Raw genomic sequence first — 72,089 nt, forward strand, 5'->3', positions numbered from 1 at the left:
CCACGTCACATGATGCTTTTGACATTACAAGGCAAATTCTGGTGTTATGGATTAGAGATAAAAGTCATAGAATGCTCTGTTCATATTCACAATTTCTCTTGGAATAAATGTGCAGCATAACTTCCTTTAAAATTGCTTTTCACAAAGAACAGAGGAAAGTGTCAAGGATAATTCAATTAACATCTGAATTTTTTTCAAATGAGTTCAAAAAATAAGAAAAATATCCAAAGGGAAAATGAAAGCTCAAAGAATGACAGGTTCAAAACCATAAATATATTTTTTCTTTCATTTGTAAGAAAATTTGGGAGTTGAATGTTTTCACTCCAATGCTACTGGAAATATTTTGCCTCCAATTTTTTCTACCAACTTTGGCACTCAGAGTAAGTATTTTTTTAAATTGTGAAGGCTTGAAGCTGTTAAAATAGAGATTATATTTAAAAGTTAAAGTGCACATATCATTTGGTACTTACAAAAGTGCATTCGGATTGTGACAAAAAGAATCAGTGGAAGGAGATAAACCAGGAATTATTTATATTTCAGTAAAATGATTTTGCTTAAAATTGTCTTAAATAGTCAGAAACAGTACGCCATATTTCTTAATAGTTATTTGCCTTATTGTAGCCTAATAATATTCAGTAATATCAATTAGGTTTAATTGATACTGAAAAATCCATGAAATGATGCTTTAAAGTTGTTTTCTGTCCTTTTTCATTAAATGTGACATTTCATTTAGACTTACTGGAATAAGGGTATGGCTAAGATCCTTTAATGTCTTACATTTTAGACATGATCCTAGACTCTACATGAATTTGTGCTGGGTTCACATTAATTATCTGAGTTCTGCCACTTAGATCTTGTGCAAAGTGAGGGGATATTATTACCATTTCCACGATAACAGTTCATGCAGGTTAAACATATAAAAAGAAGTTTAGACTAGCACAAGTTTTCTTGGAATTATAACACATATTATCACTTATGATATAAATGATTGTCACTTAGTACTTCTTTTTGAAAATCTGTTTACAGTTCTATAAAATATTAAAAAAAGTACAGTGACAAACACGCAGAAAAAACTTCTATGTCATCAGAAACTATGCATTACCTTTGATTTCTCATCATTTAGGGTCATTCACTATGAACACCTGGAATCACACAAGTAAACCAGACTTCATCCTCTTGGGACTGACAGATTCCAAAGATCTCCAGCTAGTCCTCTCTGTGCTGTTTCTCCTGATATACATGGTAACTGTGCTGGGGAACACAGGCATGATGCTGATCATTTGCGTTGATGTCCAGCTTCACACTCCAATGTATTTTTTTCTCATCCATCTATCATTTGTTGACCTCAGTTACTCGACTGCCATCACACCTAAAACCTTAGAGAACCTGCTGACTTCAAACAAGAGCATTTCCTTTATAGGTTGTTTCACCCAACTGTACATTTTTATCCTCTTGGCATCTACTGAATGTTTTCTGCTTTCTTCAATGGCCTATGATCGCTACATAGCTATCTGCAAACCTTTACATTATCCTATCATTATGTCTTCACGATGCTGCCTTGCTCTGCTCACTGGATCCTACATGATTGGAACTGTGGATTCCTCTGTCACTGTTTTCCATGATTACACTACATTTCTGCAAGTCCAACATCATCCATCATTTTTACTGTGACTCATCTCCACTTTTATCTCTGTCCTGCAGTGACACAAATGTAGTGGAAATAATTATATTCATCTTTGCCGGTTCAACCCTTCTTGTTTCCCTTATCACAATATTTGTATCCTATATGTTTGTTCTTTCTACTATTTTGAAGATCAATTCCACTTCAGGAAAGCAAAAGGCCTTCTCCACTTGTGCTTCTCACCTCCTCGGAGTAACTGTCTTCTACAGCACTCTGGTCTTTACTTATTTAAAACCAAGCAAGTCCTACTCCCTGGGAAAGGATCAAGTAGCTTCTGTTTTCTATACAATTGTGATCCCTATGCTGAACCCACTCATTTGCAGTCTCAGGAACAAAGACGTGAATGGTGCTGTTCTTAGATTAGTGAAGAAGAGACAAGGATCCAGGAAGATAAAATAAGACTGAAAGTAAGCAGTCTCATTGTTTTCGACTGTGACCGTCTTTAAAAAGTTAAAATTAACTTTCTATTTCTATTTCTGTGTGTCTTTTCTTGTACATAAGTGGGGAACTGGCAGGACTGATGTTTTAAATTTCAGTTTTCCTCACTGAATTTCAAGGAACATATACTAACGTCTATTTTTTTATTTTTAAAGAATACTAGTTTGTATAGGATGAAAATGTGTTTCAAATTCTTAGAGTCGTATCATATAAAGATACATACTCATTGAGCATTTCTATAGATATGATGTAAACATAATTTCAACAAAGCAATAGTTTCATAAATCATGCATCTTATAATGTGCAAGATCCTGTTTGTTAAAAGTTTCTTTATAAGAAGCTAAATTAGTTTTCAATTTTTTCAACAGTAAGAGATAAATAGTAACTCCGGATATATGTGATAAGATAATGGAAGTAATGTACTTAAGGAACCAATAATGGTGTTTATCATCATTAAGAGACTCGATTCCTGACATATTTTAAATGTTCAATATCAGTTTTTGAAGAATATCCACTGGAATTTTATAAATTACTTTCAGATTATTTAATTCACAATCATGTTGTTTCCCTAAAAAGAATATATTCCATTGTTTCAAATTTTGAAATTTATACAAAATTATGAAGTAGTGTTAAGGTATAGCTGAAATTATTGTGCTTTAAATTGTAATGTGTAGGCCACAATCTTAAAAACTTTTAAAGACAGAAACACTAAAAGTTATTGACCAAAGCATTTTCTTTTTTTTTTTTTTTTTTTTTTATAATTTTTTTATTAAGAAAAGAAGAAAAAAAACATAAACAAAAAACAAGTTTCCACCTCCTCCCATCCTCCCATCTCCCTCCCCCTCCTCCCACCCTTCTCCCCCTTCTCCCACCTTCTACCCCTCCCCCCACTCCTCTCCCCCTCCCTCTCCAGTCCACAGAGCGGTCCAGGTTCCCTGCCCTGTGGCAAGTCCTAGGTCCTCCCCCCTCCGTCCATATCTAGGAAGGTGAACATCCAAACTGGCTAGGCTTCCACAAAGCCAGCACATTAAGTAGGATCAAAACCCCGTGCCATTGTCCTTGGCGTCTCATCAGCCCTCATTGTTCGCCATGTTCAGAGAGTCTGGCTTTATCCCATGCTTTTTCAGTCACAGTCCAGCTGGCCTTGGTGAGCTCCCAGTAGATCAGCTCCACTGTCTCAGTGGGTGGGTGCACGCCTCGTGGTCCCGACTTCTTTGCTCATGTTCTCCCTCCTTCTGCTCCTCATTGGGACCTTGGGAGCTCAGTCCAGTGCTCCAGTGTGGGTCTCTGTCTCTGTCTCCATCCATCACCAGATGAAGGTTCTATGATGATATGCAAGATATTCGTCAGTATTGCTCTCGGATAGGGTCATTTCAGGTTCCCAGTCCTCAGCTACCCAAGGAACTAACTGGGAACCTCATGTTGGGCACTTGGGAGCCCCTCTAGGGTCAAATCTCTTGCTCACCCTAAAGTGGTTCCCTTAACTAAGAATTGTGGTTCCGTGCTCCCCTATCCACCTTTCCTTTATCCCAATTCTCCTGATTCCCCAAGTCCCTCCTCCTTCCCTTCTACCTTTTCTCTCCCCATCTCCCCTTACCCCCATCCCACCCCACCCCCAAAATCCTAATTTTCTCCCCGGCAATTGGGTCTACTTCCCTTAGCCAAGAGGATAACTATATGTTTTTCCTTGGGTTCACCTTCTTACTTAGCTTCTTTAGGTTCACCTATTGTAGACTCCGTGGCCCTAATTTATGGCTAGAAACCAATTATGAGCGAGTACATCCCATGTTCATCTTTTTGGGTCTGGGACACCTCACTCAGGATAGTGTTTTCTATTTCCATCCATTTGCCTGCAAAATTCGAGAAGTCATTGTTTTTTACCGCAGCGTAGTACTCTAGCGTGTATATATTCCATACTTTCTTCATCCATTCTTCCATTGAAGGGCATCTAGGTTGTTTCCAGGTTCTGGCTATTACAAATAGTACTGCTATGAAGGAGGTCGGGCCTTGGGAAAGCAGGAGGATTGGGATAAAGGAAGGTTGGACATTTTCTTAGTCTAGTCAATAAATGAGGCTTTGTCAGTGTGAGTCACACAGAAGCAAAATTCCTCTGTACTGTTTTGTAGCATTATCTATTAATTTGAAATTGTGTTATTTGATGCCCTCTTACCACAGCAAACTGAGACGACTGTCTTCTCAATGAATGGGGAAGATCAGCACTGCCTACTTAGGTTTTTTAGACATGGCATACTGTAAATCGATCAACTCAAAATATGCCTGCAGTACTGTTGCTTTTGTGTGCAGCTATTAAACTTTTGACACCCTTACAATTCTTACACTTAAATGCAATACCTACAGTTAAGTTTCTTTTTATAGTATAAATATTTGTGTGTAAAATAATTTTAAAATAAATTCTTTAATAAATGATCATTTGTTATTTTTTGTTTCCATTTTCTTCAAAGACACACATGTATGTATCCTAATAATCTTCTGTATTCTATGTCTGTGTTTGTTGTTTGTTTTTTCAGATAATATATTTATTTGAAATGGAAAAGTAACTATAGAAGAAACTAAAATCTACAGTCTAAAATGTATGTTTTTCAATACTTCCAAATGAATCCTCCCCCTTTTACTTCTTTTTAATATAATTTCTTTTATATTGATTTTTATTGGACTCTACATTTTTCTCTGCCCCACTCCCTGCCTCTCCCCTCCCCACTTCAACCCTCCCCAAAGGTTCCCATCCTCCCATTTTATTCAGGAGATCTTGTCTTTTTCTACTTCCCATGTAGATTAGATCTATGTAAGTCTCTCTTAGGGTCCTCATTGTTGTCATAGTTCTCTGGGATTGTGTTTTGTAGGCTGGTTTTCTTTGCTTTGTGTTTAAAAACCACCTTTGGGTGAGTATATATGATAATTGTCTTTCTGTGTCTGGGTTACATCACTCAAAATAACGTTTTTTTTTAGCTCCATCCATTTTCCTGCTAAATTCAAAATGTTTTTATTTTATTTGGTGTGAGGTACTCCATTGCACAAATGTACCACATTTTTCTTTTATCCATTCTTTGGTTGAAGGGCATTTAGGTTGTTTCCAGGTTCTGGCCATAACAAATAAAGCTGCTATGAACATAGTTGAGGATATGTACTTGTGGCTCAATTAGGCATCCTTTGGATATATACCCAAAGTGGTGTTGAGGAAGGTTGTTTCCTAATTTTCTGAGAAATGCCACTGACATCCAAAAGGGTTGAACCAGCTTGAATTCCCATCAGCAATGCAGAAGTGTTCCCTTTTCTCCACAACCTCTCCAGCATAAGTTGTCATCAGTATTTTTGATCTTGGCCATTCTTACAGGAGTAAGATGGAATCTCAGAGTTGTTTTGATTTGCATTTCGCTGATGACTAAGGATTTTGAACATTTCCTTAAGTGTCTTTCAGCCATTTTAGATTCCTTTGTTCTCTGTTTAGGTCTATACTCCATTTTAAAAAAAATTATTGGATTATGTGTTTATTTTATGACCAATTTCTTGAGTTCTTTGTATATTTTGGAGATCAGATCTTTGTCTGATGTGGGTTTAGTGAAGATCTTTTCCAATTCTGTAGGCTGCCATTTTGTCTTGTTGACCATGTCCTTTGCTTTACAAAAGCTCTTCAGTTTCAGGAGGTCCCATTTACTAATTGTTTCTATCAGTGTCTGTACTGCTGGGCTTAAATTTAGGAAGCGGTCTCCTGTGCCAATGTGTTCAAGTGTACTTCCCACATTCTCTTCTATAATGTTCAGTGTAGCTGGCTTAAACTATCTTTTATTTTTCATTTTACATACCAATTTCAGTTCCCACTTCCTCCCTTCCTCCTATTCCCTCCACCTAATTCTTTCCACCCAACCCTCATTCACTCATCAGAAAGGGTAAGATACATTGCTTTGGGGAAGGAAAACCAACCAATCCACATAATCTTCAACGTATATTCTGTCCTGCTTATTGATTTTGCTGGGGTAAGTGTAGTCTGCAGGTTGAGGGAATAGTCAACTAACAACTGGTCTAGACTGAAACCCATGCCAGCAGAGTAATCTCAGCCCTGACATTTTCTGAAGCACAAAAAACTAGAGGCTGGATAACCTATAGCCTAGGATATAACCAAACATGACTGGAGAAAAAAATGCAATAATAATAATAATGTCTAACGATTCTCTGGTATGACTCAGATTGGTGTTTAGCCCTATTGTCATGGAGAGCCTCCATCCAGTAACTGATTGAAAAGAGTGCAGACCCACAGCCAAACATTAGGTGGAGTTTAGGGATCCTGTACAAGAGGGGACCACAGATTGTAAAAACAAGAGGGTCAAGGACACCAGAAGTAAACCAACACAATCTAACCTGGGCTCACAGTGACTGAACTGACAACCAGGGAGCCTGTATGGCACTGATAGACATTCTGCATGTATGTTACAGTTGTGTAGCTTAGTCTTCGTGTGGAAGCAAGGGCTGTCTCTCTCTCTTAAAGGGTTTTGGGACCGTATTCCTCATATTGGATTTCTTTGTCAAATCCTAATGCATGGGGAGGTGCTTAGACTTACTGCATCTTTATATGCTATGTTTTGTGATATCCACTGAATCCTGTCCTTTCCTGAACAGAAAAAAAAAGAGGTTGATTTGTGGGGAGGCAGGGCAGGGCAAGGACATGGAGGACACGAGACAGGAGAAACTGTCACCTGTTTCAAATGGATTAAATTTTTTACATGAAAATATATTTAATAAAAGTTGTGTAATGATTCTTGATATCAAAGAACCCAAATTGAATGTATTCATGGATGGGTTCCACCGTTCCTGTTTTGTATTTACTTCAGCCGTGCTTTGTACTATATAGTTTGCATGTCCTTCACTTCTTCACTAAGCTTAATCAATGTACTCTTCTTTCTGAGTTATTTTCTTAATATTCTATGTGAATTATAATATGTTAATAATAATAATAAAGTGTCACAGGTTATTAGAGTTAAAGTTGAAAATTTGGCTTTTATGAGTTACTCAATTTTCCCATTTGAGAGGATATTTAATTTAAACACTGACCAAATTGCCTCTAAGTCATCATTTTCAGGACTTACTCTGTTTTTCTAGGAACATTCAACTTGTTTACTATTGACTAAATTGTAAGTTTCTAAACCATAAGTACATTGATCATCCCAGGGGCATTACCATGGCCCTTAAGAGATGGACAAGATGACTTAAAACCCCATATGCATTGCATCCAGAGCACTTTCTAATTGACCAAGCAGTTCATTTTTGTAAGTAAGCAAAGAGTTTTAAATGTTAAAATTGGTAACATTAAATTTAAAACATAAAATGTTTTAAATGTTACAATTGGTTTCAAGTTCTAGAACGAGTCTAAATACGTAACTATGATATGGAAAACCAAATTAAACAGAGTTGTGTTGAAAACTGAATCAGTCTTCTGAGAAGAGAAAGGGAAAGAGCTGAATTACTACTTATATTTTGCTATACGTTAGAAGCTACATATTTTTAATGAATGAAACCAATTAGGACAAAAATGAGCTTCATATGAGTTTTTTATGCATAGCATCTTTTTTTCTGATTCAGTTTTCTTTTATTTTGATTTCTAACATTGTTATTTGAATCTTGTGCATTTTAACTGGTTATATATTTAAATGTACTTTTAGCTATTTATTTCTAAACTGTGCAGTTTATTTAAATGTAGTATCCTCCATTTAATAAGCCAAAGAGAAATGCTATCTTCTTTTATTTTTATAGAGTGATATTTCAAGTATAGCAGTAGACCATGAAGACATAGTATGGTCATGAAGAAAGTCTGTTTCAGGGAACTGAAATATTGAATGCTGCTTTGTCTATTAGATAAGGTCTGACAAGGTTACATTGTACATTTAGTTGATACTTAGTATCCTTTTGTATAAGTTTATATTACACTATGTTTTCATAAGTTCTTAAGTAGACAAAATAATAAAAATGAACACATATTTTGTAACATATTACAATAGTTCCACATCGTGTAGATACATTTTGCTCTTATATTCACTTGGTTTTAGTCTTTCCAATATTATTAGCATGAATATGATCATGAGAATTGAGAAACTTATTTTTAAATTATATGTAATTGAGGATATTGTAGTTAAAATTCCTTCTACATAAATTTTTCACTTATAATAAAAGAAATTAGAGAGACTATTAGCAAATGTAAGGTATAAAATTATTACTATCCATAAATGTAACTTGAGAGAAATAAAATTTTCAGATTTAATCTTGAGAAAAACTAGCATGCTTTAGTATTGTCAATTATGTCTACATTTCTTATAGTTTCTCACTAAATTCTCTAATAAATCATGATTGGAAATAACGGTTGCATCATTTCGGACCACATATTCTTGTTTTCCAATCAATATGAAAACAATACTAACTAAAAATATTTTGGTCAAAATATTGCAATAAGGAAATCCATATTATTTAACTGACATATTCCTAGGCCAAAAATGTGACTGAGATAGATGAGGCTTCTTACACAATAATTTAGACAGTCATTATATTTAATGTCAAGATAAGATATATTATATATGTTTTTAATGCGTGTGCTTCCTTAATTATTTAATGTTTTATTTGAAAAGTTACTTTATTTGCCCTTAGCATTTCACTATATGAATGAAATTTCAGATTTAAAATTTAGAGTTATGTGTACTGCAAATATTAATTTTTATTCTGGAAAATATGTTGTAATGGATCCATAAAATCTTTCACTGCAATTGTCTGTGTCCATGTGGTAAAGAGTCAAGTGAGACTATGAAATCAGAATTTTTGAAGCACACATTGTTGATCAGTGAGACCTGTCTATGAGATTTTAACATCAGGAATTAGACTCTAAATGCAGTTCTTAATCCTTTACAGTCTCTTTATTTTAGACCTTAGAGGAGAAATAAAATCATAGCATTACATTATAGATGGCACTCCTCTAGTGCATAGCAATTAACATGTATTTTCTTATGCTTATTAAAAAAACTATTAATAAATTTGGAAACCTCATTTACATTAATAATTATTTTCACTATACTTCTATTAATTTGATAACTTCTTATTTGTATCTTACCTACTAAGTAAACGTTTGTGAATAAATTCCTTTACCAATTTTGAGAGATAAAGAAAGGGAGAAAGGAGAGATAACAAGAATATTTTAAGTCTCATTTTCTGAGTCCATGAATGTATACCTAGCATATTTGTACAATTAAATAATTATTAAAATTACTATCAATAACAACATTTTGTATTAAACTACCTCCACGTATTCTGATGTTAATATTTAAATTATCTGTGTTTACATAAACTGATTACATGTTTATATGTTACTTTGAAATCTTCTAAGAAGAGAATAAACAGTTATTGTTTAGTAAAACACATTTACAAAAGTACTCTATGGACTAGAACAAAATATTTATGTAGACTCTGAAGATCTATCTGGGAAAATATACCTACATCATTTCTGGCTTGATCTAAATTATAAAAATTCTATTTTTCCTTAAATTGATATGAAAGTTCAGTAAAATTGGCAAGCTTTACCACACTTCAGATTTTTAATGTACCTGACTAAATCACTCTTCTACCCTCTGCATGTGCTTTTAATATTTTATAAACTCTTGACCTGTGACAGGCTGAAAAAAATAAAAACAAAAACAAAAACAGGATGACTATGCAGAAATCAGCCCAGGAATGTTTACTAGGCTCAATGGGTTGTGTTTTCTTGAGATTTTTAATAGAGAGCCAAGGGATTTTTTTAAATTATTATTTATAATTTTACTATAAATTTTTATTTTAAAATTTAACTGTGATAGAGTGTGGATTCTCGTGTTTAAAAACCTGAAATGTTAACAAATAATGTTAGGTGTATTTGTAGCACAATAAGGACTATTACACAGGTGTGTACTTTACATTATAATAATTTGAATTTACTCCTTTTTTTGTGTGTCTTTGATAATCAAAATAGCTGCACAAACAGGACATAGCCAATGGTAATATGAATGGACATGTTAAATGGAAGAGGCTAAATTTTCATGGGATGCTTCTCCTAGACAGATCTACAACTGGCTTATTAATGCAGGAAGAAGGATTAGCCTCTCCCTGTAAATAGGCCCACATAGGTTGTCCAAAGCTGAGTGACCATCCCAGAAAGCATATATACGCAAACAACAAAAATGGGCCCAGAGGTTGTACATATTTATGTTTGTATAAACAATAAAAAAATAGGCCCTCAAGTCTAGCGTTAGGGTTGGAGGACATTGAGAACTTTGGAGGTAAAATACCTGAAAGTGGCTTGGAAAAAAAGGTTGGGGTGTGATACAGTTCTATTTCAATTCAAGATATTGAAATCATGCACATGTACATAAATATAGTATTTTAAAATAAAAATGTAGCATAATAAAACACAAAAATGTAAAACTATAATTTGAAGACACAAATGGACAATTATTTGTATAAAAATCTGTTTTAACTGTTGGACCTTTAACTTTATAAATTTATATTTAACTAGTAAGTGTAATTATCTTTTTTTTTTTACCTCATATAGTAAGATCTGTCTGCTTTCATAAAATTTACTTGACGTTTCCCATGCCATTATTACCAAGGATGTCACTATGCCCTAAGAACCAAACATAGATACAATGAGACAGTTTTTTATATGGGATTTTTTATATGTGCAATATATAAACGGAAACCAAAATGGAATGATTGGAATCAGCTATGGATATCCTCAAAATTCCCTTACAGAATGTGACAGAAGCTACCATGTTTATACTCTTGGGCTTCACAGAAGATGTTGAACTGCAGGTCCTCCTATTTTTACTGTTTCTTGCTATCTATCTTTTCACTCTGATAGGAAACTTTGGACTGGTAATTTTGGTCATTGGGGATTCTCGGCTACACAACCCCATGTACTACTTCCTTAGTGTTTTGTCTTTCTTGGATGCCTGCTATTCTACAGCTGTTACCCCCAAAATGTTGGTCAACTTCCTGGAAGAAGATAAATCCATCTCATTCCTTGGATGTGCAACACAGATGTTTCTCTTTGTTACTTTAGGGACCACAGAATCCCTTCTGCTGGCAGCAATGGCATATGACCGCTATGTAGCCATCTACAATCCACTTCTATATGCAGTAACCATGTCACCCAGAGTCTATGTACCACTTATTGTTGCTTCCTATGCCATTGGAGCTCTGCATGGTGCTACACACACAGTGGCCACTTTCAGTCTGTCCTTCTGCAGATCTAATGAAATTAGGCATGTCTTCTGTGACATTCCACCACTGCTTGCTCTCTCTTGTTCTGATACACACATCAATAAGCTTCTACTCTTATATTTGGTGGGCTTGATTGAGATCATTACCATCCTGATTGTTCTGATCTCCTATGGATTCATTCTTTTTGCCATTCTGAACATGCACTCTGCTGAGAGTAGAAGAAAAGTGTTCTCTACATGTGGCTCCCACCTCACTGGAGTGTCTATTTACCATGGTACAATCCTCTTTAGTTATATGAAGCCAAGTTCCAGCTATGCGTCAAACCATGACATGGTAGTGTCAATATTTTACACAATTGTGATTCCCATGCTGAATCCCATCATCTACAGTCTAAGGAACAAAGATGTAAAAGCAGCAATGAAGAAATTGTGGAAAAATTAGTCGTTAATCCATGTTTGCATGAAATATGCATAGTTACAAATTACAAACATGTCATGACTTTAATTAGTAGTATGTTATGTGTTAGAAATTATTTTAAGACATCAATTATCTTTCTCTCTCTCAGGTAACATTATTTTAAAAGCGAATTCTTTCTCCTGCATACCAAATAATTTTGATAAAATTTAAATAAATATTTTTATGTGAATATTGTTCTTGGTCAGAAAGACATAGTTAATTTTGCTATACTTAAGAAGAAATTGGGTACTCAGGACCCTGTGATTAAATGATTCTTGTGTAACTTATGATAAACTGTTAGCAAGCACTATGTAACAATCCCAAATGCAGAGTCCTCATATAGGGATTCTTAAAGCATTTTTTTTTTAACCAGAATGAAAACTTTTTCATAGGATGACTACTTGAGAAGTGATTTTGTGAATAAAGTCACATTTCTTGCAATGAAACACTTCTTTGCCTCCAGATTTATTTTTTCTTTCAAATAAACCAAAAATCTGAATACAACATTTTAATTAAACAACATGACTTTAAAAATCATTTGTTACATTTATTCATTGTGTGTCTGTGTGTGTTTGCATGCCATGGTACATGGGGAAAAGTCAGAAGACAGCTTGGGGACAGGGATCTATTCTTTCCCTCCACCATTGATATCACAGAGATAAAACTCATGTGCTCAGTGCCAATATCTTTCTGTTATCAAGCACCTTTATCTACTTAGTCATTTCATAAACCCATACTGGTTTTTTTTTCTATATTTTTGTTGGTTGTTTCTCCGTGGACTATGATTATCTTCATTTTTAAATTTGTTTCTTCTGCTTTTTGATATGTAGTATAATTATATCACTATCCCTTACCTTTCCTCCCAACAAACCCTCCTATATGTTCTTCCTCACTCTTCCAAATTCATGGGGTTTTGCTAGAAAACCACACTCGCACATACACACATATTTATATGCTCACATATATATTTTATATGTAATGGAATATTCCTATTGAAAGCTAAAGTGTGATTTTGAGATCCATGAAAACAATTACTTGACATCAGTTTCGCTTTTCCTTTGATCTATCATGCAGGAACAGCCCATTTATTTCCACTGACAAGAAAGTTTTGCTCAGAAAAGTGTACTGAGTGAGTTGACCCAGTCCTAGAAAGACAATTGCTACATGTTAACTCTAGCATGTGGGTTCTACTTTGAGTGTAAACACAGATGTGCATGAGAGGAAATTGGAAAGAAGCCAGTTAGGAGTTTGCACTGAGCAAAGAAGACATGAAAGAATAAAGGTAAAATTAAACGTAGGAGGAAATTTGGCAAATGAGAAAAACCAGTAGGCATGGAGTGAGGGTGCTGTACCTAAGTGGTGTAGGAAAAGCCAATATGGAAACCTAAAGCCAATATCCAGCTAATACACATTTAAAAATAATTAGAACAAAGGGATCCTGCATAGCTGGATAATGATGTTTCTATAAGCTTTGGGTTATATAGTCAGATGTGGGATACACACATAAGCGTCATTAGTTACAAAGGACACAGAGGCTCCAAAAGAACATAGGTTCTTGTTATTCCTCTTGCCTGTACACCAGAATTATACAATAAGACCCAATTCCTGAAGGCAACCTAGGACCCACAATATTATCATATGGAAAAATCAAGCTATAGTTGTTCTGAATAGCTTCTCTCTACTTCATAACTTAATTATTGCAAGAGATCTATCTATGCAGGCTAATAAGGGAGAATAGGCATCGACATTATTAAACAGCTGTTAACTCTGAAAATTGCAATGGCAACCTTCTAGGTAAGATATACCCATAGGTGCAATATTGTTCTGACTGTTATAGACTTAACCAACTGTCCTGAGATTGGATTTAGTCAGGGAATGAGTGATTAGGTTAGTCTTAAATAATGAATTGTTTGTTGCTGAAAGATTCTGGGAGAAAGTGAGTCATTATCTTATTTTGTGTACCATAGGTGGGCCTATCAATTCCCATAATCACAGAGAGTATTTTATTTAATTTCAGTTTTTTTCTGAACTTGAATCCCTAAAATACACATAAAACCAAAGATGACAACATGCATTTGTAATCACAGAGCTTCTATGTTGAGATGGGTGATGGGTTGGGAGAATTGCCTTGACTCTTGTAGGTCAGTTCACCTGGTATAAGCAGTCATAAGCAACGGTGATTTTATGTTAGAATGTATTATCAGAGAAGAAAATTCAATGGAAAATAAGTACTAAAATATATGAAAAGTGTTTATTTAGAACATGTCATAAAGATAAACTGAAAATGTAGTTTAGTTTTTTTAATTTAATATTTAATATGATTTTTTTCTCAATACTCTTCTCATTGCCTCTTTTACATCTTTGTTCCTCAGACTGTAGATGATGGGATTGAGCATCGGAATCCCAATGGTGTAAAATGATGACACTATCATATCATGTTCCAAGGAATAACTGGAACTAGGTCTTACATACATGAAGAGGATAGTGCCATAAAAAATCGAAACAGCAGTGAGGTGAGCTCCACATGTGGAGAACACTTTCCTCCTCCCTTCAGCTGAATTCATCTTTAAAATTGTCAAGAAGATGAAAGCATAGGAGACCAGAATGACCAGGATGGTGACGAGTTCTATGGAACTCACAAAGAAGAAGAGCAGGAGCTCATTTACATACGTGTCAGAGCAGGAAATGGCAAGTAGAGGAGGTATATCACAAAATATATGTCTAATTTCATTGGAACAACAGAAAGACAGGCTGAATGTGGCCACTGTGTGGATAACAGCATGTAGAATTCCACCAGCATAGGAAGCAATGATGAGTGACACATAGACTCTAGGAGACATGCTTGCTGCATACATGAGTGGGTTGTGAATGGCTACATAGCGATCATAAGCCATTGCTGCTAAAAGAAAGCATTCTGTTGTTCCAAATGTAACAGCAAGAAACATCTGTACTGCACAGCCATGGAATGAAATAATTTTGTTTTTTGACATAAAACCTACTAACATATTTGGTGTGATATCTGAGGAATAGCAGGCATCCACAGAAGACAGTACACTGAGGAAGCAGTACATGGGAGTGTGGAGTTGTGGATCTCCAATGACTAAAACAATTAGTCCTACATTTCCTATTAGGGTAAAGAGGTATATCGCTAGAAAGAGGAAAAAGAGAATGATCTGTAGTTCAGTGTTGTCAGTGAGTCCCTTGAGAATAAATGTAGTTGCTTCTGTGGTGTTCTTCATGTTGGAATCTCATAAAGCAATATTGAAGATACTTGGTTTACTGTTCACAGTCCAATGAGAACAACAGATAGTAACGGGAGTTAATGATCATAGATCATGTCTTCATATACTCAGGGTCTAGAAGAAAATGGTTACACAGTGATATTATATGCCACGTATACACAATGAAATAGAATATAATATTTTTAATATTGTGGTGATGGACACACTACTTAAAGTTTCTATTGGCACAAGGCCATCACCATCAAAATTTAAGTGACATTCTTCACAGACTAAAACAAAACAATACTAAATTAAAAGGGGGAACAAAACTCTCTCTCTGAACAACACTAAGATGTTCTCCCAAAAAACAAGGGTGAATTTATCACAATACATGATCTCAAAGTGTATTACAAAACCATAAATATCAAAGACAGTGTGTACCACTACATTCTATGTATATAAATTAACTGAATAGAAAAAGACATAGAATATACATATATGTGTGTGTGTGCGTGTGTGTGTGTGTGTTCAATAAAGCATATTGAAACTTTTAACAAAGACATCCAAAAATATAAGAACCAATATTCTTCTGCGGGTGGTGATAGGAGAAAGTGACACTCACATGTAAATAGAATGAAATTATACACCAATCTTACTTAACTCAAAAATAATTCTAAATGCATCGGGTATTATAATATAATATATGAAATAAATACAGAATAATATAATAAATACAGAAAATGTTAGAGGAAAATGCAGGGGAAATGCTTCGAGATTCAGTCAAAAACATTCTGAAAAGAGCTCTCATAGCATAGAATATAATCTATGTAACTGACAGAATCATAGGAAGTTAAATAGCTTTGTTCAACAATGGAAATAATAATCAGAAGGAAGAACATCTACATCCTTTATAGCCCTAATATTTGTTCTTTATTTGTTACATAGTGATCATTAATATCTAAAAATTATACAGAATATCCACAATATGTCAATGAATCAAGCCTTTCATAAAATAAATGAACCAAGGAATAGATAGTTCTGAAAGAAAGAAATATAAATGATCAAAATGAGTTAAAACACTTTTCAACATTTTAGGCAGGAAGGAAGATGAAAATTGAAATTGATTTGAGATTCTGTCTTAGCAGGGTCAGATGGCTATCAAGAAGAAAATAGATGACAGCATTAACTCGAGAAAGAATACTTAAAAAATTTAGTAGGTGAAGAAGTACTTGCAACTACAATGAAAATTTGTATGATGTTTTTGTAAAATCTGAATGCTGATTGACATATGATCTAATATACTAACCCTGTTCAAATTTCTCAAAGGTCTCCTTGTCCTGCCATAGAGATAACTGAATATTTATGTTTCTTGATTTACTATTCATAAAAGCAAAAAAGTGGAATCAGCCTAAACATACATCAGTATATAAATGGATAAAGAAAATATGGTATATATATATATATATATATATATATATATATATATATATATAAAATTGCATTCTTCAATAACTAAAAGTAAAATCATATGTGAAAAATGGATGGAGATGGATATTGTTATGCTTATCAAAATCAGCTATATTTTGAAAGATGAACACTCACATTTCTTTTCATAATGTGGATATAAATTGTGTGTGTGTGTGTGTGTGTGTGTGTGTGTAGCTAGAAAATAATTCAAGTGACAAGAAAATGGCAAGGTATATTACTGAGGTAACAAAGAAGTCCTGCAAGTGACAATTGCATAAAATTTCTTTGGAAATTCATGAAATATGTCAATATTGTTTTTGTAAGAAAGAAAAAGTGATGAGATTTACAGAGACTGGAGCAATTGCAATTCAGTGCACATGTAAACTTTAAAATGAAGAATTCATTGATGCCAAAATTACTTCTTAATGACAGTGATTAAAAACATGATGTCTATAATGGAATTATATCTACATTAAAAATGTTTATTTTCATGACTTTATATATATATGCACATTTTTGTGAATACTTTGCCCAGAATTTTTACCAAAATATACTTGCATTGCTAATGAACAAGCATATTTTGACAACAAATCCCTGATAATTGGTATGAAGTATAGTTTCCAGTCTAACCAGAAATCACAAGAAATTATCATCTCAGTAATAAACATTCCAGGGATTCTCTGAAATATCTACCTAGAGATATAATTATAGAACATAATAATTCAAAGTGTGTCTTCTTTTAATACTTCATGAACACAAGTTCTCAAAATTTGCTCCTCATTAAATTATCAACGTTTTTCAATAACTAACCTATGTGATGTTGGATGGCCAAGCAGAAGGACTAAATTAGGGGATAAATTTGCAAAGAAGGGCCTGTTACATACCTGATAGAGTGATGAATCAAGATTAATATGAAATGGGGTTTTATAGTGGCATGTGTTAATTTATCAATTATCTAACATTAAATACAAAATACAAATATTAAAAAGATATCATAAAATATGTGAGCAAAAAACAAAGTCAAATATTTAATTATTTTACAATACATGAATATGCTGGTATTAATGTATATTCCAATATTGCTTTATCAAAATTAGATCCAAAATATTTTGAATACTCTATTTTATTTATTAATCTTATTCTCTTTATTTTTACATTATCTATTGAAGAATATAATTTTAAAAATATGTGGTTTATTGCTATTATCACAACCATTATTCCTGGGTCCAGATCACCACAATTTAGTTTGGTACATTATAGTGAGTTCCACTTGCTTTTAGTATTATAATTGTAAATGTGCTGCATCTGACCTAAGACAGGTCTAAGTGTGCTGACCAGGATGAATACAAAGGTAAGTTACTGAAATTTATAAAAATAAAAACAACCAATCCTTGAATCATTTAATAATGCTGAATGTGAGTTGTCCTTCTTTTGTCTGTCATCCTAGTGCGGTAAGGATAAAGCAGGATGATTATTGTAAATTTGAAGTCATCATTGACAGCATAGTGAGTGCCAGGTTACCTACCCTGGCCTACAAATACAAGGACAATGTTTCAAACTATGGTAAACCATTATCAAATGGTCATTCTTGAAAACATGCATACAGACTCAGTGGGTTATACTTATGTATATAGGAATATATCCATTTACATGTATGTGTATATGTAAACATAAAAATCTGTAGATATAACAGTAACCAATGAAAAATAGTCCATTAATATTACAAACCTTATGGGAGGTTATTTGCGAGAGTTTTGAGTAGAAAAACAAAGGGAAAGAAATGATTTTTAAAATGTTGCAATCCAAACCAGTAAAACCCAAGTTATTAGGAAGCAGAAAACTCATTCTACAAATTACATAAAATTTCCCATCTTTCACTGTGGAATTAAGGAAAGCATTATTGTTGTTTTAATTGAATTACTTAAGATTATTGAGGTGAAATATACATAAGCAACAAATGATGAAGCAAAGTGGCTTCTATTTTTTGTAAGACTATTGATACTCTATTTATCAAAGTATAGGTTACCTTGACAGCAGAGAGATTAAGTGTAACTTTTCTGAGCATTTCTGCTATCCCTTTTCATTATTTGAAATGGTATGTCTTCTTTGAGGGAATAAAAGCACAGACTATTAAATTTGGAACATTCTTATTTATGCCCAAGAATATAATAAATACTTGTTATCTTATATATTTACTAAAGGGTCTTGCTTTTCACCCCTTAGAAGAAATTTTATATAAATGAGACATGGATGAAAGCAATTTATCAATCCTCGAAATAATCAGTAACTAAAGGGCTTTGCCCTGTGTAAAATAGCCAAAATTATGGTACGAAAATTTCTGATCCTATATTGTAATTCTTAAAAATGTTTTGCAAGTGACCTAAGATTTCTCTTACCTGTGGAACCAGAAAATTCATGTTTATTTGTGCAAGAAAATATGGTTAATTTACAGTATTTATATGTATTAAAACAAACATTGATGCAAGTCCCAGGAGAGGATGCTTTGGGAATATATACCAATTAGCTTTTGGTTAAAAATAACAACATGATGCAGGATTTCATAGTAAGTTAGATAATATCTTAGAAAATCACCACAGTTTCCATTATAATAATTATTTTAAAATATAAAAACCTACATAGTATCTAATATAGAATGATGACATAAACTTTAAAAATAGTGAATTACTACCATAAAAACTTTTAGATATGGAAAAAATGTATGACATGGCATTGAAACTTTGTTATAAATTTCACTTCCCTGAATCTTAATTTCCTCAACCTTGTAATAACATATGATCAGTGTTGTAATCAATTGTTAATTACGGGTAAGCTAAAGTAATCTACAAATTATCATTTTTCTTAAATTTTTTTTGATTTTTTTTATTTATTAAATTTATTTATTTATTAAGGATTTCTGCCTCGTCCCCGCAACCGCTTCCCATTTCCCTCCCCCTCCACCGAACAAGTCCCCTTCCCTCATCTGCTCGAAGAGCAATCAGGGTTCTCTGACCTGTGGGAAGCCCAAGGACTGCCCACCTCTATCCAGGTCTCCTAAGGTGAGCATCCAAACTGCCTAGGCTCCCACAAAGCCAGTACGTGCAGTAGGATCAAAAACCCACTGCGATTGTTCTTGAATTCTCAGTATTCCTCATTGTCCGCTATGTTCAGCTAGTCCGGATTTATCCCATGCTTTTTCAGACCTAGGCCAGCTGGCCTTGGTGAGTTCCCGATAGAACATCCCCATTGTCTTAAAAAAAAAAAAAAACAAGGACTTCTTGAATTTTGCATACAAATGGATGGAAATAGAAAACACTATCCTGAGTGAGGTAAGCCAGACCCAAAAAGAGGAACATGGGATGTACTCACTCATATTTGGTTTCTAGCCATAAATAAAGGACATTGAGCTTATAATTCATGTTCCTAGAGAAGCTAAATAGAAGGTGAATCCAAAGACAAACACATAGGCATCCTCATAAATATTAACCTTCATCAGGCGATGAAAGGAGACAGAGACAGAGACCCACATGGGAGCACGGGACACAAATCTCAAGGTCCAAATCAGGAGCAGGAGGAGACGGAGCACGAGCAAGGAACTCAGGACCACGAGGGGTGCACCCACATTTTTCTTAAATTTAATGAAGGGGTTTATGGGCTTTTAAAACTCAGTACTTTTACTTTGTTGAAGTTATACCCTAAACTATTTCATATAAGACAAGCATAAACATAAAGTTAAATGGTGGATTATTATACAAAATAATTAGAAAACTGCAACCCATAAAGGTGAGAAAATACAAAATTAAGTCTTAATAAGGCACATAATAAATTGTTAATAGCATCTAGCAAAGTTATTGATTTATGTAGATTGCATTTGCACTTGTTACTTTTATTGTACATTTTCTTGTTTAATTTTGGTGGCCTTTTCTGCCTCGTCTTCCGATGTTCAAACTACAGCTATGAGTATTATTATATACCATACTGTTTAGTTCTGATCTCCAAAATATACAAAGAACTCAAGAAATTGGTCATCAAAATAACAAATAATCAAATAATAAAATAGAGTACAGACCTAAAGAGAGAACTCTGAACAAAGGAATCTAAAACGACTGAAAGACACATAAGGAAATGCTCAGCATCCTTAGCCATCAGAAAAATGCAAACCAAAACAACTCTGAGATTCCATCTTACACCTGTTAGAATGGTCAAGATCAAAAACACTGATGACAACTTATGCTGGAGAGGATGTGGGGTAAAGGGACCACGTCTGCATTGCTGGTGGGACTGCAAGCTGGTACAGCCCCTTTGGATGTTAGTGTGGTGATTTCTCAGAAAATTAGGAAACCACCTTCCTCAAGACTCAGTAATACCACTTTTGGGCATAAACCCAAAGGATGCTCAATCATACCACAAGGATATGTTCTCAACTATGTTCATAGCAGCATTGTTTGTCATAGCCAGAACCTGGAAATGACAAACAACCTAAATGCCCGTCGACTGAGGACTGGATAAGGAAAATGTGGTGCATTTGCACAATGGATTACTACACAGCAGAAAAAAATTTTCAATTTTATGAGTATCCATGCTCACGGTATCTCTTTACCCCAATAAAAGCCTAACTAAGACTGATATCCAAGAAAATAAAAAGATGCAAAATAGTAAACTAATAATTAATATTATGGTTCTATTTATCATGTAATATATGTTTATGTATTCTCTATTCTCCTACTAAAATATATATTCATATAAGCATCCCTTTGTTAACTCCCTTATTTCATTTTCATTAAGCTTAAATACCTTATCTGCATCCCTTTGTTGCCCCCTACTTTATTTTCATTAAGCTTAAATCTGTCTTGCACAAGACCTAAAATTGAAGCATAATTAGTCTCAAGCAAGCTTAGTTTGTAAAGCATATTTAATTTTGTCATGTGGTGGTTTCAAATGATTTTAATGTATAATTTTTATAGAATATTGAGCGATATAAATTATATTTTCAAGGTAAATAAACTAAATTTCAGACAAACTTTCTGAACACAATTTTCTAAGTACATCAGTATTGAAGTTGCAACTTTCTTCTATCATATTTATTTTATGACACTACGTAAATTCTACTTTCTTTGAGAGATTATTCAATGCCAATCATTTTATATCATATTCACTTGCAAATCATTCACCTGATTATTATGGGAAAATTAAATCACCTGGGTACTTTTCTATCTATCCTGAGAGAATCAGTCTGTTCTCTCCCCTGGGCATCCTGTATACTTCAAGAATAGTTCCATAGTCTGGTGTAAGAAGAATAATATTCATTTCTTTCCATGTGTGACTGAGACAATCATTTCCAAAGTAAGAGGAGAATCTATCATATACAATTTGTTTAAAAACTGTATTCTTGAATTTGAAATTATTCTATAGGCTTTAACATGAAATTTTTCTTTTATTTTAAAATTTGGTAAAAATTTAAAATTTTATTTTTGAGATCATAATTACAACATTTCTTTCTCCTCCATTCCGTTTCATATACCCATCCCTGCCCCCTCCAAATTAATGGCCTCTTTTTTACTCATTTTATTCAATGCATATATGTATGTAGATGTACATATGTTCCTAAATATAACAAGTTCAATCCATATAATACTGTATTTACATTTTCAGCATGATCATTTGGCACTGTAATAACAGGAAGGATGGTATTTTGCAAAGAACTTATAAGTTACTTTAACAGATAATTTGATAAGATTCTACTTAAGAAAATGTATATTGTAATTGAAGCATATGTCTCCTAGGAAACTTATTGTGTCTTACTTTGGTCAAAAAATCATTGATTGGAAATCTACTTTTATTTACATAAGAAAAGTGGGATTAAGAGAAATAAAAATGAGGCGTATAACTCAAATTAGGAAAAATGCATAAAAAACTTAATTACCTCAAGCCAAAAGTTGGTTTATGCTTTCTGGGGATCTTATTGTTATTAAACGATTTTTTTAAAAGTTCATAATTATTTCTAAATGTTAAGGATTCCATATTGAAGCATTCAGTCTTTATATTGAAATTTCTTACATAAACTTAGCTACTTCATAAAGTCAATCAGATATGTAATAATGTGATTCTGTGTTAATTCTAGGAAGTAGGGATTTTTGAGTATTGACATAGTAAGTTCACAAATTCCCTGGAAATATCAAGGTATATATCAAGGAAGAGGGAGGCTTGAGCTTGAATCCTGGCTTTGCTAACTCTGGCATGGTCTGGCTAAGTCTCAATTCTACGTTCAAGAAAAGTAAACTGAATCATTTATTATACATATTAACATATCGACTATAGAAGACAATACACATCACACACAGGCACACGCATCCCTCCCTTCTATTAGCATTGTAATAATAAACTGAAGTCACTGTTTTCTTTCTGTGAGTTCTGTATTTCTGATGCTACTGGAATAATGTATTTGTTCTGAGAGAGCTGAGGGATTGATTTTTATGCCTGTCTTCAATATTGTTCATGATTTGTTAAAATTATTGGATCTACATTTTAACCTTTGCAATTCCTTCTAATAACATTGAATAGATGTAATTATAATCCATCAAAATTTTTCAATATTATACAGAAATATTTGTGTTGTGAACATGTGTGATAAACTATCTAAACAATACAGTTAATTTTAACTATAGGGACTCTTACCAGATAACTAAAATTGGACAATGGTTTCTGTGGAATTTAATGTAGAACAAAGTATATTGGCAAGTTTCAAACTATCTTTGTTTTAAAACCAAGAGTCTGATCAACTGAAAAAATTATAAGTGAACTTATGATCAAATGAGTGATACAAATTGATCTGTCAATGGAGGACTTTTTAAATCAAAGTATAGTGGAAATTTAACTAAATATCATTATTACCCAAATGCAAGTAGATGTGACTAAACAGTATACATATAAGATCAAAAACATATGTTACTGCAACTAAGGATTATAATCTCATGGGACTTCATTTTAAGATATGCTGTCATTTTATATATATATATATTATGTAAATATTAATAGTTAACTTGGTGTGACTCATTAATAGATGAATACTATGGATTTGAAGGAAATTTTAATTTATTGTATGTTTATTCAGGCTTTATATTACAGTCTTAGTAAATATCACAAACATTCCACAAAATTTTGCTTTTAAAATGGAACAATGTATAATGGCATCAGTAATTTTATTCCATCTTATTTTTACTTTATACAAAAGAATCATGTTTTCCCAGATCATTTTGTAAATAAGTAATAAATCTGAGATATTAACATGAAAGTTTCATTCAAAATATATTGTTCCTAATTCCTTACAATCATCCTTTCTCAGCTTTGTCAGAGATGTGGAGGTAAAAAGTGGGATGTAGCTGAGTTGTCTTCTGCAGCTGTGTGAGTCAGCTATTGCAGATGAGTTTCCTACAGAGTCTGAACCGTCAACTGTCTCATGTCACGTTGTGTAGTTTGACATACTTACCTCAGATGGTATTCCTGATACTGTGCAGAGGGCATTTGTACATGTATGTCAAGGATTCCTTAAGTAGGAGAAATGAAAAAAAAAAGACAATGAACATAACTGAGCTAATTCATATATTTATGATAAACACATTAGTTTTTCATTTATTTGTACCTATTAATTCATGTCTACATAATTTTCATTAATATAATTTAAATAGGAGGGTTTTGATTTGTGTATGTTTATGAAAAATGCATTGTTTGTCATTACAGAAAACCTGGATGCTTTTATTTTATTTGATTTTAGCCTTCTGAAATTATGTGTAAGCACTCAGTAAATATTTTTTTAACCCTACCATCAATATTGACTCTAAAAATATCTCTATCACAGATCTGAGACTTTTCTTGGAATACAAAAACAAATGGTTTTCTTTTTTTAAGAATAGCTTCCAACTATTGTACTGTTGACAGACGGAGGTTTCAATACAAAAATCACCATGTGTCTCCTATTAAATGCAATCAGTCGGTCACAAATGGTTCAGCCATGTCTTCTGTGAGAAGGCTGTTCATAAACTAAGAAAGTTGATCTGTCTGAAATCCTTCAAAGAAAGAAAGATTCATGATTTGTTTTTCTAATTTTAGAAATTGAAACCAGGGCTCGTTCACTATACCAAAGTGAAAGAAGTATTGACCTATGACCCCCAAGGCCACATTCTCAGAATAAAGAGGACTTTTCTACTCCAGAGAGACAGAGGGCAGTGATAAGGGACAAACATAGGAGACAAAGGATAAAGAAACAGGGAGAAGGAGAAGGGAAAAAAGAACGGGGGCAGGGATTCTTTTCTGGAAAAAGTGGGGAGAAAGATGCAAAGGACTTCCTCTGGATAGATGGGAGACAGATGTGGTCCATAGTCAAATGTGAAAGCCTGTCTAGAATATGATGTTGAATTACAATTGCCAAAAGGGGATCTGATAGGGTCCATATATACAGGGGTCCATTCTATCTTTACTAAAAGTCACAAAGTTGGAACTTACTTTTGTACCTCTTCTGTTCCTTCAAGGTCTGTTTCTACCTCAAAGTATCCTCCTTGATTTAGAACAGAGAGTTCTGCTTGCTAAAGGTTCTTGTCAACAGGTGTGGCTAATATGCAGAGCTGGTATTTCTGGTATTGAGAAGTAGGTCTGTTTCTACCTCAAGCAAAAGTCTAAGGATCCAACTAATTTCTCACTCCCTCAGGAGATAACGATGTATTCTACCCAGGGAGTGATTTGCCTACAGAATGTTTTAGTCTATTTTGTAAGTGTTATAAGTCTTGTTCTGGCAACAAAATATTTAACTAAGAATGTAGTTAGCAATCCTTCAGCTAGTCTGTTAATTTCCTTGTATCATGTTAATGCAACTTTTTATATTGCTCTAAGTTTTTGGGGTTAGGGTATTTAAGCTAATGGAAATTAAATGCGGTGATTTCAGTATTCACTGGAACTCCCTCCAGATACTATCCTATGCCTCTGTTTATCATTATCACTCATGTCTTCATTCTCTTTACTTATTATACTAATTCCCATGCCTCTAGCCTGGTAAGTGGTATCCTTGTTGAAGTTGGTCTCTGATGGGGATCTTGACTGCTGAACATTAATACTCTGAAAACTGAAACTTAGTAGTCAGCCTCAAAAGGAGGAAGTGGCCAAATAAGGGAATAGACCTTGGGAACTAGCTTCAAGAATATAATCTAGTGGCTTTTTAGCAAGGCAGAGGAAATGGGGCAGAAAGACAAGGCCTGCCACAGTCATATGCTAATGTGAGCTAGTTCCCTTCAGGAAGAAGGTTACATTAAAAGGTCCTCATACTGAATACTTGCTGCCACTTACATTAAATTTGAAATTTGGATTTCAATCACGGAAGGTTCACACCTGATCCAGAAATCTTGTTAGAATTTTTTGTTGCTACATGTTTTTGGTTCATGTCATAGATTTTCTTTTGAGAAATATTTCTGTGACTATTATGCTCATTATTGCTGAGGGAAATTTCTCCTACAGTAATTTATCAATTCCATGGCACAGATACTAAGAGAATAATGAAGCATTATTTCTGAAACAAATGCATCTTATAGATACATTTTTTTTTTTTTTTTTTTTTTTTTGGTTTTTTGAGACAGGGTTTCTCTGTAGCTTTGGTGCCTGTCCCGGAACTAGATCTTGTAGTCCAGGCTGGCCTCGAACTCCCAGAGATCCGCCTGTCTCTGCCTCCCGAGTGCTGGGATTAAAGGTGTGTGCCACCACCGCCCGGCTAAGATACATCTTTTCTTTAAATTTTTGGAGTCACATTATGATCCTTGCTGGTACGAACGTGATTATCCAGACCAGGTTTACGTAAATCTATGGAGTATAATCCTAGCTTCTACTAGGATTACAGGCATGAGCCACCAAGTCTTCTCCAAAGATACATTTGTTTTTCATATGCACACAGCATGGCCATATACATTGAGATCTCTCATATTATGATTGTGTGAATAACTTAAAAATTAATAGTTTTAAAAATAAAGGAAAAGCCTAAAACTCAAAAATAGGTTTTTGGTAATGTTTATTTCAATAAAGAAAAGTAAAGAACTAAAATACGTTTCAAATTTTTTGTTGTTGCCTCTAGTTGTGTTTTTCATTTTCAAAACAGACTCATCTATGCCTAAATGAAATATTATGCTCATAATAGTAAATTGTGAATTAAAGAAATGAGGAATTGTTAGAATCAATAGAGGCAAACCTGAGTTTGAAATGTAAGACAACCTCATGTCATGTTCCGTTATTTTATATTCACTAACTGATACCCACACGGTTTTCCTCATTTGAATTCAAATAATTCCATCTGCATATGGCTGATTTTATAATCAAAAATTGAGGAAAACCATTACATTGAACCTGTGTAGAATCTAGGAAGCATCCTGAGGTTTATAATTATGCATACAATGTAGTATAAAAGTTGGTAAGTAAAATTAATAGAGAAAAGTAGATATTTTCAAGATTAAATTGGATCATTCTGAATATAAAAAGCACAGCAAAATGTGACAATAATTTTTCATTTTATTTTTAACAGAGTAATGGATCTACTTGCTCTCAACATCTCTGTGTCTGCTACTGTCACAAAGGAGCAAAACTTTGTTATGAATTTCTGAAACATGAGTCCACGGATGTGATGGCTGGACACAATTTCCAAAGGGCAATGACTTTCTAACCTGTGACAGTCAGAAATGTCACGAAGTGAACTGCGGTATGATGTACAAAACACTCCCATGAAGAATGCTACAGATGTCACCATGTTTATTCTCTCAGGCTTCACAAATGATGCTCACCTGGAAGTCTTCTTATTTCTCTTGTTTCTTGCTGTCTACATTTTTACTCTTATAGGCAACCTGGGACTTGTTTTGCTAGTCATTGGGGATTCCAGGCTCCACAACCCCATGTACTATTTTTTAAGTGTTTTATCTTTCCTAGATGCCTGTTATTCCACAGTTGTCACCCCAAAGATGTTAGTCAATTTTCTTTCAAAAGATAAATCCATTTCATTTATTGGGTGTGTGACAGAGATGTTTCTCTTTGTTACTTTTGGAACCATGGAATGCTTCCTGTTGGCAGCAATGGCATATGACCGTTATGTTGCTATTTACAACCCACTTCTTTATGCAGTGAGCATGTCACCTAGAGTTTACTTACCTCTCATCTTAGCTTCCTATGCAGGTGGAATTATGCATGCTACTACACACACAGTGGCTACTTTTAGCCTTTCTTTCTGTGCATCCAATGTAGTTAGACATGTCTTCTGTGATATTCCTCCATTGCTTGCTATTTCGTGTTCTAACACACATATAAACCAGCTTCTGCTTTTCTATTGTGTGGGTTCCATTGAGATCATTACCATTCTGATTGTCCTGGTATCTTATAGTTTCATACTCTTTGCAATTCTTAAGATGCGGTCTACTGAAGGAAGGAGAAAAATCTTCTCGACATGTGGATCTCACCTCACAGGAGTGTCCATTTATCATGGGACAATTCTTTTCATGTATGTGAGACCCAGTTCCAACTATGCCTTGGAACATGACATGATAGTGTCCACATTTTACACTATTGTGATTCCAATGTTGAATCCCATCATATACAGTCTGAGAAACAAAGATGTAAAAAATGCAATGAAAAGAATTTTGCAGAGAAATTTATTCATCAATAAAGTTCATTTTTAAAAGATAATAACCCTAAAAATATCACCTATTTTATGTCTATATTTTACAGAGAAAGAAATCTCCTGAGATTTTGTTAATAGTCTATATGTTCCAAAATGTTAGAGCTAACATGTTAATAGTATCTCTCTTTCTGATTGTCAAAGATAGGAAAGAATACCATCACTTATATAGTTATGGATAAATTAAAACTCAGGAATATTAAAGCACTATTGATACAAATGTTTTTGTCATTCATTTGTTTGATTTTTCTGCAACATTCATATCACCAGGAGTCTATTCTTTGGAATTTTATCATATGGGTTATAATAATCGCTCTTTACACACTCTAAATTCAATATGAAAGTTTTCTTCTTTCATAGCTTTAATGCAATTGCTATCTGCTAACATACTCAGAACAAATTAATCTAATCCCATAAGGAGTTTTAAGCAATGTTCAACTTAATCCTCTACATATTTTTGGCTGCTGAGGCTATGACACTGTGGATGAGGCTAGCCTCAAACTCACAGAGATCTGCCCACCTCTGCCTCCTGGGTTCTTCATTTAAAAATGTCAGCCACCTTTTTGTGTCTGGGCTGGGAAGAGACAGAAATCTTTAATAAATAAATAAATTTAATAAAAAAAATGTCAGCCACCAAGGGTTTAATTGTATGAGGATGTTTACCTTAGTTTCATATAGATTTATTCTTAGTTCATTTATTTTATGGAAGACTAGAAATTAACTGTTGAATAATGAAAGATTCATGGATAGCATAGTGTTAAACAAATATAACTCTTTAAGCTCTTTCTCCACTTGACCAATACAATCTCTGCATCATTCAATCATTCTTTTTTCATTATTTCTCCTTCTTTATTATTTATTTATTTTTTATTAAAAATTTCTACCTCCTCCCCACCTTCCATTTCCCTCTCCCTCCCCCTATTCCCTTCCCTCTCCCTCTCCAGTCCAAAAATCAGTCAGGGTTGCCTGCCCTGTGGGAAGTCCAAGGTCCTCTCCCCTCCATCCAGGTCTAGGAAGGTGAACATCCAAACAGACTAGGCTCCCACAAAGCCAGTACATGCAGTAGGATCAAAACCCAGTGCCACTGTCCTTGGCTTCTCAGTCAGCCCTCATTGTCCACCACGTACAGGGAGTCCGGTTTGATCCCATGTTTTTCAGTCCCAGTCCAGCTGGCCTTGGTGAGCTCCCATTAGATCAGCCCCACCGTCTCAGTGGGTGGGAGCACCCCTTGCGGTCCTGACTTCCTTGCTCATGTTCTCCCTCCTTCTCTTCCTCAGATGGACCTTGGGAGCTCAGTCCGGTGGTCCAATGTGGGTCTCTGTCTCTATCTCCATCCATAGCCAATCATCCCATTCCCCCATGCTCTCTAATTGCGGGTGACAGCTGTATGGCTGGGGCAGATTGTGGGTCCACTGGCAGCGAGACCAGAATGTATCCCTATAGCTTGTACTGACTTTTTGGAACCCATTCTCTTTGGAGGGACGCCTTTCTAAGCCGAGATTTTGTGGGGAGGGTCTTGGTCCTGCATCAAAGCAATGTGCTAGACTTTGGTGACTTCCTATCGGAAGCCTTACCCAATTTGAGGAGTGAATAGGCGGCTTAGAAGAGGACAGTGGTGGGAGCTGGAGGAGAGGAGGAAGTGTGAACTGAAATTGGGATGTAAAATGAGAAAAGACAGTTTTTTGAAAGAAATAATTAATTAAAAATGACTCCTAATGAGAATCTGCTGTCCACCAAAAGATGACAAATACAAAGTAAACTCAACTGTATTTTTAGAGGTATTTTGTATCATGGTGTTTAATCTGGGCATTTTTGTTTTTTACCTTACTGGTCATTTGCTTATGTATTGTGATTTCTGATTTTCTGTATGAATCAATGCATGTTTCTCAGTGTTATCTATAATGCTACAGATACTGTTCACCTGTGTGGCAAACACAGGCACTAGAAGTTTTGTAATTATAGAAACAAAAATACATGAAAAAAAGGTAAAACCAAAGTTAAGTGAATGGAAAAAAGAAAAAGGCCATAAAACCTGAAATGTTATATGACAGACTCAGGATCAGAAATGACAAGAAACAGTAAATGAGTAACCTACAAATGTTTGCAAATCCCTACTTCTAATAACAAAATTAAGCTAATTGTAATGTAAAAAAGATTCTAGAAAGCACAGAGAGCAGAAGATAAATAAATCATGAACTCCTTTCATAGTACTTATATATAATACAGCCAGTACATGGAATAGCTTCTGAAATTAGGGGCATTGCATACACATTAAGAGATTTTAAATGAAGAAAATATATGTCTTAGTGTGTCATCTTTTTCGAATGTTAAACTGGAGGCTTACACAGCTAATACGTTCCTGCAACTACACTGACAAACAGTAACTGACTGAGAAAAAAATGCTTTTGAGCATCAATAAATTACTTTCTCTCCTTTCTGAAGAGAAATTTTTAGTGCTTTCAAAATTGTCATGTTATGAATTACAGCACAATATACTTTTCTTATTACTTAACAATTACTTCAAATTATTATGCAAAACACAAATTTGGAAACTTTTGAATATATTATTTTTAAGGTAGTTACATGTTTGTGAATTAAATTATCTGAATGTAAATAACACACAAGTCATTATTCTTCAAGAAATCATTTTATTAATAATAAAGAGTATTTTTATTAGTTCCTTAAGTACATTACTTCCATCAACTTACCACGTTTTTTTGAATTATTGTTTGTCTTATATTGCTAAAGAAATTGGATACTAAATTTCACTCCTTGTCAAGAATGAAGAGATAGAATATTTCATATTATACAATGAGAAATATCGGAAATTGTAGTAATTGGCCAAGATATCTTTCCATTATATTAATCTAAATGTTCTATACATATGAAATTTTAGTTCTAAGAATTTCAGACACATTTCCTTGAGTTGAAAATTATCATTTCTTAAAGAAAATGACATATATGTTTAGTATTTGTTGCATAAAATTTACCCAGCGAAACTGAAATCTAAAAACACATTCCTGGGAATTACCAACCTATGTTTGTAGGAAAGACCCATAGAAAGAGAAAGAGCAAAATTAACTGTAGTTGTCATAGGACAGTCACCAAGATGACATGCAGATGGAAGCAATGTGAATGACCACTTACTCTCAACATTACTGTAACTTCCTGGATCCTTGTCTCTTCTTCACTAATCTAACAACAGCACCTTTCACTTCTTTGTTCCTAAGGCTGTAAATGAGTGGGTTCAGCATGGGGATCACAATGGTGTAAAACACAGAAGCTACTTGGTCCTTTCCCAGGGAGTAGGACTTACTTGGTTTTAAATAAGTAAAGATCAGAGAACTGTAAAAGACAGTGACTCCAAGGAGGTGAGAGGCACAGGTGGAGAAGGCTTTTTGCTTTCCTGAAGTGGAATTGATCTTCAAAACAGTAGAAAGAATAGACACATAGGATACAGATATTGTGATAAGGGAACCCAGAATGGTGGAACCTGCAAAAATAAATATAATTATTTCAACAACATTTGTGTCACTGCAGGACAGAGATAAAAGTGGAGATGAGTCACAGTAAAAATGATGGATTACGCTGGACTTGCAGAAATGTAGTGTAATCATGGAAAACACAGTGACAGAGGAATCCACAGTTCCAATCATGTAGGATCCAGTGAGCAGAGCAAGGCAGCATCGTGAAGACATAATGATAGGATAATGTAAAGGTTTGCTGATTGCTATGTAGCGATCATAGGCCATTGAGCAAAGCAGAAGACATTCAGTAGCTGCCAAGAGGATGAAAATGTACAGTTGGGTGAAACAACCTATAAAGGAAATGCTCTTGTTCAAAGTCATCAGGTTCTCTCAGGTTTTAGGTGTGATGGCAGTCGAGTAACTGAGGTCAAGGAATGACAAATGTATGAGGAAGAAATACATTGGAGTGTGAAGCTGGCTATCAACACAAATGATCAGGATCATGCCTATGTTCCCCAGCACAGTGACCATGTATATTAGGAGAAACAGCATAGAGAGGGCTAACTGGATCTTTTTGGAATCTGTCAGTCCCAAGAGGATGAAGTCTGGTTTATTTGTGTGATTCCAGGTGTTCATAGTGAATGTCCCTAAATGATAAGAAATCAAAGATAATGCATTGGTTTCATGATGTCATAGAAATTCTCCTGTATTTTTGTCATTGTACTTGTATACCAATATGTTATACATAACAGTAAATCAATTGCCAAATAAAGTACAAAGAGTAATTTGATTATGATATCATTAATGTTACTATGTACTATAATTCAAAGAAATTGGTGCCAGCATAATTAATTAGATTTAATCAATTTAATACAGAGGAAACATCATGTATGTGGTAATATGATCACCTTATTTTACAAACATACAAAATACAAAAAAATCAAGTTAATTTACGCAAACTTACTACAAACTCATATAGAGTCTAGGATCATGGTAAAAATGCAAGATACCAAAGATGTTACCTATACCCTTATTCTAGTACATATAAATGAAATATCATATTTAAGTAACAAAGGTAGAAAACAACTTCAATGTATAATTTCCTGTTTTTTTCAATATTAGTTAATCTTAATTACATTTTACAAAATTTTAATAGGCTGCAATAAGTCAAATAACTATAAATAAACATGGGGTACTTTTTCTGACATTTCAAAACAGTTTTAAAGTAAAATTATTTCATTGAAATAAGAATTATTTCTGTTATATCATTCTCCCACCAATTCTATTTGTCAGAATCCTGATGTTACTTTCGTATGTCCCAAATGATATACTTATATTTTTTAAATAATCTCTATTTTAATTACTTTCAGCCTTTACTGTTTTAAAAGTACTTACTCTGAGTGGCAAAGATGGTAGAAAAATGGAGGCAAATATTTCCAAAATCATCTGACTGAAAATATTCAACTCCCCAATTTTCTCACAAATGAAACATAAAATTTCTTTATGGATTTGAACCTGTCAGTCTTAGAGCTTCTGTTTTCCCTGTGAGTACTTTTTCCAGATTTTTGTGAACTCATTTTTCAAAAATTCAGAATAGGTTAGGTTATTCTGGATATTTCCCTCAGGTCTTAGTCAAAATCAAGTTTTAATGGAATTTATGACCCAAATTTATTCCATGAACAATTGTGAATCTGAGCAAAGCAATATATGTCTTTTGTCTCTATTTCATATGCCAGGATGAATCACATAAAGCCATGAGCATCACGTAACATGGTCATTCTCAGGGGGGAGGTTTCTGAAATGGGTTTCTTGGCAAAGTTTCAAGGACTGGGGTCAAAGAAAAAAAATCAGCAAAGGTTTTGCTTTTCCCTGTGAGCCCTATAAAGAAGAACATGATAACTGTGTTATTTTTCTGATGCATAACATTTATTCATATGCTCATTAAGATATTAAATTCATAATGTATTTAGATCACACGATTCATATCAGGGCATTTATAAGTAGTGTGGCTAGTGTGAACTATTTTCAATTAAAAAGTGCTTAATTGGACAATGAGACTGTGATTATAGAATAGTAAATTTTCAGAAATAAAAATTTTAAGTTGAAGAAATGGATTCTGGTGTAGTTAAAATCATTAGGTAAAAACAATAGATTATGTATCCCTATATGCACTGATAGGTGTGTTTCTCTGCTCTTTCAAAGAACTTACCTTTGCAGCAGAAAAAAATGCCATAACAGAAAACTATACCAAATCAAATTGCACAGTTGGGGAGCCAAGGTCTAACTAATACATTTACAAAACAACTCCAGCTCTTAAGCCTCAAAGATCATTTTAGAAGTGAGTGAAGAAAGATTAGAAGAGCCATAGTAGTAGTGTTTGGCTGTGAGATGGTGTCAAATTAGATATAAGGAGTTACATTCATACACATTCACCAAAATAACTGCTTAAACCTGAACTAACCAACTGACATCTAGTACTGGACAGGGACAGCCATACCACTCCTTGGCATGCATATTCTAAGTGCTTGACATGATGCTATACAGACACTTGCTCAACCACTTTTATTATAGCTCTATTGGCAATACAATGAAATAAAAAATAAATAAAAGCTAAAAGTTCTTCAAGTGGCAGTGGATAATAAAATGTGATACATATTCACAATGGGCTACAATTCATCTATATGAAAATAAAATCATAAACTTTACAGAAAAATGTATGGAACTAGAAAAGATCATGTTGAGAAAGGTAACAAAGACCCTGAAAGATTGATCGTTCATGTTCTTTCTCATCCGAATCTTTTAATTTGAAATCATCAGATGATAATACATATCCTTGACTAAATAAAAAAAAAATAGGAAAAAGAAATTGAGACTCTGGAGCAGTAAGGAACAACAGAGAGGGAAATAGCAGGCTACAATTGATCTATTGAAGGAAACAGTCTCTAATTGCACAAGTGTAAAAGGTAAATTCAGAAGAAAGAGAGGAGGGTGAGATAACAGGTTCTGAAAATGTCATAAGAAATCACACTTCTAACTACTTATGTAAAATACATATATAATATGTAATATATATATATATATATATATATATATTTAAAATTAAAATTTCCCATCTCACTGAAAATATTCCTTCCAGTTGTCAAAGACCATATAGCAAAAAGCACAATATCAAGCACCAGAAGCATTTCTTTTTCTTGATGATCAGTGTTGTCCAGGAGACACCCAGAACATTAAAGTCAATTCCTATTGTCACTAATTTCCCCTAGAAGTGAAAATCTCTATTATTGAAGACACCATGCTTTTAGACACAGGACCCCGAAGTCCTGGAGCTGAAACTGACCAGAATGACTTCTCACTGAAGATTGCAATTGCTATATTATTGATTAGTTTTTAAACATGAACTTGCCCTGAACGTGGATTTCCTATTTCTCTTTATATTGTCTAGCATGTTATCATACGAGTGACAATCCTCCTGCCTCACAAATATAAGTGCTGGTATTACAAACATGTCACACCACAAACAACTTACACAGGGATTTTATGAAGCAAGAACAATATTTTCTCAGATATATTACAGTCTTTCTAAAAATTATGCGTATAATATATAAACATTTTTGATGATATAGTGACATTAACAACTATACTAAGAATATTTCAGCATTTGATAAGGAGCATAGCATATAAAGGTAATAATGATATGGAAAAAATATAAATATTTCAAATTTAGTAGCAGCTATAATTATGTGACAACAATATAAAGTGTTCTTGTCTTATAATAAAGAAGTTAAGAGAGTCTTATTTTCATTATAATATAATAATATTAAGGAGTTAGCATTTATCTACAAATTATAGATTCTGTTTGATAAATTGAAATCAAAAGTTTGATTGGTCATAAATAACATATATGAAAGACTGAGAGATTGCTCAGTCTGTTAATTGTTTCCCACATAAACATGCAGGATAAAGCGTGGATTTCACTATACATGTTCCAAACTTTGCCAGGATTATGCATGTTACCCACATATTAATAACTCCAATGATGTGAAGGAAACTAGTGATTGCTGGCCAGTTAATCTAGCCGTCCTGGTGAGTTCCAGGTTCAGTGAGACAACTTGTCTCAAAACTTAAGATGGAGATTATTAAGGAAGACAACTGATTAATTAGTAGAGACGGGTCAAAATAATGAGGAAACAACAAATGCTTATTTAATTCTTATTTTTGATTACAAACATAAGCAAATTGGAAAATAATATTTGTAGATTATAAGAAATTGTAAGAAATATAAATAAGAATAATTTCCTGTGATTTCTCTAGAGTAAAGCCAATATTTAAAAGTGATAATTAATATATATATATATATATTTGGATTTAATTTAATTCAGCAGTAATTTGAATATATCAACAGTTGTAAAATTTGCACTTGGCTTAAAGCAGAACAATTTAAAAACTAAATGTAGGTTTTCATTACTAATCAATATTGGAATACAAATTAATAATTCATGAGTTAATCAGATGATTTATAAGTTTTGAAAACAGTTTTAAAGTATTCAAAACTGGTGATTAGAAACAAAAATAAAAAAATGAAAATATACTTTCTAAAATAATGTATAATTATAAGAAAGACAATTCTGACTATTGTAGAATAAAAACATAAAACTATAGTAATAGTGGAAATGATAGTACTTTAATGGAAAATATTTAGAGTGTGTAACAAAATATAAATTAATTTTCAAATTTATGTTAAAATTCAATTATTACTAGATACAATAAAAATTTCAGTCATTGAATTGCATTTTTGCATTTTGTATACACATACACACACACACACACACACACACACACACATATATATATATATATATATTCTGATTATGCTGTCTCCCCACAATTTGTTTATTTCTCTCCCATCTCTGTTATTCTATCTTTTCTCTGTGAGTTTACTTCCTAAACATGTCTTTTGTTTTTCTTTTGTGATCGACTCAATGTAATCACTGCCATTGGGGTTACACACTTGAGCTTTGTAGGTTCACAGGTGTGTATTATATTACAGGCAATGATTTTCTGCTTCCTGAATACATCAGAAACAACTAGTTCAGGGTTGAAGTTTAGACCACGTTGATCTCTTCCTCTCTCAATGCGTGAAGACTGAGGAGACCATTTGATGGCAGGCAAGTGAACACATCCACAGCTGTTATTATATTGTGGTCTCTAGGGCTGCGTTTTGTCCAGAAATTACATTCCTCAGCTCTACTATCATGTTTTTTTATAGTAACTTTGAAAGCTCATTAAATTAGATCAAGGACGATGAGTAAATAATAAACTATTTGATATTTTAAGAATGATTTTGGTTCCAAAAGAGTTAACAGAAAGATTACACAATGGTATTATAACATGCAGATTTCTGACTTAATAAATTTCTGAAATGTCATGTTCAAAACAATGTAAGAAGAGAATAGTGTGCTGACTCCAAATTCATGGAAAACACGCCGTGCAAAGAGATTACAAAATGTGAGACTTATTAAAAATAAACTAGCAATCCACTTACAGTTGCCCATTAAGAATGGATGAAGAAGGCTGAAGCAAAGAATGGGACAACAACAAGAATTATCTATCTGTCCATCATACAGAGACACACGTGCTCATTAGTAGACTGAAAGAACAAGAGCCAGGAAATCAACAATTGTTACAGGTTTCTATTCAGGAAAATGTCAGTTCTGAGTCGCAACCAATATTCTTCTGTAACTGAGTTCTCGTTAATGATTTACTTTAAACCCAAACTTTGAAAATACAGATTGTATTCCTTTACAAAAAATTGTGTTTGTGATTGAGAATAACTGAAAATAATTTCTAAAACATCAGCCAATAGACCTCATATACAAGCAAAATTGCCTCATGTAAACTAATATGATTATAATGTTAATAATTATCATTAGTGATTGTTTCCTCAAATGGATTTCATATGTCATCTTAAATCTTTGTTTTGGAATTATTTTCCCATGTTGCTGCTGAAATTTGCTGAATCATATTAGAAAGGATGGCATCTGACACTGTGATCACTGTGAAAATTGTCTTACACATTAGATAATGATAAGATTTGTGCAGAGTAGAATTTTAAGAACTGTAATCACATTTTATTTTTTGTATTGTTTGCCAAGAAACGTTCATATAATAAAAATTCCACAAAAATAAAGAAGTAAAAGCTTTTGCTCCTTTTTTAGATGGAGAGGCCAAGGCGATAATACAAATAAAGGAGAATTAAATTCTTAGCATAATTGTTATCTTAGTTGCCCAGAGTTCTCTCTCTCTTCTTTATAACTCTATTGACAGCACATTTTATTTCTTTGTTCCGAAGACTATAGATGAGTGGATTTAGCATGGGGCTTACAATGGTGTAAAACACAGAAGCCACTTGATCCTTTCCCAAGGAGGATTTATTTGACTTTAAATGAGTAAAGATAATGGTACTATAAAACATGGTGACTGCCAGGATATGAGAGGCACAAGTTGAGAAGGCTTTTTGTTTTCCTAAAGTGGAATTGATCTTCAAAATAGTGGAAAGAATGGACATGTAAGAGGCAGATATTGTGATAAGGGACAACAGTAGTGTGAAACCCGCAAAAATGAATATAATGAATTCAATATCATTTGTGTTGCTGCAAGACAAGGCTATAAGTGGGGATGCATCACAAAAAAGTCCTGGATGACATTAGAGTTGCAGAAATCCAATGTAGCCATACATAACATATTGACAGTGGCATCCAGAGCTCCAAGCACATATGACCCACCAAGAAGGGTACTGCAGAATCGGCTAGACATAACGACTGAATAGTGCAGAGGGTTACAGATAGCTACGTACCGATCATAGGCCATGGAAGACAGAAGGAAACACTCAGTAGCAGCCAAAAGGACGAAAATGTATATTTGAGTGAAGCAGCCCACGTAGGAAATATTCTTAGAAGAAGTCAGCAGGTTCTCTAATGTTTTAGGTGTGATGGCAGTTGAATAACTGAGGTCAAGGAATGACAGGTGGGTGAGAAAAAAATTCATCGGAGTGTGAAGCTGGACATCTAGACGAATGATCAGTATCATGCCTATGTTCCCCAGCACAGTGAGCAGGTATATCAGGAGAAAAATCAAAGAGATGACCAGCTGGATATCCTTGGAATCTGTCAGCCCCATGAGGATGAAATCAGGCTTACGTGTATAATTCCAGGTATTCATTGTGAGCTACTGTAAACTGTTCAGGAATTAAAAGTGATACTTATGTTGAATGAATGTCAATAAAATATTTTATGTATGTTTTAAAATCAATAATTGATGTATGTTGCTTCAAATATGATATAGCTTTTTATGGTGTTGCTTTTTAAAAGAAATTTCAAAAAGATAAGCATAATATTTGTTAATTATGCAATAAAGATTATGGATTTCTTTATGTTTTCAATGAAACTCATCCCATTTGTAATAAAGAACAAAGTGCAGAATATTAAATAACTACTGAGGATTTGGTTCAAATGCTCTTAGTTATCTGTATGTATTCTGACTACAGGACATGCTTGTCATTCTCCTTTGTTCTTTACACTTTGTGTTTAAGAACTAAACTCTTCTTTAATCCCAGCACTTGGGAGGCAGAGGCAGGCGGATCTTTGTGAGTTCGAGACCAGCCTGATCTACAAGAGCTAGTTCCAGGACAGGCTCCAAAACCACAGAGAAACCCTGTCTCGAAAAACCAAAAAAAAAAAAAAAAAAAAAAAAAAATAACTAAACTCTTGACTATATAATAAACAAAGGCAGAAAACCATTTCAAGGTGTTATTTGCTCTTCATATTCTTAAAACATGAATCATCTCTCATTACTAATAAATCTTCCTATTATCCTATTTCCAGAAGTTTTTTGACTGCAATGAGACGTAGGACTATTCATGAAAAGATTATCTGCCCAAGCAGTTCAAAATCCAAAGTTCTGCTGAAAGTATAGTTTCAAAATATGATGCTTACTTTTAGAATATCATATCATTAGCTGTATATGTTTTGTCAGAAATCCTGACAGCCTTGTGAAAGTCCCAATCTTAATGTGTTGAAACAGTGTTACAGTAAACACCTTGTTTTATTTTAACAGTTCTAAGTTCTTATAAATGCCACAATACTTACTGTGAGACAAGTTGTTGAGAAACAACCACAGACAGAATTTGCAATATGATATGCCTAAAATTCTGACAACTTTCAAATTTTCCTTGATATTTCCAAATATCTGTAGATCCATTTTCTTTAAAGGGTAAGGGAAGTCAGTCAAACCGTCTTATTCATTCTTGTCGAACTAGAACACTCACACTATGAACAACATGAGTGCTAGAATCTCTGATGAGCCTCAGTAGAGCAGTCTGTGCCCTTCCTCCCTACCCAATAATCATACAGAAATTTATAGAAGGGTGTTGACCATCATGTAGCTCATGGTTGTCCTCAGGGGCCAATCCAATTTTTAAGCAAGTTTGGCATGCCTTTGAGAAAGAAAGCTCATCGAATAATTGAGCCAAAGTTTGCAATTTCTCTAGAAGCTCCACAGTGAATAATGCAAGCAATTCTTCCCTCTAATGATACATTTGCAATGTAGAGTGGTCATATTCATTCATTTTTATTAATTCAGAAGAGAGAGATGTTCACAGTTATAGGAGTTTATCAGATTCATTCTATAAAAATAATTTGTGTTTATTAAAAACAATAAGCTATACAATATAATATCAGCATGCCTCACTTCTACAGCCTGCTTAATATTTATTTTCATTTCATTAAACATGACCGATTAGACACAAAAATTAAAAATTACTAACAATTCAAAAAAACACATAGTGGTGAAAAACTTACTAAATTTGTATGGGATCATGTTATATACTATCTTAAATGAGAATAAACTGATTTAAAATATGATTTTAATAAAGCTAAATAAATTTTGAAGAAGTTATTGGGTTGTCTTTAGGAGTGTTAGCAGGCAGTGTGAAGTATGTTGCCTGTAGTCGTTAGGTCCACTCTGACCTCTGTTAAAGCTGCTAGGACTGTGGGACTTGTATGGAAACCAAGGGAAGATACAGTCTGGAGTTGATGGGTGGGGCTTAAAGTGGTTTAGTATACAGTGGGTATATTCTTACCTGGGGTGCCCAGGACCAGCCTAGCCTCCCATAAGTATGCAGGTCATGATGCCTCGTTGGGAGCCCAGGAAAGGAAGTCGATTTATTTTATTTTATGTGTGAGTACTTACATAAGTTTATATGTACCATGAGTTTACAGTACCCAAGAAGAATAGAAGAGGGTGTTAGATCCCTTGGAAATATAGTTATGTACAGTTGTGAGTAGACAAGTACATGCTAAGAATCAAGGCCAGGTTTGTTGCAAAACCAGCAAGCACTTTTATCTGCTGAATCGTTCCAAACCTTAATTTAATTGTAGACTCCGTGACCCTTGTTTATGGCTAGAAACCAATTATGAGTGAGTACATCTCATATTCTTCTTTTTGGGTCTGGGATACCTCACTCAGGATAGTGTTTTCTATTTCCATCCATTTGCATGCAAAATTTTAAAAGTCATTGTTTTTTACCGCAGCGTAGTACTCTAATGTGTAGATATTCCACACTTTCTTCATCCATTGAAGGGCATCTAGGTTGTTTCCAGGCTCTGGCTATTACAAATATTACTGCTATGAACATAGTTGAACAAATGCTCTTGTCATATGATACGGCATCTCTTGGGTATATTCCCAGGAGTGGAATTGCTGGGTCCAGGGGTAGGTTGATTCCGAATTTCCTGAGAAACCGAAACACCGATTTCCAAAGTGGTTGCACAAGATTGCATTCCCACCAGCAATGGATGAGGGTACCCCTTCCTCCACAGCCTCTCCAGCAAAGGCTATCATTGGTGTTTTTGATTTTAGCCATTCTGACAGGTGTAAGATGATATCTCAAAGTTGCTTTGATTTGCATTTCCCTGATCGCTAAGGAGGTTGAGCATGACCTTAAGTGTCTTTTGGCCATTTGAACTTCCTCTGCTGAGAATTTTCCGTTCAGTTCAGTGCCCCATTTTTTAATTGGGTTAATTAGCATTTTAAAGTCTAGTTTCCTGAGTTCTCTATATATTTTGGAGATCAGACCTTTGTCTGTTGCGGGGTTGGTGAAGATCTTCTCCCAGTCAGTAGGTTGCCTTTTTGTCTTGGTGACAGTGTCCTTTGCTTTACAGAAGCTTCTCAGTTTTAGTAGGTCCCATTTATTCAATGTTGCCCTTAATGTCTGTGTCACAAAGTCTACAATTGGTGATCCCAAAGAAGCTAAGTAAGAAGGTGAACCAAAGGAAAAACATATAGTTGTCCTCTTGGCTATGGGAAGTAGACAAAATTGCCGGGGAGAAAATTGAGATCTTGGGGGTGGGGTGGGATGGGGGTAAGGGGAGATGGGGAGAGAAAAGGGAGAAGGGGAGGATGGGGGGAACTTGGGGAAAAAGGAGGATTGGGATAAAGGAAGGTTGGATAGGGGAGCACGGAAACACAATTCTTATTTAAGAGAGCCACCTTAGGGTTGGCAAGAGACTTGAACCTAGAGTGGCTCCCAGATGCCCAAGCCGAGGTCCCCAGTTAGTTCCTTGGGCAGCTGAGGATAGGGAACCTGAAATGACCCTATCCTAGCTTACTTTCTGTGTGTAAGAAAGTACTATCTATTTATATTTGTCACATCTAAGATGTTACTGTGAAATTCACACTACCTCTTGCCAGCACATCAGAGAATATTTGACATTAACATAGACTTCTCAGACCCTGCCGTTTTTAATAGTTATTTGATGTTTTATTTAATATAAACCAGAAATGAATTTGTAGACTGCCAGATGATCATGTGCATAAAAGCTACATGATATATCTGTGATTGGGACCAATGTCAATATGCTAGAATTAAAATATGAGGCATTTTGTAACTGGTAGTTTAATAGTGATCATGTTATTTATTCTCTGTCTGAAGCAGACTCATCAGTATAAGAGGCCCTCTTAACACAGCTAGTGAGATGCTGCACTGAGCCTGAAGAACAAATATGGTCACTTACTTAATCACACTAAAATAAAGAAAACACTAAACATAAAACATACAAATAATACAGCTAATAACTTCTGTGAAATAGAAATTAATCACAAAAGGGTGATGTCTACCATCAGATACCACTTCAAATATACCAAAGAAGAAAGATTTTATTAATAGAAGAAACAATATTTTCAATTATTTCCATAAAGCAATATTCAATAGAGAAATAAAAAGAAAAATATCCAATAAATATTTGGACTAACCTTTAGAGAGAAATTACAAGACTTCCTACCTTCAAACTCACATGGCATGACACATTTAATAGATGAGTTTTGGGTGAAGACATCATGTTTTACTGATTGTCAGTTATAAAGATTGGGGAGTTACTCTACATGTAAACAAAAGATTTATATCATTTTTAATAAGTTATAAAGCAGAGTCCAAATTTATTCTCAGGGAAAAGCAATTTAAGCTCACAGAATGGTTAAAAAATTGCTATATAAAACAGTTTCAAGAAGATTATCAAGACTTAGTGTGAACAACTGTATATGATTACAGAAGCCTGCAAACCCAGCATTTGGAAGATGAAGGACTCAATATCAAAATTTCAAGGTCATGTTGGCAACACAGGTGGGACCACCCTCACCTATAGGGACTCTGTGTCAAAACACAAATTAAATCTGCTCTTGCTCATGTGGCATGTAGTGTGTTGGATTCATTTAGTCTCATTCCACTTAAGAAAACTTGTCTTCTTTCTCTCAGTAAGTGTAATTTGTGAACAGCTTCTTGGATATTTTATTTTCACTTGCTTTATTTTAAGAAACAACAAGAACATCAAGTTTGGTAAATAGGAAAAGGTCAGCTCTGGGGGGAGTTTTAGAAAAATTAGAATGATAAAATATGTTATATGAAATTCTCAGATAATAAATAACAACGAAGAAATGAAAAGACAAAGCCAAACTTATCAAGAAATAAATGACTGAGCTCGACAAATAAAATTGTAATTAATTAGGACTTTTTGTTTGTTTGTTTTTCTATTTCTCAGCTGCCACGTTCTCAGAACAAAGATTTTTCTGCCCCAGAGTAACCCAGGGCAGGGATATGGAACAAACCCAGGAGACGGAAGATAAGAAGGAAAGAGAAGGGGAAGGGAACAAAAAAAAGGGTGCAGGAATATTTTTGTTGGAAGAGAGGCAAAATTATGCAAAGAACTACCTAAGAATAGAGGAGGAGACAGACACATCCCATGGGCAACTGGTGTATAAAGGTAAAATGTGAACCCATGTGTTGGAATGAGGGGTTTAATTGGAATTGCCAAAGGACACATTTTATTGCTGAATGTTAATACTTAGCTGAACCTTAGTAATCAGCTTCAAGAGGAGAAGTAGCCAAATTATGGGTGCACGTGGATGGGTATTTGGAATGGGATGAATAAACAGAGAAGATGAGGGAAGAGGGGATGAATGAAAGAACACAGGGAGAGATGCCTAAACAAAAGATTTACAGAGGTATTTAGAAACCTTCTAGAGTAGACACTCCTTAACATATATACACACATGAATGGAATCGTCAAATAACAGACAGAAGGGAGAAATCCCAAGTTAAATATAATTCACCAACAAGTAAAATATCCAGTAACATAAATGAACCATGTCTAGTTAAGTCTTTGACCTAAGTGGCCACATGGAAACTCCCAAATGACTCAGCTATTGCCAAGACTGTTGGTTGCTCTCCACAAGCTGACAGCAAGGCTCTAATACTGAAGAAAACACCCATGCATCTAATTGCAACAATGGAGTCAAGCTAGTGTCTAGCTAGAGACTTCACACCTACCATCTAGTGTTTATGGTACTTGAATGTACTATGCATGCTACCAGAGGACAATGGCAAACACCAACTGAGCTGCAAGCCCTTCTATCTGCAATGGTGACACAGTGCCATAGTGGCACAAAAATTGTAGGCAGAACCATCCACTGTCTGATTGGATTTAAGGGTTGCTCCATGAGAGGGAATCCATCCATGGCTTGGCTCCAGTGGCAAAGTTCTTGACATTTAATAGGACAGGGACTTAGGAGAACAGCAAATACTATTGTTCTGAGGAACAGAGCAATAAAAGTTACTTCTAATGAAATTCTTCTGTACCCACATATTAATGTCTTACAAATTCATCAGAGAATCTTCCTCATATAGCAAATGGGAACAAATTCAGAGACCCCAAACTGAAAAATTTACAGAAAAAAAAACACCTTGGAATACTCAATTCTAAACAGGATGATTCACTGAATCCTATAATTTGATTTCACCCTAAGGTGCCACAGTAGAGACAGAAGATCACCATGAGGCCTTCATTTTCCAAAGTAGCAGAGAGATTTAGTTTTCTTGGAAAAGATTGACACCCAACAAGATCATTTCTGTTACTTTATTAAAACATATACAAGGTTAATTTGGGTTGGGAAAGATTCTAGCTATCAAAGACCTTTTGCTCTTGCTGCCTTTAAGAGCAGACAGCTGACAAAACCTCATTACCTTTTGGTTAAACCCAACCATAATCAAATGTAAGAATTCTAGGTTTGCAGGAAGGGGTGTCTTAGAACCAAGGTCAGCACAGCTATAAACACTCATAATACCAAGTGCATATGCCCAGAAAAACATTTCTTCAAAGTTTAAACATTCTGGAAACAGTTTCTCAGCCTCTACTGATTAATCCAACATAGCACAGGCTTTTCTGAAATATTTCACTCAAACCAATCCCAAAGACTTTACTACAAATTACACTCAAAGCCTGACACAAAGTCTTTATTTTACATATCACTACATTGTCCCTTTTTTTTTTGTTTTAGGGATTCTTAGGGATGGCGTTTATGTCCAAGACTATGAAGTTATACAGTAAATATGGCCTTTTGTCTAGTTGTAGTACAGTTTCATGAAAATAAATCAATATGCATTTCAAAGCCAATAAAGCTTTCCTAACAAAGAGATTTATAAAACCCACAAGATCAAGGAACTTATCAAAAAGATTCATGGGATTAAATAAAGCTACAATATCTTCAAGACATTCTACAACATCCATCCCTATTACATCAGGCTCTCTCAATCACTATTTTCTATCAATCTTATTTTGTTGAGTTCAAAGTTCAGGAGAAAATATATGCTACTCTTTAATAAATTCATCAGTTTGCATTTCTTTTCGAAGAACAGCTCCAGCTGAGGTAGTAGTAGCAATTAATAAAATGATTCCCAGGACCACAGCAATTATCAATGCATTGAGTTTTTCTTAATATTCTTTCAGGAACTCCTGCACTAGCATCAAGCAGATGAGTCTTGACATGGTCATAACAACTTTATAGGTATCCAGACTGCTGGTCTTGTTCTGAGAAAATAGATTTTTAAATTTCACATCTAAACACACACTAGCATCGACACAAGTATGAAGAGTACATCATACTAAAATAATGCGATAATTATTAGAGTACCATTGCAAAAGTCTTTCAGTAACAAATAAGGTTGTGGTATACAAGCCACAAAGGAATAAATATTATCTAAATTAAAGGAAAAATGAAATTTTTCATAATCAAAGCTTGAATTTCTGTTCCTTTCTTTAAGTGTGTGGAAAGCACTTGCCAGTTTCCACAAATTAGTCTGAATGATTTACCAAATTGTAACACAGAGCTCAATATTCCAAGTTCATGCCACTCAAAAGTTTCTAATAAAAGGAGAGGCAAATTCCATAGTTTTATTTGAATTCGATCATTGATAAAACAATACTAAGTAAGAATATAGTTCTTGAGTGGCATCATAAAGGTTTCAATCAATGAATTTTCCTTGGGATATATTAACAGGCACCTGAAGATTCTTAACTATACATTGCTGCCTATGTATCAGATTCCCTGTTAGTGGCCACAATTTGCAAGATGTAAATTTATAGAAGTAATGGCATTAAGTTTTTGTTCCTCAAATCTAAATACACTAAACATAGCAAGTTTTCTATAAGAATTCTTGGTGCTCTTATCATTAATTATATATAAAATTTCAGACATTGTATTTAAACAATGATTTTCATTACCAGTACAAAGAGGGATTCCTTTTATTACCACAATATAATTTATAATTTCCCTACCCTTCTCTGCAAGTTGAATTGAAGCACAATAGTCCTAGGACCCTGTAGAAAAGCATATTCTTTGACCACCACAAGAATACCAATGTCTCTCCAACTTACGCCTATATTAATTAGAGGATTGAGAATATAAGCATAATAAGTATGATTAGTCCCTGCTACCTCTACAGATCCCATCACGTCAGGATTCTGAGAATTTTATGGAAATAGAAACATAAAGATTTTAAGAGCCAGTGGAAATGTAAGACATCAAGAACACAAGACACAGCAGAACAGATGTACATATGAATTCACAGAGATTGTGGCAGCAAGCACATGGCCTGCAAATGTCTAAGTCAGGTAGGGTTCCAGATCTCAGACGGTAAATGGGCACAAATTTCATTCTTAAGTGAGAAGCTATCTCGAACTGGCAAAAACACTATCTTCAAAGGAAAATTAAATGTCTTTAACAGAGTTTCGATTGCCATCGAACCACACTTACAAGCCTGTCCCCTGTCCACCAAAAGATGACAAACACAAAGTAAACACAACTATATGTTTAGAGGAATTTTGTATCATGGTGTTTAATCTGGACATTTTTGTTTTTTACCTTACTGGTCTTTTGCTTATGTATTGTGATTTCTGATTTTCTATATGAATCAATGCATGTGTCTCAGTGTTATCTATAATGCTACAGATACTGTTCACCTGTGTGGCAAACACAGGCACTAGAAGTTTTGTAATTATAGAAACAAAAATACATGAAAAAAAGGTAAAACCACAAGTTAAGTGAATGGAAAAAAAAGAAAAAGGCCATAAAACCTGAAATGTTATATGACAGACTCAGGGTCAAAAATGACAAAAAACCAGTAAATGAGTAACCTACAAATGTTTGCAAATCACTACTTCTAATAACAAAATTAAGCTAGTTGTAATGTAATAAAGATTCTAGAAAGCACAGAGAGCAGAAGATAAATAAAACATGAACTCCTTTCATAGTACTTATATATAATACAGCCAGTACATGGAATAGCTTCTGAAATTAGGGGCATTGCATACACATTAGGAGATTTTAAATGAAGAAAATTTTAATTCTATGTCTAGTATAGACTACATAATTCATGAAAATAGAAATTTATTGTTAAATATATGTCTTAGTGTGTCATCTTTTTTGAATGTGAAACTGGAGGATTACACAACTGATAAGTTTAGAGTGTAATCTGTTTTGAATGTGAAACTGGAGGCTTACACAACTGAAAAGTTCCTGCAACAAAAGCATAAGGATGTGAGTTTAGGTCCCAGACCAACGTAAGTATCCTAGCAGATAAACAGATCTGAAAGCCTAGTGCCAACTAGCAGTGACAGTCACATCTCAAAAGGCTCTGAGCAGCCAGTCTAGCAAGAGGTGAGTACTGGCTTCAATAAATCAACCTGCCTCAAAAGCTAATGTGGAGAACAAGATAGTAGGAAACAATGTGACTCACCGCTTACCCTCATTCAACTTTCTGAATCCTTATCTTGTTTTCACTAATCTAACAACAGCACCTTTCACTTCTTTGTTCCTGAGACTGTAAATGAGTGGGTTCAGCAAGGGGATCACAATTGTATAGAAAACAGAAGCTACTTGATCCTTTCCCAGGGAGTAGGACTTACTTGGTTTTAAATAAGTAAAGATCAGAGAACTGTAAAAGACAGTGACTCCAAGGAGGTGAGAGGCACAGGTGGAGAAGGCTTTTTGCTTTCCTGAAGTGGAATTGATCTTCAAAATAGTAGAAAGAATAGACACATAGGATACAGATATTGTGATAAGGGAACCCAGAATGGTGGAACCTGCAAAAATGAAAATAATTATTTCAACACTATTTGTGTCACTGCAGGACAGAGATAAAAGTGGAGATGTATCACAATAAAAATGGTAGATGACGTTGGATTTGCAGAAATGTAGTGTATTCATGGCAAGCACACCAACAGAGGAATCCACAGTTCCAATCATGTAGGATCCAGTGAGCAAGACAAGACAGCATTGTGAAGACATAATGATAGGATAATGTAAAGGTTTGCAGATAGCTATGTAGCGATCATAGGCCATTGAGCAAAGCAGAAGACATTCAGTAGCTGCCAAGAGGATGAAAATGTACAGTTGGGTGAAACATCCTTTAAAGGAAATGCTCTTGTTCGAAGTCAGCAGGTTCTCTAAGGTTTTAGGTGTGATGGCAGTCGAGTAACTGAGGTCAACAAATGACAGATGGATGAGGAAGAAATACATTGGGGTGTGAAGGTGGCTATCAACACAAATGATAAGCATCATGCCTGTGTTCCCTAGCACAGTGACCATGTATATCAGGAGAAACAGCACAGAGAGGACTAGCTGGATCTCTTTGGAATCTGTCAGTCCCAAGAGGATGAAGTCAGGTTTATTTGTCCGATTCCAGATGTTCATAGTGAATATCCCTAAATGACAAGAAATCAAAGATAATGCATTGTTTTTAGGATGGCATAGAAATTCTTGTGCATTTTGCTATTGTAGTTTTTTTACCTATAGCATATAACAGCAAATAATTCAATTACCAATTATAAGTACAAAGTGGCATTTGATAATGTTATCATCTGTAATAAAATGTGCTATAATTTAAAAACTTGATACTAGTTTAAATAATATCCTTTTATGAATTTAATACACAGGAAATGTTATTATGTATGTGATAATAATTATCCCCTTATTTTATAGGCATAGAAGAGGCAAAAATTCAGTTAATTTTTGTGAATAGAGAAGAATTCATTTAAAGTTTTGGATCATTGTAAAAATGTAAGATACCAAAGATGTTAGTAATAATCTTTTTCCAGTTAAGTCTAAATGAAATGTCACACATTTAGTGAACAAAGATAGAAATCAACTTTGATACATCATTTCCTGCTTTTTCCAATATCATTTAAGTCTAATTGATTTTTACAGAATTTCAATAGCCTGCATTAATAAAAATAATTATCAATAAAAATGGAGTAAGTTTTGAATATTCAAAACAGTTTTAAAATAATATTATTCATGAAGTATGAATCATATCCGGGGTTCTCTCTTTCCACCTATTCTGTTTGACACAATCCTGATGTTACCTTTAAAAGCACCAAATGGCATGTATACTTATATTTTTAATGTAATCTTTATTTTAATTACTTTAAGTCTTTACAGTTTTAAAAATACTTACTCTGAATACCAACCTTGATAGAAAAAAATGAAGTCAAAATACTTCCTATAGCATTTGACTGGAAATATTCAATTCCCAAATTTTCATACAAATTAAAGAGAAAATTTATTTAAGGATTTGAATATGGTAGTCTTAGAGCTTTTGTTTTCCCTTTGACTATTTTTTCCATTTTTTTCTAAACTCATTTTTAGAACTTCAGAAGTAAATTAGGTTATTCTTGATATTTTCCTCAGGTCTTTGCCAAAATCAGGTTTCATTAGAATTTATGGCCCAAATTTATTCCATGAACAATTGTGAATCTGAGCAGCGCAATATATGCCTTTTGTCTCTAATTCTTAACTCCAGGACAACTCATATAGTGTTATGAGCATCATATAATGTGGTCATTCTCAGGAGGAAACTTCTAAGACAGATTTCTTGGCAAAGAGTAAAGGACATAGGTCAAAGGACTAATTTAGAAAAGATTTTCCTTTTCCCTGAGAGCCCACAAAGAAGAACATAAAGCTGTGTTATTTTTTTCTGATGCACTACATTTATTTATATACCCATAAATACAATAAAAAATAAAAAATAAATGTCCTTCAACTGGCAGTGGATAATAAAATGTGATACATATTCAAAATGGGCTACAATTCATCAATAAGAAAATTAAATCATAAACTTTGCAGGTAAATGTCAGGAACTAGAAAAGATCATCTTGAGAAATGCAACAGAGACCCTCAAAGACCAATCTTTCATGTTCTTTCTCATCTGAGTCTACTAACTCCAAAACATTAGATAATAATACATATCTTTGACTAAATGAAAAAAAAATGCTAGGGCTCCTCAACCGTGCAATTATTTTATTGTAGATTTTGTTATGGTATTTTTTCCTACTGCAAAGGGAAGTTCCTTGATGAGAAAAGAGAACCGCACTTATCAGTGAATATATGGAGACATTTTCTATTGTTTTTACAAAACATTTTTAAGTCCAGCAGAATCACTTCTTCGATTTAAACTTTACTGTTCTATAATCACAGTCTCATTGTCAAAGTAAGCATTTTCAAATTAAAAATAATTTCCTCTAGCCACAGTTTTTCAAAATGCTCTGATGTGAATAGAGTGTTGTCTAAATGCATTTTAAATTTAGTTTATTTATGGGTATATAAAGAAAAAAATAAACTATTCAGAGTCTGGGGCAGTATGGAACTATAGAGAGGGAAATAGCAGGGAAAAGTAACCTATTGGGGGAAACAGGCTCTAACTGGGCACGTGTAAAAGGTAAATATTGAAGAAGAATAGGAAGGTAAAATAACAGATGGGTACTTAAAATGTCATAAGAAATCATACTTCTAAATATTTACCTAAAAACACGTATACGATATGTAAACCTCTATAAATAAACATATATATTTAAAATTATTTTTTTTTCATCTTGGCAAAGGTCATCTAGCAAAAATTACAACATCAAGCACAAGAAGTCACTTGACTTATTGATCAGAGTTTCCAGGTGACAATCATATATTAACATTTATTACTATCGCCATCAGTTTCCAGTAGTAGGGAAAGTCTCTATTGTCAAACAAACCTTGCATTTCAGATACAGGACCAAGAAGTCAAGAACTAAAACTGACCACAATGGCTTCTCACTGCATAGTAGGTTTTATGGTCCCATAAGTTTCATGCAAGTTTCCAATAAAAAGAAACTACCAAAACTCCTATATACATATAATATCGATGAACCACACCAAGTAACAGAACGGCAAAAACAAAACAAGCAAACAAATAAACTGGAAAAAAAAGGAAACCATAAAACCAAGAGTATATTAGTGGCACATGTATCTTGATAGTAACCGAAACCTCTTAAATTGGATTTAAAATTGATTCAACAATAGTGAACATTTGCCTGGTACTGAACACATAGACATCTATTAAGGTTTAATGAAGTTATGGATTTTCAAGAAGCATCTACAGCTGAAACTTTAATAAATCAGGATAATATTTAAATACATCCTAATTGTTTTTCTTATATCATCAGGTAAGTATAGAACTCAACCATGATCATAAAGACTTCTCTTTCAACAAGCCAAAACAAAATAAAAAAAACACAAAATGCAAAATCAAATTATATACATATGTATATATATGAAGCATATCCGGAATCACCCTTCTGGATACTTTACCAGGGACCAGGCTAGTTCTAGGGTTGAAACATAAGACATCTCTTACCATGACTAGCACCCATTAAAGCCCATCCAACAACCCAGACTGTATTCCCTTCCTGTGCTCTATATTTAGGCAAACAACTCCTACTCTACTGGAAACCAGGCTGGGTCTCAGTACTAAAGAATCCCACCCCCTGGACTCCGTATCCCAGAACACACCTCCAGGACCTACTTTAGCACAGACGAGACTGATCCTTGAGACCTAAGTTAAGACACCATCCAATGTCAGCTCAAATGCCTTAAAGACTAAGCAATAGCCCCAAACTGCAACCACTCCACTGTGCCCATTATTTCAACCAGAAACTCCAATAGGTTTAGTAGATGGAAGATCTAGAAACCCAAGGTGATCGTTCTTAAAGCACTCCCATCATCCTCAAACAGCGCCATATTCTGTCCCACAGTGTCAGCAGAAAACTTTTGCTTTTCTTACCAGTCGATTTTAGGGACCCAAGTAGACCACTAACCACAGACAGCTAACACTTCCTAGAGCTGACAGGACAGTTGCCAAGAGCAAGTCCTCCACTGAGTTCCTTTCACATCCCACAACTTGGCAGAAAACTTCTGCTCTACTGGAAGCCATGCTATACTAGGAATCCCAGAGACAAAATAGTTATCCAGGACCCAAAAGTCACATTGTTAATTTGAACTGTATAAGCACTATTGATATCCAAATCCAGAGAGGTATTGCAGGTTGCGAAAGTATTACCAAGACAGCCTACTGAAGACTGGACACAATGCTATGAACAGACCACGCTGACCTCTTCCTCTCTCTATGTGTGAAGACTGAGGAGACCATTCAATGGCAGGCAAGTGAAGACATCCACTGCTGTTATTTTATTGTGGTCTCTAGGGCTGCGTTTTGTCCAGAAATTGTATTTCTCAACTCTACTCTCAAAAGTTTATTTTTAAATAACTTTGAAAATTATTTAAATTAGATCAAGGAAGATGAGTAAATAATAAACTATTTGATATTTTGAGAATGATTTTGTTTCCAAAAGAGTTAACAGAAAGATTACATGAGGGTATTATAACATGCAGATTTCTGACCTGATAGATTTTTGAAATGTCATATTCAAAATAATGTAAGAAGAGAATAGTGTGTTGACTCCACATTCATGGAAAACACGTGGTGGCAAATGGATTACAAAATATTAGATGTTTTAAAAATAAATTAGCAGTCCAATTACAATGGTCCTTAAACAATGGATGAAGAATGCTGAAGCAAAGGATGGAGATGGCAATGAGAATTTCGTGTCTGTCTATCATACAGAGAGAGACACACATGCTCGTTATTAGACTGAGAAGACCCCGTGCCAGATCATTCATAATTGTTACAGGTTTTCTTTATTTTATTTATTTATTTATTTATTTATTTATTTATTTATTTATTTATTTTTGGTTCCTGTCCTGGAACTAGCTCTTCTAGACCAGGCTGTCCTTGAACTCACAGAGATCCGCCTGCTTCTGCCTCCTGAGTGCTGGGATTAAAGGCGTGCGCCATCACCACCCGGCTGTTACAGGTTTTCTATTCAGGAAAGTGTCAGTTCTGAACTGTGACCCATATTTGTCTGTAACTTAGTTGTATTTATTAATTTAGTTTGAACTCAAACTTTGAAAATACAGATTGTATTTCTTTTCAGATAATTCTTTGTGATTAAGCGTAACTAGATACAATTTCAAAAACATAAGGCAAAAGACTTTATATACAAGTAAACTTGCTTCATGTAAATCAATATGCTTATAATGTCATTAGTGATTGTTTCCTCAAATGGATTTCAAACATCATCATAAAATATTGTTTTAGAATTATTCTCCTCTGTTGCCGATGAAATTGAGAATTAAATGATCTGTGAATTTTGCTGAATCATATTAGAAAGGATGCCACCTGACACCGTGGTCACTTTGAAAATTGTCTTAATCATGATGTAATAATAAGATTTGTTCAGGGTAGAATTTTAAGAACTGTAATCACATTTTATTTTTTATATTAGTTGACCAAAAATCAGAAAATTAAGCCATGTGTATAGCAAGTATTTCATTAGCCATTATAAAATGTACTTTTCAAAACACATACCTAGAAATTGCCAAGAAATGTTTGTATAACTAAAAATCTACAAAAATAAAGAAGTAAAACTTTTTTTTTAATTTTTAGATGGAGAGGCCAGGGTGATAATTCAAATAAAAGAAAGTTAAATTCTTAGTGTAATTGTTTTCTTAGGTGTCCAGAGTTCTCTCTTTCTTCTTTATAACTCTACTGACAGCACACTTTACTTCTTTGTTTCGAAGACTATAGATGAGTGGGTTCAGCATGGGTATTACAATGGTGTAAAACACAGAAGCCACTTGATCCTTTCCCAAAGAGAAAGACTTATTTGACTTTAAATGAGTGAAGATCATGGTCCCATAAAATATGGTGACTGCCAGGATATGAGAGGCACAAGTTGAGAAGGCTTTTTGTTTTCCTAAAGTGGAATTGATCTTCAAAATAGTAGAAAGAATGGACATGTAAGATGCAGATATTGTGATAAGGGACATCAATAGAGTGCAACCAGCAAAAATGAATATAATGAATTCAATATCATCTGTGTTGCTGCAAGACAAGGCTATAAGTGGGGATGTGTCACAAAAAAAGTCCTGGATGACATTAGAGTTGCAGAAATCCAATGTAGCCATATATAACATATTGACAGTGGCATCCAGAGCTCCAAGCACATATGACCCACCAAGAAGGGTACTGCAGAATCGGCTAGACATAACGACTGAATAGTGCAGAGGGTTACAGATAGCTACGTACCGATCATAGGCCATGGAAGACAGAAGGAAACACTCAGTAGCAGCCAAAAGGACAAAAAAGTACATTTGAGTGAAGCAGCCCACGTAGGAAATATTCTTAGTACAAGTCAGCAGGTTCTCTAATGTTTTAGGTGTGATGGCAGTTGAATAACTGAGGTCAAGGAATGACAAGTGGGTGAGAAAGAAATATATTGGTGTGTGAAGCTGGACATCTAGATGAATGATCAGTATCATGCCTATGTTCCCCAGCACCGTGAGCAGGTATATCAGGAGAAAAATCACAGAGATGACCATCTGGATCTCCTTGGAATCTGTCAGCCCCATGAGGATGAAATCAGGCTTACGTGTATAATTCCAGGTATTCATTGTGAGCTACCGTAAACTGTTCAGGAATTAAAAGTGATACTTATGTTGCATGAATGTCAATAAAATATTTTATGCATGTTTAAATATTTCTATAATTTATTTTTCTTGTGTCAAATTGATATATATTTTTATAAAATATATATGTTATTTTTATAAAAAGTGTCAAATGAAATAAGCATGACATTTGTTAATTAGGTAATAAAGATAATGGACTTCTTTATGATTTTAATGAAACTCATCTAATTTGCAATGAGAAACAAAGTGCAGAATATTAAATAACCACTGAGGTTTTGGTTCAAATGCTCTTGGTTATCTGTATGTATTCTGACTACAGGACGTGCTTATTCTTCTATTCTATTCTTTACACTTAGTGTTTGAAATCTAAACAAAATTATGACTATTCAATAAACAAAGGTTGAAAAACATTTCAACAGTATTTCATTTTCTTAAAATATGAATCATCTCTCATTTCTAATAAATCTCAAATTTATCCTTTTTCCAGAAGTCTTTTGACAGCACTAAGACATATGACTATCCATGAAAAGATTATCTGCCCGAGAAATTCAAAATCAAAGTTACACTAAAAGTAGAGTTTCAAAATATGTTGTTTACTTTTAGAATATCATATAATTAGCTATTTTGTCAGAAATCCTGACAGTCCTTGTGAAAGTTCTAATCTCAGGGTGTGCAAACATTCATACATTAAGAACCTTTTTTTAACAGTTTAACTAATTTCTTATAAATATCAGAATACTTACTGTGATTCAAGCTGTTGCAAAACAACCACAGACAGAATTTGCAATATGATATGCCTAAAATTCTGACAACTTTCAAATTTTCCTTGATATTTCCAAATATCTGTAGATCCATTTTCTTTAAAGGGTAAGGGAAGTCAGTCAAACCGTCTTATGCAGTCTTGTTGAACTAGAACACTCACACTATGAACAACATGAGTGCTAGAATCTCTGATGAGCCTCAGTAGAGCAGTCTGTGCCCTTCCTCCCTACCCAATAATCATACAGAAATTTATAGAAGAGTGCTGAGGATCATGTAGCCCGTGGTCGTCCTCAGGGGCCAATCCAGTTCTTAAGCAAGTTTGGCATGCCTTTGAGAAAGAATGCTCATTGAGTAATTGAGCCAAAGTTTGCATTTTTAGAAGCCCCACAATGAATAAAACAAGCAATTCTTCTCTTCTAATGATACATAAGCAATGTTTAGTGTATGTATGCAGTCATCTTTTATTAATTCAGAAGAAAAAAGAATTTCACTGTTATAAGTGTTTATTGGAATGATTCTATAAAAATAAACTGTGTTCATTAAAAACTATAAGATACAGTACAATTTCAGCATGCCTCACTTCTAACTCCTGCTTATGATTTATTTTCATTTCATTAAATATAACAGATGAGACACAAAATAAAAATTACTAACCATTAAAAACCACATTTAATTTGATGGGATAAGGTTATATTCTGTCTTAAATGAGAATAATCTGAGGTAAATGTAAACTATGATTTATATAAAGCTAAATAGTTTTTGAAGAATATTTTACCAGAGTGAAGAATAAAAATGAGAGTAAGTCATTTTACTCAAAGAAAACTGGAGTAAAAGACTTCTGCTAATTTGTCATCAAGTGTTGGTGAAATAAAATTCCTTACATGTAACATTGAGTCCTTTAGAAGGGGAGGTAAACATACCCCAGAATCAGGTAATATTTTAATATTATCAATAGAGACTTTTTTTAAATACTTTTTTTGTTTATTATTTTTTTTTAGTTGTTGAAAAAAAATTTCTGCCTCCTCCCCATTTCCCATTCCCCTCCCCCTCCTCCCACACATCGCCCCTCCCCCTACCCCCCCCCCCCCCCACTCCATTCTCCCTCCCTCTCAAGACTGAAGAGCAGTCCAGATTCCCTGCCCTGCGGGAAGTCCAAGGTCCTCCCACTTCTATCCAGGTCTAGGAAGGTGAGCATCCAAACAGGCTAGGCTCCCACAAGGCCAGTTCATGCATTAGGATCGAAACCTAGTGCCATTATCCTTGGCTTCTCATCAGCCTTCATTGTCAGCCACGTTCAGAGAGTCCAGTCTCATCCCATGCTTATTCAGTCCCAGTCCAGCTGGCTTTGGTGAGCTCCCAATAGATCAGTTCCACTATCACAGTGGGTGGGTGCACCCCTCGTGGTCCTGCCTTCCTTGCTCATGTTCTCCCTCCTTCTGCTCCTCATTTGGACCTTGAGAGCTCAGTCAGGTGCTCCAATTTGGGTCTCTGTCTCTATCTCGATCCATCGCCAGATGAAGGTTCTAAGGTGATATGCAAGATATTCATCAGTATGGCTATAGGATAGGGTCATTTCAGGTTCCATCTCCTCAGTTGCCCAAGGTACTATCTGGGGACATCTCCCTGGACACCTGCGAGCCGCTCTAGAGTCAAGTCTCTTGCCAACCCTAAGATGGATCCCTAAATTAGGATATATATTTCTTTGCTCCCTTATCCACCCCTTCTTTATCTCAGCCATCCTTTTCCCCCAAGCTCCCCCCATACTCCCTTTCTCACCCCATTTCCCCTTAGAGACATTTTTGTGTATATTATATTTTGAATGAACTTTCTATGACCAATGCTATTTGTTAAATGTATCTTATCTTTTACTGACTGGACAATGTAGTTTGTAGAAACCAGCATTTAACTATGGGGCAAACAGGTCACCTTAATGATTTCAGACAACTGAGAAGCTAAGGTTGGAATTCTACATCTTTCTACATGAATCTTAGTATAGATATATTTTCATTCTTATACATGCTTATATCCAGTTATGCCAGCACCATTCGTTAAATATGCTTTTTTTATTTTGTATTTCTTGCTTCTTTGTCAAAAATCAGGTGTTCATAGATGTGTGGACTAATATTTCAGTCTTTGATTTGTTTCCATTGGTCCTCCTGTCTGTTTTTATGCCAATACCAGGCTGCTTTCAATACTGTAGCTCTGTTGTAAAGTTTGAAGTCAGGGATTGTGATGACTCCAGAAATTCCTTTATTGCACAGAATTGTTTTGGCTTTTCCAAGATTTTTGCTTTTCCATAGGAAGTTGAGTACTGTATGTTCGAGGTCTGCGAATAATTTTGCTGGGATTTTGATGTGCATTGCATTGAGTCCATAGATTGCTTTCGTTAAGATTGTCATTTTTACTTGTTAATTCTGCCTACCCAAGAGCATGGGAGATCTTTCCACTTTCTCCTGTCCTCTTCAATTTCCTTCTTCAAAGATTTAAAGTTCTTGCCATACAAGTCTTCCACTTCTTTGGTTAGAGTTACTCTGAGATATTTTACGCTATTTATGGCTATTCTGAAGGGAAATGTTTCTCTGATTTATTTCTTAGCCAATTTATCATCTTTGTAAAGGACAGCTACTGATTTTTTATTTTTAGTTAAACTAATATCCTGTTACACAACTAAAAGTGTTTATAAGTTGTAGAAGTTTCTTGATAGAATTTTTGGGGTCGCTTATGTAAACCATCTTATCATCAGCAAATAGTGAGTATTTGACTTCTTTTCTAATTTGTATCCCCTTGATCTACTTTTGTTGTCTTATTGCTCTAGCTAAGACCTCAAAAACTATATTGAATAGATATGGTGAGAGTGGGCAACATTGTCTTGTTCCTGATTTCAGTAGGATCACTTTGAGTTTCACTCCATTTAGTTTGATGTTGACTGTTGGCTAGCTGTATATTGCCTTTATTATGTTTAGGTATGTTACTTTTATCCCTGTTCTCTCCAAGACCTTTATCATGAAGGGGTATTGTATTATGTCAAAAGCTTTTTCAGCATCTAATGATAGAGATGATCATGTGGTTTTTATTTTTCAGTTTGTTTATATAGTATACCGCATTTTCTTATTCATTCTTCAGTTGAGGGGCTCTATGCTGAAGAGATACCTCAGCTGTTAAAGGCTAGGCTCACTATAACATATATTTCTGCTATTCTTAGTTTTGTTTTTTCATATTATCCCAGATTTCCTTGGTGTTTTGTGTTAGGATTTTTTTTTATTCTTTGTATATTCTTTGACTGATGAATTTATTTCTTCTATCATTTCTTCAATGCCTGAGATTCTCTCTTCCATCTCTGTATTCTGTTGGTGATGCTCCCATCTGTAGTTCTTGTTTCAATACCCAGACATTCCATTTCCTGAATTCCCTATGTTTGAGTTTTATTTATTTTTTCCATTTCCATTTTTAGCTCTTAAACAGTTTCCTTCATTTGTTTGTTTTTGCTTGGACTTTTTGTTATTATATAATTTTAATTTTTCCTCAATTTCTTTAAGGGATTTACTTCATTTCCTCCTTAGGCACTGATGGAGGAAGGTCATTGGTTAATTAATAAAGCTGTTTGGCCTGATAGGTTAGAACATAGGTGGGTGGAGTAAACAGAACAGAATGCTGGGAGGAAGAGGAAGTGAGCTCAGACACCATGCCTCTTCTCTCCAGGGCAAATGGAATGAAGCTCCCACTCAAAGTGGACGTAGGCTAGAATCTCCCTGGTAAATCACTACCATGTAGTGCTACACACATTAATAGAAATGGGCCAAGCAGTGTTTATATGAATACAGTTTGTGTGTTGTTATTTTGGGGCATAAGCTAGCCAGGCGGCCAGGAGCTGGGTTGCAGGAACGCAGCCCGTAGCTCCCACAACAAAGCACCTCTGTCATCTTCAAAAAATCATTTTGAAGATCGATTTCTTATGCTTCAGCTGTGTTGGATTATTCAGGCCTTCCTTTCGTAAGACAGCTGGGCTCTAGTGTTGCAATATTTTCCTTTCTGTTATTGTGTTCTTACACTGGCATTTTGGCCTCTAGATTTTTGATGATTATAGTTCTAGGTGTTTATTCCTGCATTTGTGGTTTTATGGATGAGTGTTTTGTTCCTTGTTTTTTTTTTTCCTCTTTGATCTTCTGACCTGGGGTTCTTAGATGCAGCCTTTTCTCTGATAAAGATGAAATCCTCTTCAGATATTGTAGGCCCAGATAAGAAGCCCAGGGGAGGGAAATCAGTCTGGAGTTGCTTGGAAGGCTTAAAGGAATTAAGTGGGTGGTTAGTGGTATCTTACCTGTGGTGCCTAGGTTGAGCCTGTCCTCCAATAAAGCTCTCAAGACTTTGGGCATCAATGTGGAGACCAGGAGAGAGGGTGAAGTCTGAGGTTATTGGGTCATCTTTAAGGACTGTTAAGAGATAGTGGGAAATATCTTGCCTGAAGTCCCTAGGATCATTCTAAACTTTGCTATGGGTCTTGTTTAGAGCCCAGGTGAAGGAATGCAGTCTGAGTTGATGGGAGGGGCTTAAGGTGATATAATGGACAGTGGGTGGTGTCTTATTTGGGAACCAGGACCAATAAGGCTGCAAGGTTTTGGTGCTTGTGTGAAATCTGATAGGATGTTAGATGGACCTATTTTAACCAGGGAAAGGAAATCAGAGCAGCAGAACACTAGCATCAACTGCAAGTATTTGTGACTCACACTTAAGTCAGTCCAGGAGAAATGAGGATAAAACAAACCTGTGGGCTACATCCAAGGACATTTTTGACTTTTGTGAACCAATCTCATTCTGGGCTTCTATGTTGTCCTCTGAAATTTATTTCCTGGCATCAGTCTGATCTCCTGAATAAAGTTGCCTTATGATCTCCCTTTTCTGTTATTAGGTTCTGATTTGGGAGAGTCTTCTGTTTTGTGTTAATTTTATTGGTTAACTAATAAAGAAAACTGCTTGGCCTAATAGGACAGAAAATTAAGTAGGTGGAGTAGAGAGAACAGAATGCTGGGAGAAAGAAGCCAAATCAGGGAGTTGCCATGATTCCCCCACTCCAGACAGACTCAGGTTAAGATCTTTCCTGGTAAACCAGCTCGTGGTGCTACACAGAATATTAGAAATTGGTTAGATCAATATGTAAGAGCTAGCCAATAAGAGGCTGGAACTAATGGGCCAGGCAGTGTTTAAAAGAATACAGTTTCCGTGTAATTATTTTGGGTAAAGCTAGCTGGGTGGCAGGACATAGCCCCACTGCTCCTATTTCTACAAGGTTTACTTCTCTGTGTGTATGAAAGTGCATGTGTATATATATTTGAGGCATCTAATACATTGCTGTGAAATTCACACTGGCTCTTTTCAGCAGCTCTAGAGAATATTTGACATTAACATAGACTTCTCTGTGTCTGCTGTTTTTAATATTTATTTCATGTTTTATTTCATGGAAACCAGAAATAAATTTGTAGACTGCCTGATGGTCATGTGCATGAATGTTATATGATGTAACTGGGATTAGGACTAATGTCAATATGCTAGAATTAACATATGAGGCATTTTGGAACTGGTAGTTTAATGGTGATCGCGCTACTTATTCTCTGTATGAAGCAGACTCATCAGTGTCAGAGGTCCACTAAATACAATTAAAATACAATTAATGAGATGCTTCACTGAGCTGGAAGAATAATTATTATGGTCACAACTTAATCACACTAAAATAAAACAAAACATTATGGAAAAACATAAAATGATGCTGCTAATATCTTCTGTAAAATAGAAATGAATCACAATAGAGGGATGTCATCAGATATCACTTCAAATAAACTAAGGAAAGGTAATTTCATGAACAAAAGAGAAAAAATATTTTTAATTATTTGTGTAAAACAATATTCAATAAATATTCAAAAAGAAATAAAATGTACAAATTTAATAAATATTTGGACTAACATAGGACCTCATGTAATCAGAGCCACATAGCATGACTCTTTTATTGAATGAGCTTAGGGGCAAGGAGATCATATTTTACTGAATGTCAATTGTAAGATTGGGGAGTTACTCTATATGTGATTAAAAGATTTATATCTTTTGTTAAGAAATTATCAAACAGAGTCCAAATTTGTTCTAAAGGACAAATCAACATAATCTCCAAAATGGATTAAATTCGGTAAATATGATGATATTGTAATCAATAAGATTATCAAGACTTAGTTTGGCCAACTGTATATGATTACAGAAGCCTGCAAACCCAGCATTTGGAAGATTAAGGACTGAATATCAGGATTCCAAGGTCATGTTGGCAAAGCAGGTGAGGCCACCCTCACCTAAAGGGACATTGTATCAAAACACAAATTACATCTGCTCTTTTACATGGGGCCTACCTGCATGTAGTGTGTTGGATTCACTTAGTCTCATTCCACTTAAGAAAACTCGTTTTCCCTCTGTCAGTAAATGTAATTTGTGAACAGCTTCTTAGATTTTTTATTTTCATTTGCTTTATTTTAAGAAACAACAGGAACACCAACCTTGGTGAATAGGAAAAGGTAGGCTCTAGGAGGAGTTTTGGAAAAATACAGATGATAAAATGTATTGTATAAAATTCTCAGAGTATAAATAATAACAAAGAAATAAAAAGGCAAAACCAAACAAATCAAAAAAAGAGGAAGTTTGTTAATGAAATTGTAATTTAATTAGTTAGGGCTTTTTTGCTATTTCTTAGTCTCCAATTTGAATGTAAATAATATACACACACACACACACACACACACAGACACACACATATAAGTGACTATTGAATGCTGCCTAGGCAACATTAATTACAAAACAAAACATACTACAGTTTTTTGTGCTGCAATATTTTTTTGTTTGTTATATGGAGTTTTCAATTGAATTTTCTTTCCATGGATCAGCTTTTAACTTCCTTTTACAACTACAGGCACATTTCTTTCATGGTAAGAGCAGGGGTAAAGTCTGTTGGAAATGGAAAAGGACACAATGTGACTATTTACTATTCTCTTCCATCCATGTTGCAGTGTTAAGTGAGCAAGACTATCTTAGGGATCTTGGCAAATACAATGAGACAAACATGTTTGTCTCTGAAATGAGAATATTAGTGTTCCAAAATTACTGATTGTATTCCTTCTCATTTAATTGTGTTTTCCTGAGCTAATTGAATACTATTTGCAAATAGTGGATATTCTTCAGGAAAGGACATTATGATGATAAAATATTAGAAAGTAAGTATTAATAATAATTAATAATATTGTATTTACTATACTTATATTTGAACATATTTCATCTATTGTTCCATCACATGCATGTAAGGTTACTATGTATATTCAGAAGCTGATGAAAATGAGGATTAAACATTCAGAGAATCATTATTTATTTCCTAGACAGCTAGTTAATATAATATACAAGAATGATTCAAATTCTATTGATATTTTCTCAACATTATCTTTTCCATGGTATAAATAAAATTTAGTACATTAAGTTTATTTTTAAGGATTACATATTTATTCTATTAATTTCTACCCTACATGCCTTCAAAAACACATACTTATTTTAACCATGACTGCTATGTTTCCTGAAGATAGAGTTTGGAAACCACAATCCTGAAAATGGCCAAAATAGTGTTTGTGTAAAGGAAACTAAATATACATGACAATTTGGCTGTCAGTGTCATTTTTCTTACAGTGACAAAGGAGATATAATATAAAATAGAAACAATACATTAGTTACTTAGCGCCAGTGTGAAATTATCTGCCTTGAGTTTTCCCTCTTCTTGATAACTCTAATGACAGCATTTTTCACTTCTTTGTTTCTGAGACTATAAATGAGTGGGTTCAGCATAGGGATCACAATGGTGTAAAACACAGAAGCTACTTGATCCTTTCCCAGGGAGTAGGACTTACTTGGTTTCATATAAGTAAAGATTAAAGTCCCATAAAAGATAGTGACTCCCAGGAGATGAGAGGCACAGGTGGAGAAGGCTTTATGCTTTCCTGAAGTGGAATTGATCTTCAAAATAGTACAGAGAATGGACACATAAGATGCAGATATTGTAATAAGAGACACCATTAAGGTGAAGCTAGAAGAGATGATTATCATAAGTTCAATGTTATGTGTGTCATTGCAAGACAGTGCTAAAATTGGGGATGTATCACAAAAAAAGTGACGGATTACTTTGGATCTGCAGAAGTGGATGGTGCTCATAAAAAGCATATTAACAGTAGAGTCTATAGTTCCAATCATATACGAGGCAGTAACAAGGGCACTGCAGACTCTTGTGGACATGACAACTGGGTATTGTAGAGGGTTGCAGATAGCTACATACCTATCATAGGCCATTGACGCAAGAAGGAAACACTCAGCAGCAGCTAAGAGGACAAAAACATACATCTGAGTAAAGCAGCTAGCCAAGGAAATAATCTTGGTGGAAGTCAGCAGGTTCTCTAAAGTTTTAGGTGTGATGGCAGTTGAATAACTGAGGTCAAGGAATGACAGGTGGCTTAGGAAGAAATACATTGGTGTGTGAAGCTGGGCATCGAGGCGAATGATCAGCATCATGCCTATGTTCCCCAGCACAGTGACCAGGTATATCAGGAGAAACAGCACAGCAAGGGGTAGCTCCATCTCCTTGGAATCTGTCAGTCCCATGAGGATGAAGTCAGTCTCATTTGGGTAATTCCAAGCATACATAGTGAACGACCCTAAAACAGATAATAAATAAAAGGTGGTCTCAGCTTGTACAACTTTAAAAAGAGTTTTGTTTAAATGTACATGATAGTATTGTTATAACTTCAGTTGGCTTAATGTTGATGTTTCTTTTACAGCGTAAGGATAAAGTAAAATGGACAGGTAGATATAGGTAACAATTCATATTTGGCTAGAATATGATAAAAGACATACTGTTTTTTTTCAATTATCATGGTAGTATTTCCTTTAATAGTACCTTGATTATTTTAGAATACTTTTAAGGTTGTATTGGTATGCATTCATTTTTAATGAAGAATCTAGCAAAAATCAAGTTACTTGTCAGAACTCAATTTATTGATGTTGCCTGTTTTGTTTTCTGTAAATTTTGCTCAGAGGAGCATGAATATTGATAGTGTGTCTGGTACAAGGCTAGTCATTAAACTCTGATTACTTACTAGATATAATGAAAGGAGAAAATAACATATATTATCTTTTGTTTATTTTTTAGATTTTACTCTTTATAGATGTATATAGGACACTTGAAAATGTTTAAACACGAATGGAGATGTCATGCTTTCTCTTCCTGTCAATGCATCAGCAAGTATCTTCTAAAATTACATTCATCATTCAGAGACTTCTACTCTATCAACTCTGTTGTTCTGCACATAACTTGATATTTACTTGGATAAGGCATAAATGCTAGGAGCCTTCTTGGTTCTTCCATAGATCCCTTATTTCATCCTAACAGATCTAAACTTTGCCAATTTAAAGAATACTTACTGTGAGCCAAAGTTTGTGAATGGAAAACAACACCAACCAAAGTAAATGAATAAACCTATTAATATCATGCATGTAAAACGATGCTAGTTGTCAATATTTCTCACAAAGGATATATGAAATCCATTTTATGACATGAACATTTCTGCGCTGCAGAATTTATTTAGCAAGCGATCAATGCTTCCATTTATTTCCCCAAACATTCTTATAATATAGAGTTAAGTCACCCTGGAAATTATTCTTGGGTCTCTACAAAAGGGAAATTTTCTCAGGCAGATTTGATTTAAGAACATTGCAGGGAACTACTGTGAATGTAAGCAGAGTAGTACAGGACTTTTCTCTGTTCCAGCATCGGGGCCCTGAGCATCATCTACCACGTGATCTTCCTCAGGGATCAATTTTCTAGCAAGATTACTTGGCCTGCTTTCAAAGACCAAAGTTCAATGTTTTGTTTCCTCCCAAGGAGATTGAAGAAAAAATAAATCTTAAATAAAATATGTAGCTATTTTAAAATCATGCATACATTATTTCATTTTTATTAAAGAGCCCATTTGACTTGATTATGAATACATGAAATAAGTTTCATTTCTCTCAATTCATTGTAGAATTTTATTAGCTTTAGAACAGAAGTATGTCTAGTTTTATTTTTATGAACTAAATTTAGAATACACATTTGAAATTAAAAGTTAATAATTACAAGAATGCATAGATTTTTTGGAGTATATTAAGTATCAGATAATTTCTCACTACTATGGAACATAACAACATATTGTTCATATGCACATTCTAAATGACTTTATTGGTGACAATCTCAAGGATGAAGTGGTGAATTTTTACATGAGGGAAAATTTACATTTAAAAGCGTGATCCTTTCCTGAATAAACTGTTTTCAATAAAAGCAGTAGATTATGACAACTTTGATATAAGTCAATTCAGACAATCCATGCTTCTTGTTAAGATAAAACATTGATATATATATTCATAGTATAGTTTTATAAATATTTTTGTGTTTATGAAAATTCACTGAGATATAATGACCAGTTTTATTGTTTTACAATCATTTTCTCTTCTGTACAATTTTTGTCTCAATTGCATATTTTCATAATTATTATATATTCATTTTTTGCTATTTTACCATTAGAGATTCATGCACCATGGCCTGTCTTGTGCTTATATTTTACAAAACCCTTAATTTCATTAGTTTTACATTGGATGGGCATCAGTCGTCGCCTGATGTGACCTGAACATCCTCAAGCTGATAAACACATTTTAGCATCACAAGGATGACTGGTACTCCACTTTGATTTGGGGATTTGACCTGCTTTAGCAGCATAGTATACTTGAACAATTTTCTCAGTGAATTTTGATGTTAGATTTATTTTATAACACCATACTATGGAAATATATAGACACAGTCTATTCTGAAGCTAATAAAATTCAACAAAAAATTGAGAGAAAAGAAACTCATTTCATATATTCATAATCAAGTCAAACTGGCTCTTTAATAAAAGTGAAATGATGTATGCATGATTTTAAAATAGCTAAATATTTTGTTTAAGATTTTTTTTGCTGGTAAATGAAATATTAAAGTGAGAATCAAAATGAAAGATTCTTATGAGTTTTGTATTAATTCATAACGAAATCATTATTCCCGAGTTATTAAAAATGACTCGTTTGGTTGGATCAGAAGAGTGCTGTCATGTATAGTAACACTTCAGAGTGTGAGATGTCGAAATGAAATAGAACCTAAGCCTGGGTGGTAACTGAGAATCATACTTTGGAGACTCTCATAAAAATGGAAGAGGCCTTAGCCTAAGAAGGACTGTATCTTAAAGCCAGCTGAATCTTACTTTTAGAATGGCACTCAATGGATTTGTGTGTGTGTGTGTGTGTGCGTGTGTGTGATATAAATAAAACATTTGTAATTACCACTACTTTTGTGCAGAATTCAAGCATTTTGTATTACTTACTGTCATTACAAGATCTTACCATGGAGAACACACTGTTCTCAGACTAAACATTTTCTTGCATCAGCCTCATAAGTGATGAGAACACAGGCATAAACCTCTGCCTGGCTCATCAATGTATGCATTGTCAGTGTAATGGACGATTAAACAAATCATGAAGAAATACATCTTCCCAAATTAGCACAATGATAATAAAATTCAGGGAAGTGAGCATTTAATATGAGGTGTCAAAATCTCTATTTATGCTTAGACTGCTGCAAATTCGTAGATAAAATGAAGCAGGAGATAGTTTTCAGCTGAATGTTGTAATAGGAGCGGCGGGGCTGCATCCCCAGCACCCCAGCAGCCTGCTAGCTTATGCCGCGAAATAGTTACACAGACACTGTATTCTTTTAAACACTGCTTGGCCCATTAACTCTAGCCCTTACTGGTTAATTCTGATATCCCGATCAACCCATCTCTAATAAACTGTGTAGCACCAGTCTTACCGGGAAAGATTCAGCATGTCTGACCTGGCGGCTTGCTTCATCGCGTGTGTCTGCCCGGGAGAGGGGAGCATGGCATCTCTCTGAGCTCACTTCCTCTTCCTCCCAGTATTCTGTTCTGTTTACTCCACCCACCTATGTTCTAACCAATAAAATGGGCCAAGACAGTTTCTTTATTTTTTAACCAATGACCTTCCTCCATTAGCTGAACACCACTGAGTAAATAAAAATATAAACTACTCTGGTAGCTTATATATTTTACCATTAGTTTGATAAGATGTTCTAAGTCTGGTAAGATATAAATATGGTACTATAAACATATATTACAACTATGTGCTTTATAAAATTTTGCTTTTATGGTTATATAGTGTTATTACTTAAAGTATCAATGGGAAAAATGAATATATCTATAGAAGCCTTTATTTAATTGTTTAGTATCTGCACAAGGTAGATTAATGTGTAGGCATTCATAGAGAGAAGACTATATGGAGACAGTTGAAACTGTTTGGTATTGTAAATGACAGAGAATATCCTCAGAAGAAATCAGCTTACAAACCAGTTTGCCATGTCTATCATCTGGAAGTGTGTTAAGATTATTTCTATTGTTTAAGTAGTTTGTTAGATGTCATTCACTTACTTCAAACACAGCAAATGAATACCATTAATATCAATATGTGCATATATATGTGTATGGATGTAGGTGTGCGCATGAACTAAATAAGATAAAAATAGGGAATGTTTTTTGCCACTTGTAAAAATGAAACAACTTCAGTGATATCTGTGATCTTCCTCTTTGTATTTTAAATAAATTATTCCCTTGTGGAACACATATCAAACACAGCTTTCCCTCCCTCGACTCCTCCCAGTTCTCCACACCACCCCATGCCCACAGATCCACTTTCCCTCCATTTTCTATTAGAAAAGAGAACAGGCTTCCAAGATACAACAAACTATAAAACAAGATACAACAAGGCAAGGCAAAGATCCTTCTCTAGAGAATAGAACCTGATTAGAAGAACAGTGGCAAAAAGAGATGGATGAGTTCCCACTGTTAATTGTCCCTCAAAACCACCAAACTAACAGCCATAACATACATAGAGGACCTGGTACAGATCCTTACAGGCCCTGTGCTGCTTTGCAAGTGTCTACGAGCCCATGTGAACCCTGCTTAGTTGATTCAATGAGCCATGTTCCCATAATTGATTCCATTGCCTCTGACTCCTACAGTCTTTCATTTACTTCTTCTGCCGGATTCTACAATCTCTAATGGGGTAGGAATGCTGAAGACTTTCAATTCAGATTCTTTTCACATGTCTGTCTGTGAATCTCTGTACACACACCATCTGATGCCTAGGGAAGTCTTTCTGATGATTAACAACAAGACAACAATCTATGAGTAAAGTAAAATATCACTATTCTCCTTTTTTGTTTGTTTCTTTTGCTTTGTTGTTTGGAAAGTCATATTTAGCTCCACCCTAAGACCCTAGGTCTCTGGGCTATCCAGTCTCCATTTTATGGCTATCCAGGCAAGGTAGGTCATGATCACCCACCTGTGCGGTGGGCCTCAAGTTAAATCAGACATTGGTTGACCACTCCCACAAAGTTCTGTGCCAATATTGTCCCAGAACATCTTTCAGGAAGAAGTATTTGTTGCTTGAGGATTTTGTAGCTTGGCTTATGTCCATTTTCTTTTTAATGTAAAAATCTGCAAACTATGTTCCCCATGAAAGAGACAAAGAGCTAGGAGTAAAAGCTCTCTGCAGGCACCAACTCAACCTCTCTACATTCAATAAGCTATGTGCATTTTGTCCTTGCAAATGGGCTCTGATTATTCATTTTTGGAGAGAAATCCTCTGTCCTAGTATCTGCCTAGGTTGCTTTGGCATCTCCATGGAACCCTGTTTGAGAACAACTCACCTGAAAGTAACTCATTCTGGCTATTGGAAACTATTTTCACTGGCAACAGAAGATATCTGTTTTGGGCTGTTTATCCTCTATTACTAGTAACACTCATAGATTCCAGGAAATTTCCATTGGACTAGACTTCCACACCACCCCTCAAATACTCCTCAGTTCCAGGTGTCTCTCCCTATACTCTTTCTTCACATCAACCCAAACTCTCTTGCTTCTTACCCCACAAGCCTCCAATTGACCTGTAATTTTTTTTCTCTTTCCTCTTCCTAGAGAGATTCATGCAATCTCCTTAGAGCTGTCATCTCTCTCGGTCAGTGGATTATAACATAATAATAATTTATTAACAATTAATGTCCACTCATAAGTGAATACATGCAATATTTGCCTTTGGGGGTTTTGGTTGCCTCACTTCGGATGACTTTTTCTAATTGCATCATTTGTCTGTAAATTTCATGGTATCAATTTTATAAGAAGTGAATAATATTTCATTATATAAATACAAATATACCACATGTTTGGTTGAGGGATATCAATGTTGTTTTCAATTTCTGGCTATTATGAATAAAGCTACAGTGAACATAGTTGAATAAGGGGCCTGTGGTAGGATGGGTATGCCCAAGTGTCCTTTGAGGGTATGCTAATGAGTGGTAGTATAAATGGATCTTGAGGTAGAATGATTCACAATTTTCTGAGTCACTGCTATAATGATTTCCATAGTCCCTGGAAATTCCACCAGAAATGCAGGAGTGTTCCCCTTGCTCCACATCCTCACCAATAAGAGAAATCATTTGTATAATTGATATTCATTATTTTGAAAGGTCTAAAATGGAATATCAAAGTACATTTGATTGGCATTTTCCTGATAACTGAGGATGTTGAACATTTAGTGTTTCTCAGCCATTTGAGTTTCTTCTAATGTTTATCTGTTTATATCTGTACCCTAGTTTCAATTAGGCTATTTGATTCTTGATGCCTAATTCCTAGAGTATTCTATATATTTTGGATCTTAGTCCTCTGTCAGATGTCAATTTGGTAGAAATCTTTCCACATTTTGTAGGCTATTGCTTTGTTCAATTCACAGTGTCTTTGCCTTTCAGAAATCTTTCAATTTCATGATATCCCAATTATTAATTTTTGATCTTAGTTTCTGTTCTATTGGTGTTCTGTTCAGAAAGTTGTCTCCTGTGCCAACGTGTTTATGGCTGCTTTCTCCTTTCTCCTCTGTCAGGTTCATTGTGTCTGTTTTTATTGGGGCTTTGATCCACTTGGACTTGAGTCTTTTTCTTTACATTAAAATGTTAACTGAGGATAGAAAAGCTCAATTAAAATTAAATATTAAATTACTAATAGAAATTGAAGAAGGCACTAAAAATTAATCTGTGTTTTATTGGGGGTTTAAAGTGAAAAATTCATTATGTAGACATAATTTTTTTTCCTAATAGTCTTCTCACTGCTTCTTTTACATCTTTGTTCCTGAGACTGTAGATGATGGGATTCAGCATGGGAATCACAATGGCATAAAACGTGGACACTATCATGTCTTGTTCCAAGGCATAATTGGAACTTGGCCGCATATACATGAAGAAAATTGTTCCATAATAGATGGACACTCCAGTGAGGTGAGAGCCGCATGTAGAGAATACTTTTTGCCTCCCTTCAGAAGAATGCATCTTCAGAATGGCAGAAAGGATGAAACTATAGGAGATTATGATAATTAAGATAGTGAATACCTCAATGGAGCTCACAAAGATGAAGAGTAGAAGCTCATTCACCTTTGTGTCAGAGCAAGAAATAGCCAGTAAAGGAGGGATATCACAGAAAAAATGCTTAATTTCATTGGATCCACAAAAAGATAGGCTAGAAGTGGCTCCTGTGTGGATAGAAGCATGCAGAATTCCACCAATGTAGGAGGTAATGATGAGGGACATGTAGACTCTAGGTGACATGCTCACTGCATAAAGAAGTGGGTTATAGATAGCTACATAGCGGTCGTAAGCCATTGCAGCCAAGAGAAAGCATTCTGTGGTTCCACAACTGACAGCAAGAAACATCTGGGTTGTACATCCAAGGAAAGATATGACTTTCTTCTCTGACA

The 72,089-nt window shown here is 34.6% G+C and overlaps 7 protein-coding genes and 3 pseudogenes across 7 annotated transcripts in view; 3 read left to right on the plus strand and 7 right to left on the minus strand.

Annotated features, from left to right (window-relative positions):
* The first annotated feature begins 1,134 nt into the window (after window positions 1-1,134).
* Window positions 1,135-2,080, plus strand: LOC121466609 (annotated as a pseudogene).
* Window positions 2,081-10,846: 8,766 nt separating this feature from the next.
* LOC121466590 (olfactory receptor 1094-like) lies at window positions 10,847-11,806 on the plus strand. Its single transcript, XM_041680371.1, is given in 1 exon segment — window positions 10,847-11,806. A coding segment is annotated over 1 exon segment (960 nt).
* A 2,327-nt stretch (window positions 11,807-14,133) lies between these two features.
* LOC121466347 (olfactory receptor 141) lies at window positions 14,134-15,060 on the minus strand. The gene has a single exon (XM_041680010.1). It carries the CDS (start codon window positions 15,058-15,060, stop codon window positions 14,134-14,136), a length of 927 nt encoding a protein of 308 aa, XP_041535944.1.
* A 12,152-nt stretch (window positions 15,061-27,212) lies between these two features.
* On the plus strand, window positions 27,213-28,199 carry LOC121466584 (olfactory receptor 1094). The gene has a single exon (XM_041680366.1). It carries the CDS (start codon window positions 27,213-27,215, stop codon window positions 28,197-28,199), a length of 987 nt encoding a protein of 328 aa, XP_041536300.1.
* Window positions 28,200-31,353: 3,154 nt separating this feature from the next.
* LOC121466623 lies at window positions 31,354-32,301 on the minus strand (annotated as a pseudogene).
* A 5,644-nt stretch (window positions 32,302-37,945) lies between these two features.
* LOC121466348 lies at window positions 37,946-38,886 on the minus strand (annotated as a pseudogene).
* Window positions 38,887-48,318: 9,432 nt separating this feature from the next.
* Window positions 48,319-49,245, minus strand: LOC121466531 (olfactory receptor 8H1-like). The gene has a single exon (XM_041680286.1). The coding sequence runs from the start codon at window positions 49,243-49,245 to the stop codon at window positions 48,319-48,321; it is 927 nt and encodes a 308-aa protein (XP_041536220.1).
* Window positions 49,246-54,426: 5,181 nt separating this feature from the next.
* Window positions 54,427-55,371, minus strand: LOC121466350 (olfactory receptor 8H1-like). The gene has a single exon (XM_041680011.1). It carries the CDS (start codon window positions 55,369-55,371, stop codon window positions 54,427-54,429), a length of 945 nt encoding a protein of 314 aa, XP_041535945.1.
* An 8,523-nt stretch (window positions 55,372-63,894) lies between these two features.
* On the minus strand, window positions 63,895-64,854 carry LOC121466619 (olfactory receptor 8H1-like). Its single transcript, XM_041680406.1, has one exon. It carries the CDS (start codon window positions 64,852-64,854, stop codon window positions 63,895-63,897), a length of 960 nt encoding a protein of 319 aa, XP_041536340.1.
* A 6,552-nt stretch (window positions 64,855-71,406) lies between these two features.
* LOC121466351 (olfactory receptor 141-like) overlaps window positions 71,407-72,089 on the minus strand; it is a 933-nt gene continuing 250 nt past the window's right edge. The window contains exon 1 of the mRNA XM_041680012.1: window positions 71,407-72,089. This exon is cut by the window's right edge and continues 250 nt beyond it. Coding sequence (XP_041535946.1) covers window positions 71,407-72,089 — 683 coding nt within the window.

The sequence above is a fragment of the Microtus oregoni genome, unplaced genomic scaffold (genome assembly GCF_018167655.1).
Source record: "Microtus oregoni isolate MIOR12 unplaced genomic scaffold, Mior012 000033F_ref0000390, whole genome shotgun sequence".
NCBI classification, from domain to species: domain Eukaryota; kingdom Metazoa; phylum Chordata; class Mammalia; order Rodentia; family Cricetidae; genus Microtus; species Microtus oregoni.

What these genes read in the sequence shown, in the direction of transcription:
- LOC121466350 (XM_041680011.1), bottom strand. Translation starts at nt 55,371, where the DNA reads ATGAATACCTGGAATTATACACGTAAGCCTGATTTCATCCTCATGGGG.
- LOC121466619 (XM_041680406.1), bottom strand. Translation starts at nt 64,854, where the DNA reads ATGTATGCTTGGAATTACCCAAATGAGACTGACTTCATCCTCATGGGA.
- LOC121466347 (XM_041680010.1), bottom strand. Translation starts at nt 15,060, where the DNA reads ATGAAGAACACCACAGAAGCAACTACATTTATTCTCAAGGGACTCACT.
- LOC121466584 (XM_041680366.1), top strand. Translation starts at nt 27,213, where the DNA reads ATGTCACGAAGTGAACTGCGGTATGATGTACAAAACACTCCCATGAAG.
- LOC121466531 (XM_041680286.1), bottom strand. Translation starts at nt 49,245, where the DNA reads ATGAACATCTGGAATCGGACAAATAAACCTGACTTCATCCTCTTGGGA.